This window comes from Salmo salar, chromosome 10 (genome assembly GCF_965601325.2).
Source record: "Salmo salar chromosome 10, fSalSal1, whole genome shotgun sequence".
Classification (NCBI taxonomy): domain Eukaryota; kingdom Metazoa; phylum Chordata; class Actinopteri; order Salmoniformes; family Salmonidae; genus Salmo; species Salmo salar.
Genome location: NC_138300.1, coordinates 30,682,833 through 30,754,921, shown reverse-complemented (window position 1 = coordinate 30,754,921; position 72,089 = coordinate 30,682,833). Strand labels below are relative to the sequence as shown.

The window sequence follows — 72,089 nt, the reverse complement described above, 5'->3', positions numbered from 1 at the left end:
AAGGCCTACAAGTGAAGACCGATACTTCAGGGATGCAACAGTGCATGTCCTCATCAAATTCCGAGGCGCATATTGAAGAAGTTAGAAGAATTGGTCACATTTACTTTTTCTCTGCCAACAAGATGAGTAGAGAATAGAAAGAGCATTAGCCCATGTCAAGCTACTATTCCCCATAGTTACCCAACATTATCTATTGGTCAGCTCGTCATTCTGTGTCAGAAATAAATAATCCAAAACAGACTCTGGGACAGTTGCGGGATGATAGATTCCAAATTCATACAACCACTGTACATCAACAATACTTTTAAAACCAATGAGGCTTCTGCAACAGAGCTGAAGGTTTAGCTTAAAAATGTTCATGAATTATTACTTCTTCACATAAGCAGTGAACGTATGCGCCGCAGTAGGCTATACATGCAAATGTTCCCAAATGCAATTGGCGAAAAAAATATCCTTTAGAATGAGGGAAGATACAGATGCAACAACTGACATGGATGCAACAACTGGCTAATATGACTAAGATTGTGTCCACGGCTGCTGGACAATGAAAAAGTTATTTGAAAACCAATAGGACATGAGAGAAATAACCTACTGGTTTCAATGGCATATGAGGAAGGGTTTATAAAATAATTCCCTCTGCATTCCTATGGTAGGAATATGGCTAAGAACAGCCAGGTTTTTTAACAATTACGTTTACGGTTAAATAGTTGCAAAATGTAGACTGCAGTGATGTTGTGGTGCGCAACAGGCACAGGCTTTTCTCACCCATCTGAACGAACAGTGCGACAGAATAAAGCCTTTAGACGTTAATATTAATTATCCTCCATTATATATTTGTCAAAACATGATTGGCATTAAGCCTATACTGTAATTGCAGCATTACCACAAAAACAGATGAGGCAAGTGGAAGAAAGTAAGGAACTTGTCTATCGGCCCCGAATTAAAAACTAAAATTGGGGACAGTTAAGCTAACGTAGGATAATGAGATTAGCATGAGGTTGTAAGTAAATAACGAATAGCAATGACAAGTAAAAAAAAATAACATGGCTATATACAGGGTTATGTAACAGAGTTACACATAGGCAAAACAAACGCACAGTCAATAATACAATAGAAAAATCTGTATACACTGTGTGCAAATGAAGTAAGGAGTGTAAGGCAATACATATAGGCCATAGTGGCGAAGTAATTACAATTTAGCAATTAACACTGGAGTGATAGATGTGCAAGTAGAAATACTGGTGAGCAAAAGAGCAGAAAAACAAAAACGGAATGAGGTAGGTAGTTGGATGGGCCATTTACAGATGGGCTGTGTAGAGCTGCAGCTATCGGTAAGCTGCTCTGACAGCTGATGCTTAAAGTTAGTGAGGGAGATATGAGTCTCCAGCTTCAGTGAATTTTGCAATTCGTTCCAGTCATTGGCAGCAGAGAACTGGAAGGAAAGGCGGCCAAAGGAGGTGTTGGCTTTGGGGATGACCAGTGAAATATACCTGCTGGAGCGTGTGCTACAGGTGGGTGTCACAATGGGGACCAGTGAGCTGAGATAAGTATTTGCTAGGTAAAGCTCCGCCTTATAGATGACCTGGAGTCAGTGGGTTTGGCGACGAATATGTAGCGAGGACCAGCCAACGAGAGCATACAGGTCGCAGTGGTGGGTAGTATATGGGGCTTTGATGACAAAACAGATGGCACTGATGGACTGCATCCAGTTTGCTGAGTAGTGTTGGAGGCTATTTTGTAAATGACATCGCCAAAGTCAAGGATCGGTAGGATAGTCAGTTTTACGAGGGTATGTTTGGCAGCATGAGTGAAGGATGCTTTGTTGCGAAATAGGAAGCAGATTCTAAACTTAATTTTGGATTGGAGGTGCTTAATATGAGTATGGAAGGAGAGTTTACAGTCTAACCAGACGCCTAGGTATGTCAGGGTACGAGGTAATAGAGGTAGCTACGGTGCCTTCAGAAAGTATTCATACCACTTTGCATTCCACATTTTGTTGTGTTACAGACTGAATTCTAAATGGATTAAATAGATTTTCTGACCCATCCACACACACAAAATAATGACAAAGTGAAAATATGTTAGTTTTTTTGTGTGCAAATGAAATAGACATCTCCAATTCACATAAATATTCAATACATGTTAGAATCACCTTTGCAGTGTTGAGTTTCTGGCTAAGTCTAAGAGTTTCGCACACCTGGATTGAACAATATTTGCACATTCTTTTTCAAATTCTTCAAGCGCTGTCAAGTTGGTTGTTGATCGACACACATTTTCAAGTCTTGCCATAGATATTCAAGCCGATTTAAGTCAAAACTGTAACTAGGCCACTCATGAACATTCAATGTTGTTGCTTACTAAGACTCCATGGTATATTTGGCTTTGTGTTTTAAGTTATTGTCCTGCTGAAAATGCTGACCTTTCTTTTGCCTGTGCTTGGCTCCATTCCATTTATTTATTTAATATATATAAAAATAACAAATAAATCCCTAGTCATTGCCGATGACAAGCATACCCATAACATGATGCATTTACCACCATGCTTGAAAATATTAAGAGTGGTACTCAGTGATGTGTTGTATTCGCCCCAAACATAATGCTTTGTATTCAGGACAAAGTTCAAATGATTGCGTGTTTTTTGTTTTTCCTTCTGCACAGGCTTCATTTTTACACTGTCATTTAGGTTAGTATTGTGGTGCATCTACAATGTTGAGCCATCCCTAAGTGTTCCTATAAGAGCCATGTGACTATTTTAAAGTCACCATTGGCCTCATGGTAAATCCCTGAGCGGTTTCCTCCTTCTCTGGCAGAGTTAGGAAGGATGCTTGCATCTTTGTTGTGATTGGGTGCATTGATACACCATCCAAAGTGTACTTAACAATTTCACCATGCTCAAAGGGATATTCAATGTGTGTTCTAATAGGTGCCCTTCTTTGCAAGGCATTGGAAAACCTCCCTGTTCGAATCTGTGTTTGAAATTCACTGTTCAACCTTACATACAATTGTTTGTGTGGGGTACAGACAGGGCATAAAATTAATACCCGCCAAATACAGGTCAATTTAGGTATCAAAATCAAATTGTCACATGCGTCAAATACAACCGGTGTAGACCTTACAGTGAAATGCTTACTTACAAGCCCTTAACCAACAATGCAGTTATGAAAAATATGCAAAGTATAAATTAGATAAGGAAAAAATAAGGGGGAAAAAAAGGAAAAATAATTAAAGAGCAGCAGTAAAATAACAATAGCAAGGCTATGTACTGGGGGTACAGGTACAGAGCGAATGTGCGGGGGCACCGGTTAGCCTCTTGCCGTGCCGTAGCAGAGAGAACAGTCTATGACTAGGGTGGCAGGAGTCTTTGACAATTTGTATGGCCTTCCTCTGACACCGCCTGGTATAGAGGTCCTGAATTGTAAGAAGCTCTGTCCCAGATGTACTAGCATGCACGCACTACCCTCTGTAGTGCCTTGCGGTCGGAGGCCCAGCAGTTGCCATACCAGGCAGTGATGCAACCAGTCAGGATACTTTCGATGGTGCAGCTGTAGAACCTTGAGGATCTGAGGACACATGCCAAATATTTTCAGTCTCCTGAGGGGGAATAGGTTTTGTCATGCCTTCTTCACGACTGTCTTGGTGTGCTTGGACTATGTTGGTTTGTTGGTGATGTGGACACCAACGAACTTGAAGCTCTCAACCTGCTCCACTGCAGCCCCATCAATGAAAATGGGGGCGTGCTCGGTCCTCCTTTTCCTGTAGTCCCCAATCATCTCCTTTGTCTTGATCACGTTGAGGGAGAGGTTGTTGTCCTTGCACCACACAGCCAGGTTTCTGACCTCCCTATATGCCGTCTCGTCGTTGATCAGGCCTACTACCACTGTTGTGTCATCAGCAAACTGAAATGGTGTTGGAGTCATGCCTGGCCATGCAGTCATGAGTGAATTGGGAGTACAGGAGGGGGCGGTTAAGAATGTCCATTTCAACAGCCAGTGGTCAATTTGCAAGGCTGCACAGAGCAAATATTACATTTGTAAATATAAAGTCAAAAGTATGAGCACAGCTGTTTTCAAAGTATTTCTGCTGTTTTGTTTCATAGATGCTAATTGCACGAAGAAATACAAATCCTATATCCCACCTCGCACAGGGGAGCTGTGTGCAATGAGTGAAGTGCTGATGGATACATTTTTGGAGGCGCTGCGCATGCACAGGCATAAAAGGTGGTATAATTTACTCAGTAGTCTACAAAGTGAGACTGTTAGGTTCACAAGCTCTATTGTTTTTCCAACATTAGTTTGAGTCTGCTCCTTCAACTGATAGCGAAGGAGACGACCTAGTCAGATCCCAAGTCACACACGGTAACCTCCCACACTTAGAGGAAGCTGAACATGTGGTCTCTGATATTTTTGATTAAGACTCAGGTCACAACAACAACAAAAAATGTCATTGATCAATACACCACATTGTTTTAGAAACATTACAAAACATGGTCATCTTATTTAAAAACGTGTTTTTTAATGTAATTATGGCTCCAACTATATTTAGTGTGAAAAATATATTATTTTTTATCTACATGCTACAGGGGCTGGAGGACCAAAACAATATATACATTTTAGGCCCTGGGTTCAGACATGAGATACTCATTAAAAAAAAACTTTGCAAAAAGTGAGTCATGCAACCCATTATGTGATTTAAGCAAATTTGTAATCCTGAAATTACTTAGGCTTGCCATAACAAAAGGGGTTAAATACATGACTTAAGACATTTAAGCTTTTCATTTGTAAACATTTAAAAAATAATAATAATAAAATCCACTTTGACATTATTGGGTATTGTGTGTAGGCCAGTGACAAAATCTCAATTGAATCAAATTTTTAATGCATGCTGTAACACAAACAAATGTGGAATAAGTCAAGAGATGTGAATACTTTCTGAAGGCACTGTACAGTATGTACATATGTAGGGTTAAAGTGACTAAGCAACAGGATAGATAAGGCAGCAGCAGGTAGACATTTGATTAGCTATTTAGCAGTCTTATGGCTTGGAAGTAGAAGCTGTTCAGGGTCCTGTTGGTTCCAGACTTGGTGCATCGGTATCGTTGCCGTGCGGTAGCAGAGAGAACAGTCTATGCCTTGGGTGGCTGGCGTCTGAGAATTTTTTGGGCCTTCCTCTGACAGCCTGATATAGAGGTCCGGGATGGCAGGGAGCTCTGCCCCAGTGATGTAGTGGGCTGTACTCACCACCCTCTATAGAGCCTTGCGGTCGGGTGCCTCGCAGTATCCGTACCAGGCTGTAATGCAGCCAGGCAAGATGATCTCAATGGTGCAGCTGTAGAACTTTGAGGATCTGAGGGGCCATGCCAAATCTTTTCAGCCTCCTGAGAAGGAAGAGGAGCTGTCGTGCTCACTTCACAACTGTGTGGACCATGTTAATTGCTTAGTGATGTGGACGCCGAGGAACTTCAAGCTCTTGACCCACAGCTCCATTGATGGGGGTGCGCTCACCCTTACGTTTCCTGTAGTCCACGATCAGCTCCTTTGTCTTGCTGACGTAGGAAGGACGCTAGTACCCTGGGCTCTTCACCAAAGCCGACAGACTATCCTACTTGCTCAAAGACTGGTCTGTCATTGCTCAATGTAAACCGGGATTAGTCCCCACCCTACTGTGATATCTGGAAGTGAAAGTCGATACAGACATACTCCTGAGTGACAGCCCAACGGCTAAGCTGGCAGACAGACTGGTACAGGACCCCATGGGCCCACGACCACGGGGCATGGGCACAGAACAGACCTTCTGCTATCACAGTGACACATTCCGGTCCACACATTTGCACGCACACACACCCCTTCATTCAGTCAGGCGTTATCAATACAGACACCCACTTCAGTAGGCAGCCAGCACCATCAGACACCCAGTCACACAACCTCCCAGTCTCCCACAGATATGAATAGTCCAAAACCCAAGACGGGGTTTAAAGTGACATGATGGAACATTGTAGGATCACAAGGAAACAAGAGAGGTGCTTTGTGAGTTCTCTGTCTTTACCTGACACCAGACGTTACTTGGGCGACGGGAGGGACAGGCAGCGTCAATCAGTGGAATAGACAGACGAAGGCGGAGAGATAGCGAGAGAAACCTTCTGCTGTTGGACCGATGGGTCTAGTTAGACTAAATGACACAGGCCAGAAGGAAAAGACTGAGTAGGATGAAGATACCCCTAATGTCTTCAGTCAGTCATCTGTATGCCTACTCTGCAATGTGTCTAGTCAGTCTCATAAGGCTGCCCCGTCCCCAGCCAATAGACAGATTGGTTGTTTAGCAACAAAACCAAACACTCGCAAAACTACGGGGCAAGATAGACAGGGTTGGCTTAGATTGTTGACAACATGTAAACTATATTAAGTCAAAATGTGCACTTGTCTCAAATACAGTCACAGTTGGTCTCAAATACAGTCACAGTTGGTATCAAGAACTAGGTGAAAGTACTGTTTGTTGCCATCTGGTCATCCAGAATCACAACAACTCATGGACTACTGCCCCGTTGAAAAGTGTGCATCGTTTGTGATGTTGTCCACTAACCCATCTACAGTCAGTCGCACTGCCGGGTAGAGAATACAGGATCAGGATGGACTCTACCTTCTCCCTGGCTGACTGATTCTTTATCATCACTATTACCATTTAGTCACAAGAGATGATTGGGCTAAAGCCATCATAGGCAAGCCAGCCTCCATCTTAATTTAAAATACCAATACAGAGACACAGACAGACACACATGGACCAGGAGGACACGTAAAGTACTTGAGAAAGTCCCTCCGACAAGGGACAAAACCCAGAAACCTGAGACAAACCAGGGCGCAGACATCTGAGTCTGATGCACGTCTTGTAGCACGCACACTGTAGTGTGCAAAAATGTGATCGGAAAAAGACCAATTCAAGCAAACAAGTCCGTTTAAATGATTAGACACTGACGCAAGATAAAGAGATTCCGGTGAAACTTTAATTTACTAAGCTTGATCAAATCTCTGAGTGCGACCAATGTGTCTGCTCTGACTATACTGTACACAGAGTACACTATATAGCAGCCACCTTCTGCATGAGACCAGCACTGGCCAGCAAAACAGAAAGCTTTAGCAGTAATAATCCTGTGTCAAACCAACACTTATAATTACAGATAGAAACAGAATGGCATCTGGCAAACAGTCCTGCGGGCAGCAGCACAGTAACTGTGGATTAGCCTTCTGCCAGATGCTCACTCTGTTGTGTTAACAAACTATCACGACATTCAGTTTGACGCTCTCGTTAATGGGAGCAGAAACAAACAGGAGAATATTAAAGCCCATTCTGATTGTCTCTCAAAGATACGGGAACTTTGGATCACTTCTTCTGTAAACAACCAACATCTCATTCACTTTGATCAAAAGTTGGATTTTTATTTTTCATATTTGAGACCAAACCTCAGCCTCACACCAAACAACTCTATCCTTACCCAGGGAGTGGAACACTGTTTAACTGCACGTCTTCATTTTTTATATACAGTGAACACTTTAGCAGGTGGGCTATTTAACATGGTGTGGCCTAAAGGACATTATCCATCTTTACACAAACCCTTTACTCATCTAACACAGTTTGTCTACTCTATTGTTACTGTAAACGGGGGTCAGCAGGTAGCCTAGCGGTTAGTGTTGGGCCAGTAACCGAAAGGTTGCTAGTTCGAATCCCAGAGCCGACAAGGTGAACAATCTGTTGATGTGCCGACGAGCAAGCCCACTTGCTCAAGGGTCGCCTTTGATAATGGCTGACCTTGGCCGTGACCCCACTCCCTAATGGTGTCTCAGGGGGACTTGGGATAAGCAAGAAATACATTTCCATTTCACACATGTATCATATACATTAGTAAAATGTGTCAAACCAGACAAATAAGAATATACCAAATTATTATCATCAGGGGTCACGTTTCACGTAGAAACATAAATTGCATAAGAAATATCTTGCTGCATTTTGTAAAAGCAGATCTAAAATCATTCTTATTGTAATTTCTGCTCAGATTAATACTGCGTTTCAGTTTCACTCCTCCACTGATGAGAATTCAGGAAAGGGCATTCTATCAGCAGATCAGTCAGAGCGCTGTGTTGCTACTTTCTCCACTACTTTTCTCAGTGCAGTCTACTTTTCTCTGGTAAATGGAAAGACTAAGTTAGGAAATGTATCTGGCTACATTCTTTCTATGATAAACAGAAATGATGACCATACATCGTTCTTGGAAAAAAGACCATGCTTTTTTATTGTAGGCCCATTTACTTGTGTGGCTGCTGGCCAAGTAACATTCACTTCTGTGGTCATCTGATTAATTAATTTTTTTAACCTTTATTTAAACTAGGCAAGTCAGTTGAGAACAAATTCTTATTTACAATGACGACCAACCGCAGCCAAACCCTAACCCGGACAACGCTGGGCCAATTGTGTGCTGCCCTATGGGACTCCCAATCTTGGCCTGTTGTGATACAGTCTACAACCAGGGTCTGTAGTGATGCCTCTTGCACTGAGATGCAGTGGCTTACACCGCTGCGCCACTTGGGAGCCCAATGAATGAAGATTTTTTTCTGCCAAATGTGTTGCACAAAATGTATTTTCTGTCAAGGAAAAGTATAGTTGCATGCCCCTGATTACTCTATTGAAGCAAAAGAAAACACTTGAATTTCAATATAAAATGCAGGTGAAAAGGTTTAAAATGCAGATTTCTGAACTCTAACATGACCACTCCTTTCCCCACACAAATAAATGTACAAAAACTAATTTAGTAGAAGAACTGTGCAGTTGAACATTTTGGTAATGAAATTACGGTAAAATCTCGCTCAGGTTTTTATGCGACCACGTTATCCAAACACTTTCTTAAAATATCTTTGAATTCAGATTCAAAGATGTCTGCAGAAAAAAAGAGGTGTCAGCAATGACATGGCAGCTTGAGTTTGAAAATAACCTTTTGGTTATTGAACTACAAATCAAATTGTATGTCACATGCTTCATAAACAACATAACGGTGAAATGCTTACTTAAGTGTAAGTGAAGTGGATTTACACCCGTTAATGGAATTACATCATGGGTTCCTGATCTGTGCTACACAGAAATGCATAATTATGGATAGAAATGTCATATTTCACAAGTTTGGACATCACAGCAGAGCACAATAACATACAGCGTAGTACAATATAGCACAGCAGTAGAGGCTCTGCTGTCCAAACTTGTGAAACATACGTCTATGACAGGTACAGATTTGGTCCAGTCTGGTCTGTCTGTGGACATTAACATCACAGCCAGAGTGGACTGACCAAATTTGAAGTACTTTTCGACGTCAGTTGGGTGATGCTGGTTAAAGCAAATGGAAAGGGGGCTCATGGATAAGTGTCAGTAAGAGCTGGGAGAGGTGACATTAACTGGAGCGTGAGAGAGAAGGGGTTGTCCAGACTGTTTTAAAACTACTCGTTTGACCACCAGACAACAGAAAGACAACCGTTATGAGGAACATAACAGTATGCCAGTGGAAGGGAGGACAGTTGCAAGTGACCCAACTATGGTTTGTGACTATTATGATTTCCCAATGTAACCAATTCAGTTGCAGTAAATCCATTAATATTTTTGTTACCAGTAATGGAATTATGAGTTTTAATCACTTAATTCATATAATTAAGTAAAATCACTAACTAAAATCACTAACCATTTCTTGTTACTTCTGAAATGTCATTATCCTCCTCCTCTTCCTCATGAGGGAGAGAAATGAGAAATGATCTTAAAGATGTGGGTTTTTGGTAACAGAATTAAAAGGTACAAGGGAATATTTCCTAAATTTACATCAGATAAACAACTTCTAAAAAAAAAAAAAAAAAATTAAAGTGCTGATAATGATAGGCAGGGGTCTTTACATTAACATAATGTTTTGATACCTTAAGGCGTTCTGGTCAATCTTTTCTGAAAACCCTTCTGTGTCTGTTTATCCAGAAATCAAGTCTTTAATAATGATAGATTTTTTGTAATAATCCATCTACATCTTCATTTCCCAGTAATATAGATTTAGCCTTCATTTGACACCCAATTTGATATGCTACTACGAAATCCATATGTTGGTGCACATGGGTCCTTTTCGATGAAAATGCGAGTAGATGATGGCATGGTTATTACTGGGTAAACGGAATTTGGCCTGCATAGGCTTGACTGAAATGTGTTGCTATGTAGTCTCCCTGGCTTTGCCCAGCCAGAGTGACTATTGGCTAGCAATATATAAATATAATTAAGGCAACATTGAAACATGGCTCATATAGCTAATGATGTGGGACATAAGATGTCCTTGACTGTGCATTACAAATAATATATTAATTAGCCAACGAACACTATCACCCTTTGGAATCAATTATATTGACCCACGGTCATGCTTTTTAACTGGTACATTGCTGTAGTGCTAGCTATCGAGAGAAACACTGATGCCGACATATTCTACCAATAGAGGCAGACACCACGATGTTGATGCCAACCCGCCATTAAATATTAATCAATTCGTATTGGAACGGCTGTCTGACTAGGTTGATGATTCTTACACGTGTATAAACTAAAGGCCTTTGCATCGCCCTAAACAAAGTGTTGTGGCTTTTCAGACTATCCTCCCACAGCAGTAACCTAACGTAGCAGGTGTGAACAACAAATAAAACGATAACTAGTTTTCATGCTTAAATCCAAGGGTGTGAATAAAACCCCAACGAACGCCCCACCCAATACCCTCCCCGGATCTGGGCGGGTTCTGAGTCCCGAGCAAAGCTACGAGGCCGTTTCAGTGGTCATTAGCTAACCGCTAACAGCACGCCGGGGACAACACGCGCAAATCACCGTTAACAAGCGAACTGGCTAACCTACAAAGCACAAATTGCAACGAGATTAGATGGCGGTTGCTAACTAGTTAGGTCACAGGCTAGCTAGCGAACTTGGCAACAAAAAAAACGTTGACTACTGTGTGACAAGACACACGCTAACATTGTATAAGACATTGAGGGCGAGAACTAGCTAGTTAGTTACTTACTGCGACAGATACTACTATTCAACTCAAAACTCTTTACTTTAACCTTCAAAATATAAATCTTACGTTAGTCCAGTTGCTAACGTTAGCTAATCTTCCGCGCAAATGATTTAGATTCAGGGAAGCTGCTACACCTAAAGTAGCTTACGAAAACAGACATAGAACACTCACCACACTGAGATGGGTGCCAGGTCCCTCTTTTCGGGTGAAACACTCGTTTCGTTGTGGCAGCAGATTTCAGAAGCTCCTAAAGGCGGTGTGCTTTGCAACAGCTGTGATCTGTTTTGAATGAGGGTTGAGCGGACACGGGAAAATGGGAGGGGTTTAGCTAGTTCACCCGCCCTCGCCTTTTCTGGTGCTACAAGCTTTTTCAAAGTCAGCTTTTCACACCTGGATTGTACAGCATTTGTCCATTATTCTTTTCAAAATTCTTCAAGCTCTGTCAAATTGGTTGTTGCTAATTGCTAGACAACCATTTCCAGGTCTTGCCATACATTTTCAAGTAGATTTAAGTAAAAACTGTAACTCGCCCACTCAGGAACATTCACAGTCTTCTTGGTAAGCAGCTAAAGTGTAAATTTGGCCTTATGTTTTAGGTTATTGTCCTGCTGAAAAGTAAATTAATCTCCCAGTGTCTGGTGGAAGGCAAACTGAACCAGGTTTTCCTCTGGGATTTAGCCTGTGCTGAGCTCCATTCTGTTTCTTTTTTTTATCCCTAAAAATTCCCCAGTCCTTAACGATTACAAGCATACCCATAACACGATACAGCCACCACTATGCTTGAAAATATGAAGAGTGGTACTCAGCTGTGTTATATTGAATTTGCCCCAAACATAACACTTTGTATTCAGGACATAAAGTTAATTTATTTACTACATTTGTACTTTTCACGCAGTCAATTAGGTTAGTATTGTGGAGTAACTACAATGTTGTTGATCTATCGTCGGTTTTCTCCTATCACAGCCACTAAACTCTGTAACTGTTTTAAAGTCACCATTGACCTCATGGTGAAATCCCTGACCGGTTTCCTTCCTCTACGGCAGTGGTTCCCAAACTTTTTATAGTCCCGTACCCCTTCAAGCATTCAACCTCCAGCTGCGTACCCCCTTTAGCACCAGGGTCAATGCACTCTCAAATGTTGTTTTTTTGCCATCATTGTAAGCCTGCCACACACACTATACAATGTGTTTATTAAACATAAGACTGAGTGTGAGTTTTTGTCACAACCCGGCTCATGGGAAGCGACAAAAAGCTCTTATTAGGACCAGGGCACAAATAATAATATTATTATAATAATAATCAATAATTTTACTCTTTATTTAACCATCTTACATATAAAACCTTATTTGTTCATCAAAAATTGTGAATAACTCACCACAAGTTAATGAGAAGGGTGTGCTTGAAAGGATGCTCATAACTGCAATGTTGGGTTGTATTGGAGAGAGTCTCAGTCTTAAATCATTTTCCACACAGTCTGCCTGTATTTAGTTTTCTTGCTAGTGAGGGCCAAGAATCCACTCTTACATAGGTATGTGGTTGCAAAGGGCATCAGTGTCTTAACAGTGCGATTTGCCAAGGCAGGATACTCTGAGTGCAGCCCAATCCAGAAATCTGGCAGTAGCTTCTGATTAAATAAAATTTTCACAGAACCGCTTGTTGCAATTTTGATGAGGCTCTCTTGTTCAGATATCGGTAAGTGGACTGGTGGCAGGGCATGAAAGGGATAATGAATCCGGTTGTTTGTGTCATCCATTTCTGGAAAGTTCCTGCATAATAGCGCACCCAACTCACTCAGGTGCTTCGCTATATCACATTTGACATTGTCCATAAGCTTGAGTTCATTTGCACACAAATAAAATCATACAATGATAGAAAGACCTGTGTGTTGTCCTTGTTAATGCAGACAGAAAAGAGCTCCAACTTCTTAATAATAGCCAGAATGTTGTCCCGCACATTATATATAGTTGAGGAGAGTCCCTGATATCCTAGATTCAGATCATTCAGATGAGAATGAAATGACAAGTGAACATTATGGTCAGTAAAGAAAACTTTAAGCTTGTCTCTCAATTAAAAAAGCGTGTCAATACTTTGCCCCTAGATAACCAGCGCACTTCTGTATGTTGTAAAAGTGTTACATGGTCGCTGCCCATATCATTGCATAGTGCAGAAAATACAAGAGAGTTCAGGGGCCTTGCTTTAACAAAGTTAACCATTGTCACTGTAGCGTCCAAAACATATTTCAAGCTGTCAGGCATTCCCTTGGCAGCAAGAGCCACTCGGTGGATGCTGCAGTGTACCCAAGTGGCGTCGGGAGAAACTGCACGACTGTTACCACTCCACTATGTCTCCCTGTCATGGCTTTTGCGCCATCAGTACAGATACCAACACATCTTGACCACCAAAGTCCATTTGATGTCACAAAGCTGCCCAGTACTTTAAAAATATCCTCTCCTGTTGTCCTGGTTTCCAGTGGTTTGCAGAAGAGGATGTCTTTGTTATTAGCCTTCCCTGTAGCTCAGTTGGTAGAGCATGGTGTTTGCAATGCCAGGGGTTGTGGGTTCGATTCCCACGGGGGGCCAGCACAGGAAAATAATTATATGAAATGTATGCATTCACTAATGTAAGTCGCTCTGGATAAGAGCGTCTGCTAAATGACTAAAATGTAAATGTAAAATGTTATTTGACCCCCCATAAACGTAATGGGCATATACCAGGACCGCCACGTCTGTTGACTCATCCAGGTGTAACGCATAGAATTCACTGGCTTGTATGCAAAGCAGTAATTGTTTCAAAACATCTCCTGCCATGTCACTGATGCGTCGTGAAAGAGTGTTAGCTTGATGAAGTAATCACTTGTCTGTATAGTTTTTTTGGCCTTTTCCCCCAGCATTGTCCCAGCCATATCCACGGCAGCAGGAAGAATTAAGTCCTCCACAATAGTGTGGGGCTTGCCTGTCCTAGCCACTCGGTAGCTCACCATATACGACGCTTTTAGACCCTTCTTATTAATGGTATCTGTTGCTTTTATACATGTCTTACTACTCGAAAGTCGTCTTAATTCTCACTCAAAAAACTCCTGTGGCTTATTTTTCAAATTGGCATGTTTTGTTTCTAAAATGTTTGCGCAAGAGTTAAGGTTTCATCGAGTTGTGAGATAGTACTTTTGCACATATAACACACTGTGGCTGAGGAAAGGTACTACTCCCAATATCAGTGAACCCCAAATCAATGCAGTTCTCATCATATTTGCGCCTCTTCGATGGTCCAACGTCCTTGTCCGTTGTTCAGTGCTTTCCCGGGTAAGGGGGCAGTAGCTCTTCGGCTGCATGAGATTCACAACTGTCAGCGTTCATGCTAGTTGGGCTAACAACAAATACAGAATTACTGATGCTAGCATTGGATGTGCTCGTGGAAGCAGAACAACGTGTCATCGACAGGTGAGGTGTAGTACTGCTGGTAGTAGCAGTACTACCAGTAGAGCTGGTATGTGTCTATTGACGCAGGCCTTACTAAATGGACTGCTTGAAAATGTGAATTAAAAAATAAAAATGATATATTTTAATCTTTTTGAAATGTTTATGTGAATCACATTTTTATTTGGCGTACCCCCGACGGCATTGCACGAACCCCAGTTTGGGAATACCTGCTCTACGGTAACTGAAGTAGGAAGGATGCTTGTATCTCTGTAGTAACTGGGTGCATTGATACACCACCCAAAGTTTAATTAATATAGGTGCCCTTTCCAAGGCATTGGAAAACCTCCCTGGGCTTTGTGGTTGAATCTGTGTTTGAAATTCACTGCTTGACTTAAGGACCTTACATATACAGTTGAAGTCGGAAGTTTACATACACTTAGGTTGGAGTCATTAAAACTCGTTTTTCAACCACTCCATACATTTCTTGTTAACAAACTATAGTTTTGGCAAGTCGGTTAGGACATCTACTTTGTGCATGACACAAGTAATTTTTCCAACAATTGTTTACAGACAGATTATTTCACTTAGAATTCACTGTATCACAATTCCAGTGGGTCAGAAGATAACATACACTAAGTTGACTGTGACTTTGAACAGCTTGGAAAATTCCAGAAAATGATGTCATGGCTTTAGAAGCTTCTGATAGGCTAATTGACATCATTTGAGTCAATTGGAGGTGTACCTGTGGATGTATTTCAAGTCCAACCTTCAAACTCAGTGCCTCCTCGCTTGACATCATGGGAAAATGAAAAGAAATCAGCCAAGACCTCAGAAAAAAAATGTGTAGACCTCCACAAGTCTGGTTCATCCTTGAGAGCAATTTCCAAACGCCTAAATGTACCACGTTCATCTGTACAAACAATAGTAATCAAGTATAAATACCATGGGACCACGCAGCCGTCATAACGCTTAGGAAGGAGATGAGTTCTGCCTCCTAGAGATGAGCATAGTTTGGTGCGAAAAGTGCAAATCAATCCCAGAAGAACAGCAAAGGACCTTGTGAAGATGCTGGAGAAAACAATCACAAAAGTATCTATATCCACGGTAAAACGGGTCCTATATCGACATAACCTGAAAGGCCACTCAGCAAGGAAGAAGCCACTGCTCCAAAACCACCATAAAAAAGCCAGACTACAGTTTGCAACTGCACATGGGGACAAAGATCGTACTTTTTGAAGAAATGTCCTCTGGTCTGATGAAACAAAAATAGAATTGTTTGGCCATAATGACCATTGTTATGTTTGGAGGAAAAAGGGGGAGGCTTGCAAGCCAAAGAACACCATCCCAACCGTGAAGCACCAGGGGTGGCAGCATCATGTTGTGGGGGTGCTTTGCTGCAGGAGGGACTGGTGCACTTCACAAAATAGATGGCTTCATGAAGCAGGAAAATTATGTGGATATATTGAAGCAACATCTTAAGACATCAGTCAGGAAGTTAAAGCTTGGTCGCAAATGGGTCTTCCAAATGGACAATGACCCCAAGCATACTTCCAAAGTTGTGGAAAAAATGGCTTAAGGACAACAAAGTCAAGGTATTGGAATGGCCATTACAAAGCCCTGGCCTCAATCCTATAGAAGATTTATGGGCAGAACTGAAAAAGCGTGTGTGAGCAAGGAGGCCTACAAACCTGACTCCGTTACAGCAGCTCTGTCAGGAGGAATGGGCCAAAATTCACCCAACTTATTGTGGGAAGATTGTGGAAGGCTACCTGAAACGTTTGACCCAAGTTAAACAATTTAAAGGCAATGCTATCAAATACTAATTGAGTGTATGTAAACTTCTGACCCACTGGGAATGTGATGAAAGAAATAAAAGCTGAAATAAATCATTCTCTCTACTACCATTCTGACATTTCACATTCCTAAAATAAAGTTGTGATCCTAACTGACCTAAGACAGGGAATGTTTACTGGAATTAAATGTCAGGAATTGTGAAAAACTGAGTTTAAATGTATTTGGCTAAGGTGTATGTAAACTTCCGACTTCAACTGTAAGTATTCAGACCCTTTGCTATGAGACTCAAAATTGAGCTCAGGTGCATCCTGTTTCCATTGAGATGTTTCTACAACTTGATTGGAGTCCACCTGTGGTAAATTCAATTGATTGGACATGGAAAGGCAAACACCTGTCTACATAACGTCCCACAGTTGACAGTGGATGTCAGAGCAAAAACCAAGCAATGAGGTCGAAGGAATTGTCCGTAGAGCTCCGAGACAGGATTGTGTTGAAGCACAATTCTCAAATAGAAGAAGTTTGGAACCACCAAGACTCTTCCTAGAGGTTTCCACCTGACGAAACTGAGCAATCGGGGGAGAAAGGCCTTGGTCAGGTAGGTGACCAAGAAACCAATGTTCACTCTGGCAGAGCTCCAGAGTTCCTCTGTGGAGATGGGAAAACCTTCCAGAAGGACAACCATCTCTGCAGCAATCCACCAATCAGGCCTTTATGGTAGAGTGGCCAGACGGAAGCCACTCCTCAGTAAAAGGCACATGACTGCCTGCTTGGAGTTTGCCAAAAGGCGCCTAAAGGACCATAAGACCCCAGATTCTCTGGTCTGATGAAACAAAGATGGAACTCTTTGACCTGAATGCCGAGCGCCATGTCTGTTAGAAACCTGGCACCATCCCTACGGTGAATCATGGTGGTGGCAGCATCATGCTTTTGGGAAGTTTTTCAGGGCAGGAACTGGGAGACTAGTCAGGATTGAGGGGAAAATGAATGGAGCAAAGTACAGAGATCCTTGATGAAAACCTACCCCAGAGTGCTCAGGACTTCAGACTGGGGCAAAGGTTCACCTTCCAACAGGACAACAACCCTAAGCACACAGCCAAGACAATGCAGGAGAGGCTTCAGGTCGTCTCTGAATGTCCTTGAGTGGCCCAGCCAGAGCCCGGAGTTGAACCCAATCGAACAACTCTCGAGAGACCTAAAAATAGCTGTGCAGTAACGCTCCCCATCCCACCTGAAAGAGCTTGAGGGGATCTGCAGAGAAGAATGGGAGAAACTCCCCAAATACAGGTGTGCCAAGCTTGTAGCGTCATACCCAAGAAGACTCAAGGAGTAATCGCTGCCAAAGGTGCTTCAACAAAGTACTGAGTAAAGGGTCTGAATACTTATGTAAATGTGATATTTCCGTTTTTTATTTTTAATAAAATTGCAAAAATGTCTAAACCTGTTTTTGCATTGTCATTATGGGGGGGGGGACAATAAAAACAATTTTAGAATAAGGCCGTAACGTAATGAAATGCGGACAAAGTCAAGGGGTCTGAATACTTTCCGAATGCACTGTATATATGGAGACTGTTTAGTGCCAAAAATAAGGGTTTAAATACATGTAAAAAATAAAATACATTTTCCTGATCTTATATCTCTCAGATATAGGACAGACACTTTTTATGGAGGGACTATCTGCTGTTCCATGTAGTGAATATGTTATTTAAGCCCCTCCCCTGGCTTAGACAGGACTTAGACTCTTATGGGTTAAACACTATTACTGCACACAGAGTCTCTACAACTTATGACTCGTTAAACATATTTTTACTCCAGAACTTGTTTAGGCTTGCCATAAAAAGGGTTGAATTCTTATTGACTTATGACATTTAAGCTTATAATTTTTTATTAATTTATAACCCAAATCTAAAAACATAATTCCACTTTGACATTATGGGGTATTGTGGGTGTAAGCCAGTGACACAACTATTTAATACATTTTTTAATTCAGGCTGTAACACAACATGTGGAAAACATTAAGGGGTGTAAATACTTTCTGAAGGCACTGTACTTTGTACCACTGCATCAACTCTATACTGGTACCCCGAGTATATAGCAAAGTTATCGTTACTCATTGTGTATTTATTCCGTGTGTTATTTTTCTATTTATTCCTCATATTATTATTTTAGATTTTTTTGACTTTCTATCTTTTTCTCTCTGCATTGTTGGGAAGGGTACGAAAGTAAGCACTTCACTGTTAGTCTACACCTGTTGTTTACAAAGCATGTGACAAATACAATTTGATTTGCCATAAAATAAATATTTAGAATTACAGGAAATTAGCTTTAAAACTGCAAAATTTCTCTCAGCCTCATGGCAAAATGAGTACAATAGCAGTAAATTAGCTCAGAGATTCTTGAAAGTCGGAACAATCCTTATCCGGCAGGAAAACTTTATTTGTATAGTTATTTTTGTTGTTGCATTATTTGACTGTAAAATTTACATTTATGGTAATTTTATAAGGGAAAAGATTAGTTTACTTAATTTTCTAAATACTTTCAATATTATTCATTTCCATGTCAGCTCTATACCTGGAAATGCCCTTGTCCGGGGCAACGGATCCCAAAAAGTGTTTAAAAAAAAATGTCGTTCCAATAATGGATATTAACTGAAAAATGATCTCATGTAGTTTCTTGCAATAGCTCCCTGTGACTTTATAGAATATTTCTCTCAAAACTCTGACTCCTAAAAGACGTGTCCAGAGATTGTCAACTCTGTCAAATTTGTCTAAAATCATAAATTAATCAGGAATGAGCAGGGTCAGCTATACCATAAGGACCCCTTATTCATGTCAATACATGTCATGCAACAAGACCACTCATGGTCTGTAAAGTGTTCTACTTTTGAAAGATTTAAAAACAAACAATACTGGAATCACCATGGGCACAACCATAAACTGTCAACTCCATATGGCTAATAAAGATACAATATGAATTTTGGTTAAAATATGTTACATTTATTTAGGTTTTCCTAAAGCAACCAAGGAAAACCACATTTCTACTGTGTATACCACTTCAATTGTTAATTGTTTTTAATAACCTGCCCAGTGACTGCGGTTGAAAATTAGCCGGCTGGCTAAAACCGGCACTTTTACTGAAACATTGATTAATGTGCACTGTCCCTGTAAAAATAAAATAAACTCAAATAAACTGAAATTAAGAAAAATGAAATAGTTGTCAACTCTGTCAGAGTGCTGAAAGATCTGATAGAACGGTTGTTTTTATTGGGGATTTTCAAATTAATAATTCTCCATATTTTACAAATGTTTGTATTGAGCTTTTAGTTTGAGGCAAAAATATGTCTGTTTTGAGTATTGGTTGTCAACTCCGTCAGTTGCTTGTCAACTCCGTCACTGATAGAGTCCATATTTTTTGGTCAATATTCTGAAAAAATATAAATCACTGTTCGTTAACATATGCTTTAATAATTGAAGTATTTGGTGTGCTAGACATAAGGGATAAATGTTTGCTTTATGTTGTTTTATGTTCCAAAACTAGCCCTAGAGCAATTAGTGCTATAAAACCAAACAAAACAAAAATAAGTTTAGAAAACTGTATTACATATCAGAGTAATCACATTAGAATTAAACAATCAAGGCCTTTAAACACTTGGACAATAATTGTACAAATGAAATGCCTTTTATGGTGTCTGAATAAGTTAACATAAATCCAGTTAGACGCATTTTATAAAATAGAAAATATGTTCCTTTACATGGTGTGATTGTTGGTACCATGGTCTATCAAAAATATTTCAAATGTTGTTAATAAAGACATATTTATGGGGAAAAAAAGTTAAGATTGTCCTGTCTTTTAAGAATATCAGACCTCTAAAACAGCAACATGTTCTCTCAGCCTCATGGCAAAATAGCAAGAAATTTGCTATAATACCACACATTTTACCTCTCTACTCAGTCATGTGAATATGTCCCATCTCATTATTGTATTTTGAACACAGCAGAGGGGGATGAGCAAATGAAAGATAAGAAAATAAAACTCCTAGACCTGCCCCGATTTACCAATAGACAGTAGATTTGCCATACCCCATAGCAGACTAATTTTCCTTGACTTTGACTCCATCTAGTTGCAGAACCAAATTACTTCCCAGATTGCTGCATTGTGACACGCTCAGCTATGAACAGCACCTTTTTCTCCACTGTCCATATCGGATGAGATATTCTCCACCATGGATTCCTAACTATAATGACGCCACATGAACTGAGCCGTTTGTGGGAACTCATTTTAATCAAGTCAAGTTGTTGTCAATGTTCAGGCAGATGTTGGACTGAGAATGTGTACATGTCGAGATGGACAATCTCATATGGACAGAGTTGGTCCCCATAGAGAAAAAAATACATGTATTACAAAGCCCCATATAAACCATCCACACACAGGTTAAAACACACACTTGTGAATTCTTCAACCTTTGGCCAGCACTAAGCAGTCATGTCTATGTAGCATGTCAGGTTACACACACACAGCCCAAGAGGAAGCACCACATGACCCTGGGCATTCATTCAAAACAAATTGCCCATTTGGAACAAAGATTTATTGAAGCGACTTCCCTCTGGCCAACCCCTTCATTCCCCAAACTTGAGCTGCCTCTCTTTCTCCTGGAAGTGAAGCTCTTTCGCCCTGTTCTTAAGTTCCTCTGCTTTCTTCTCGTCCTTCTCCGCCCCGTCCCCCAGTTTATACATACGGCTGGCGTTGGCACAACCCCAGACGTGTCCTAGCTCACAGGCTCTTGTGGCATACCTGAGAGCCAGGCCCATGTCCTTACTCTGCTTCGGGGAGCCCTCGATATACATGGCACTAAGGTTGAAGCAGGAGGGTGCGAACCCCCCTGTACAAGCCTTCTCATAGTACTGCCTAGCCGCCCCTGGGTCAGGGCCGGCTTCCATGGCTCGACCGTCATGGGCGAGGAGACCCACGTTGTGACACGCGTCCACAGACTTCTTACCGCCACTGCTGCAGGCCATCATGAAGCAGGAGTAGGCCATTTTCAGATTCTCTGCAAATCCCCCTGATAGAGACATTTAGAACATGTTGAGCTTGACCACTTGGGGAATGGATTCAGGGTCTCTCTGTCTATCAGTACTTTCTTATCATCCTAATATTTCTAATTAATAAGATGACTTGTCTTAAAACATTTGTCAAGCCAAACTCTCTCTAATCAAATCTTTAAATGTTTCACTTGTCTAGTTGAGAAACGCAAATTGTCTCAGGCGTTGCTGTTGTAATCCACTAGTGAATGGGATTAAGTTTAGAGTGGTGTAGTTGTGTACCTTTGCCTTGGATATAGTAAGCCCCGAGCTTGTAGCAGCTTTCACCATGTTTATTAGTCTCACAGTTGTGTTTGAGCACCTGGGCTGTAGACTCAAAGTTTTTCTTCACTCCCTCCATGTAGTCAGCAAGCCTTTGACACCCTGGCAGCAGAATACACGAGGTTAGCCACAATAATGAGTTAGACGATGTGAAGGTTATAGTACTACATGAGGCATAAAGACACCTTAACACCAAGCACAATCAATGGTTCAGAACCCCAGTTAGGGGACAGCAAATGATGAACCATTAGCTTAACATCACTCCCTTCAGCACTGCATAAGACAGTGCAGGTCGTTCCTTACCTTCAGGGTCCTTCTCTCTGTAACACTGGTAGCTGAATTCCACACCTATGTTATCCAAATACTGCTTCACCTCCTTTTCGTCCTCAAAGTTTATGAGTCCAGACATGATTCAAACGGTGCAGTGTCCTAAAAAAAACACTGTCTAAAAACAACACGTGTTGAAAAGTCCAGAACTTCCTTGTGACCTTGGTGTGAAACTGATGAGGTAACAATTTAAGAAAGAGCTCGTCTGGTCCCGTTGAAAAACAACTTAGCGTATTTCGAGATCACCTTGATAAAGGACAATGTGACGGACATGCAGTGAATTATAATCTATTTTCGTTTAAATAAAAAAGGTAGAGAAGCTCATTCCTGCTGCTTTCTTCCTGTTTTTGTAATATGCACGAAAGGGCTTCCGTAGTCCCGCCCCATCGACTGGTGATGTACTTCCTCTGTCAATTTTGTTTTTTTTACGGTCTGTCAACAGAAATAGAGCTACAATCTATCTGCAATATTAAAGCTGATTTAGCCCCTAAATAAAATAATAAAGCTATCGTTTCCTTTGGCGAGTTTTTTTTAATCGTTAAAAACAAGTATGTCTGCAGATTTAGATTAGTGTCAGCCTTCAGCCTTGGTTAACTAACGGACATGGTTTGAAAATGAAGTCTCAACATTTTCACAACTATATTAATATTTTTCCAGGAACATCGATGTTCTATCTTAGTTCGGTACCAACAAGTTAGCTAGCTTGTAGCTAACGTTAGAACGCTAGATAGATAGTTATCACCTTGCAAAAAAAAAAAAAAAATCCAGCAAGATTAGGCTAGCTAAGTAGCAAGTTAACAAGGCAAACCGAGACGACTCGGCGTAGGTAGAGACCAATAGCAATATTGATCTTTGGTTGGGAGTCAAGCCTGCAGTTTCTTGAAAATGGTGAGTTTTGTTTTCGATATCAATGTCTAGCATTCAATCGTCGTGCATTGTCGACAAGGACCAGCAAGGTATCGAAAAATGCATACCAGTAGCAAGCTAACTAGTCTTAGTTAGATATCTGCTGAAATTTGATTCATCTCGTTAGCTAGTTAAATCTTTTTTTTTAGCTCAGGAGGATGGATAATTAGCTAGCGATCATTGCTCGTTATTTGGGGGTTTGACAACATCCCACCACTCCAGACATACTCTACCTCCTGGGAGTTATGGATATCAGGTCTCATTGGCGAACATTTTAACTTTGGCCATATGCTTGGTATGCCATTTGGGAGTGCTGGCATACACTATATATACAAACGTATGTGGACACCCCTTCAAATTAGTGGATTCGGCTATTTCAGCCACACCCGTTGCTGACGGGTGTATAACATCGAGCACACAGCCATGCAATCTCCACAGACAAATATTGGCCTTACTGAAGAGCTCATTGACTTTCAACGTGGCACCATCATTGGATGCCACCTTTTCATCAAGTCAGTTCATCAAATGTATACCCAGCCAGAGCTGCCCCGGTCAACTGTAAACAATGGCTCAGTGTACACAAGCTCACAGAACAGGACCACCAGGTGCTGAAGCACGTAGCAAGTAAAAACCGTCTGTCCAATGTCAGCACAATAAAGGTTAGTCGGGAGCTTCATGACGAACAGTTATTGTGCAGACGTTGCTTCGAGGTTTCCATGGCCGAGCAGCCGCACACAAGCCTATGATCACCATGCGCAATGCCAAGCATTGGCTGGAGTGGTGTTAAGGTCGCCGCCATTGGACTCTGGAGTAGTGGTAACGTGTTCTCTGAATTGATTAATCACACTTCACCATCTGGCAGTCAGACGAACAAATCTGGGTTTGGTGGATACCAAGAGAACACTACCTGCCCCAATGCATAGTGCCAACTGTTTAGTTTGGTGGAGGAGGAATAATGGTCTGGGGCTATTTTTCATGGTTCGGGCTAGGCCCCTTGGTTCCGGTGAAGGGAAATCTTAATGCTAGAGGATACATTGTCATTCTAGATGATTCTGTGCTTCCTACTTTGTGGCAACAGAGGCCCTTTCCTGTTTCAGCATGACAATGCCCCCGTGCACAAAGCAAGGTCCATACAGAAGTGATTTGTCGAGATCAGTGTGGAAGAGCTTGACTGGCCTGCACAGAGCCCTGACGTCAACCCCATCGATCACCTTTGTGATGAATTGGAAAGCCGACTGCGAGCCAGGCCTAATTGCCCAACGTCAGTGCCTGACCTCACTAATGCTGAATGGAAGCAAGTCCCGGCAGCAGTGCTCCAACATCTAGTGGAAAGCCTTCCCAGAAGAGTGGAGGCTGTTACAGCAGCAAAGGGGATACCAACTCCATATTAATGCCCATGTTTGACAAGCAGTAGTCCATATAGTTTTGTTCATTTAGTGTAAGTGTCTAATGGTGTGTGTGTGTGTTCCAGGACGAGGCGTCCCCAGCATCTCTGACAGACCTGTGTCTGTCCTACGTGAGTGGGAACCTGGAGAGGTTCTGTGCGAAGCACGCCGATGGATCTCTCTGTCTCAGAGACTCTTTACTGTTCCCCCAGGAACTAGCTGACCAGCTGTTAGCTAAGATGGCCACTGAAGGTAAGTGAGCAAGGAACATGAAGTAGTCAGCGGTCACAGATCCAAGCTCAGATCCTTACCTTGATTATTAGTACAAAAACACGAAACAGGCCTTTAATTCAGTGTCTAGAGCAGTAATGGGCTATTTCCAGTCATTGGGTGATTTTTGTCCCAGCCCAGCTCTAACAAAAAAAGTGTGGGTGTTGTTTTCAGGTCTGTTGAATGACAGTACAGTGGGAGTGTTTCGTAGCTGTGAGTACCTACGGCTGCGTCGTGCATGTATCCGGACAGCTCGTATCTCTGCCGAGGCGTTCCAGAGAGCTCTCTGTCCTCACCGCCTCCTGGAGCTGGACGCTGCCAGGGTCAACGCTGACCTCACCATCTCTGACATACTACAGGGACTGGCCTCCAACAAACACTGCCAGGTAAACATACAGTGCATTCAGAAAGTATTCAGACCCCTTGACTTTTTCCACATTTGGTTACATTACAGCCTTATTCTAAAAGGGATTCAATAGTTTTTTTTCCCTCAGCAATCTACACACAATACCCCATAATGACAAAGCATAATGACAAAACACGTTTTTGCACATTTATAAAGTGTTTATAAAAGGAAATATCACATTTACATAAGTATTCAGACCCTTTACTCAATACATTGTTGAAGCACCTTTGACAGTGATTATAGCCTTGAGTCTTCTTGGGTATGACGCTACAAGCTTGGCACACCTGTAATTGGGGAGTTCTCCCATTCTTCTCTGCAGATCCTCTCAAGCTCTGTCAGATTGGATGGGGAGCGTCGCTGCACAGCTATTTTCAGGTCTCTCCAGAGATGTTCGTTCGGGTTCAAGTCTGGGCTTTGGCTGGGCCAATCAAGGACATTCAGAGACTTGTCCTGAAGCCACTCCTGCATTCTCTTGGCTGTGTGCTTAGGGTCGTTGTCCTGTTGGAAGGTGTACCTTAGCCCCAGTCTGAGATCCAGAGCACTCTGGAGCAGGTTTTCATCGAGGATCTCTCTGTACTTTGCTCCGTTCATCTTTGAATCGATCCTGACTAATCTCCCAGTACCTGCCACTGAAAAACATCCCCACAGTATGCTGCTGCCACCACCAGGCTTCACCGTAGGGATGGTGCCAGATTTCCTCCAGGCGTGACGCTCAGCTTTTAGGACAAAGAGTTCAATCTTTGTTTCATCAGACCAGATAATCTTGTTTCTCATAATCAGACCTTTAGAGGCCTCTTGGCAAACTCCAAGCGGGCTGTCGTCTTTTACTGAGGAGTGTCTTCCGTTTGACCACTCTACCATAAAGGCCTGATTGGTGGAGTGCTGCAGAGATGGGAGAACCTTCCAGAAGGACAACCATCTCCACAGAGGAATTCTGGAGCTCTGTCTGAGTGACCATCAGGTTCTTGGTCAGACAGGTGTGTGCCTTTCCAAATCATGTCCAATCAATTGAAAATACCACAGGTGGACTCCAATCAAGTTGTAGAAACATCTCAAGGATGATCAATGGAAACAGGATGCTCCTGGGCTCTCGAGTCTCATAGCAAAGGGTCTCAACTTACTTAAATAAGTTTATAATTTATATATATTTTTTAAATATAAAATAGGAAAACATTTGCTTTGTCATTCTGGGGTATTGTGTGGAGATTGAGGAAAACATTTTATTTTATACATTTTAGAATAAGGCTGTAACGTAACAAAAATTGGAAAATGTCAAGGGGTCTGAATACTTTCCGAATGCAGTGTACACAGATAAGAGAGCTTCCAGCAGGGACAGACAACAGCAAACACTCTCCCTCTCCACCCTCTTCCTCCCCACAGGAGAGCTTACAGCGGTTGGTCCTGACAGGTCTAACCATGTCCTCTCTGGAGGAACCATCCCGTCACCGCTTTAGCTCTCTCCAGGGGCTCCGCTCCCTCTCCCTGGCCAATGTGGACTTCTACGACGCTGGGCTGGCTGACGTGTGTTCCCTGCCCCGCCTGGAGAGCCTGGACCTGTCCAACACCTCAGTAACCAACCTCAGCCCTCTACTGGGCCTTAGGGAGAGGCTGAGGTCACTAACACTACACCAGCTGAAGAGGCTGGAGATGAGCACTGCACAGCTATTGGCCGTCATTGGACAACTGGAGGCACTGCAGGTGGGTGGGGACAGCTCTAATGCTCAAGTTCTGTATTCATTTGCTCCACTATAAAAAGCATATATATTGCTGAGTGAAGTTTCTTAAACCTTTTTCTAGTTCCGGCACTGTGATTGTTTTCTATCCCTGAAGTTTACTTGTGGTGCTCGAATAGTTTTATTTCTGATACTCATGCTTTTGTGGATGTGTGAAAACCTACCTATGCAGCACCTGGACATCAGTGATGATAAACAGTTCACATCAGACGTGGCTCGTCAGTTGCTGGGCGAACCTGGGATCCTGCCTGCTCTGGTCTCTCTGGACGTGTCTGGACGCAAACAGGTACTGGAGACAGAGTATGAGTGGAGTTGGCTCGAGTTGTGAGTGTGTGTGTATTGCAGCTGTGTGTGTAGAGTGTTTACCTAGTGTGTGTGTTATGCCAGGTGACAGATGCAGCGGTCAAGGCGTTTGTAGAGGAACGTCCAGGGATGACCTTTGTTGGTCTGCTGGCTACAGACGCTGGCTTCTCTGACTTCCTCAATGGAGAGGGCATCCTCAAGGTGGGTCTCGCTGTTTTTCTTCTCTCTGTCTCTGTCTTTGTAGAGGAAGCAGCAATACTGACAGAGAACTACGCTATGTATGTGTCCTCTGTTTGTGGCAGGTGACAGGAGAGGCCAATGAGACTCAGATCTGTGAGTCGCTGCATCGCTACAGTGAGAGAGACGGCTTTGTCAGAGAGGCTCTGTTTCATCTGTTCAGTCTCACTCACGTCATGGAGAAACCACGGCCTGACATACTCAAGGTACACACACATTATGTAATGTCTACTCTACCCTTCACCTCAATATACATCTTACTACAGCATGGCTCTGTGTACACATTTTTATAAAGTAATGTGTCTCTCCCTCTTCTCCCTCGATCTTTCTGTCTCTAGTTGGTAATACTGGGGATGAAGAACCACCCTGCCACCCTGAACGTCCAGTTGGCAGCCAGTGCGTGTGTGTTTAACCTGACCAAGCAGGACCTGGCAGCGGGCATGCCTGTTAGACTGCTGGGCACAGTCACTCAACTACTGCTGGAGGCCATGAGGACCTTTCCTAACCACCAACAGGTACACACACATACACTCACCTTCTCCTCCATATTGTTTACACATATCCAGGTTCTTCCCATCTGCAAACACAGACTGGCTAGGGGCTGTTTCTGGACCAGGCTTGAGTTTGGGGTTTTGTTTTGGCTCTAACCACCATCTTGGATCCTTTTTCTCCAGTTGCAAAAGAATTGCCTTCTCTCGCTGTGCAGTGACCGCATACTGCAGGAGGTCCCCTTCAACAGGTAGATATACACATTGAATTACTTTGACTGTAGATGTATTCATCCTTTAAGATTGTCTCTCATGAGAGACGTAGTATGTACAGTGCATGTATCCTTTGTACTGTGTATGTGTGTGGTCTATAATCGAGGTTTGAGGCAGCTAAGCTGGTGATGCAGTGGCTATGTAACCATGAGGACCAGAACATGCAGAGGATGGCTGTGGCTATCATTTCTATACTGGCTGCCAAGGTAGGTGTGTGTGTGTGCCTACATGTCTGAGTGTGTGTCAAATATGGTATTAGAAATGTGTTTGAGGTTTGGTCTTTGCTGATGTGTGTGTTTTACTATACAGTTATCTACAGAGCAGACAGCCCAGCTGGGAGCAGAGCTGTTCATAGTGAAGGTGAGACTGTTCAAACATCCTCCATTCACACAGCTGGCCATTGGCACATGCCTTCCCAATGAAAGAATCGCTGTCTACAGTGTTTAAAAAGAAATACAGTAATTGTCACCATCTCTCTGTCTATCCCCCTTTCTCTATACCTCTTTCTCTCTCTTTGCAGCAACTCCTCCACATCGTGCGTCAGAAGGCGACTCAGGGCGGGGTGGATGCCACCCTCAAGTTCACACTGAGTGCGCTCTGGAACCTCACCGACGAATCACCAACCACCTGCCGCCATTTTATAGAGAACCAGGGACTGGAGCTGTTCATTAAAGTTCTGGAGGTAGTACACACACACTCACAGACCCTAGAGCTGTTCATAAAAGTTCTGGAGGTAGTACACACACACACTCACAGACCCTAGAGCTGTTCATTAAAGTTCTGGAGGTAGTACACACACACACTCACAGACCCTAGAGCTGTTCATTAAAGTTCTGGAGGTAGTACACACACACACTCACAGACCCTAGAGCTGTTCATTAAAGTTCTGGAGGTAGTACACACACACACTCACAGACCCTAGAGCTGTTCATAAAAGTTCTGGAGGTAGTACACACACACTCACAGACCCTAGAGCTGTTCATTAAAGTTCTGGAGGTAGTACACACACACTCACAGACCCTAGAGCTGTTCATAAAAGTTCTGGAGGTAGTACACACACACACTCACAGACCCTAGAACTGTTCATTAAAGTTCTGGAGGTAGTACACACACACTCACAGACCCTAGAGCTGTTCATCAAAGTTCTGGAGGTAGTACACACACACACTCACAGACCCTAGAGCTGTTCATTAAAGTTCTGGAGGTAGTACACACACACTCACAGACCCTAGAACTGTTCATAAAAGTTCTGGAGGTAGTACACACACACTCACAGACCCTAGAGCTGTTCATTAAAGTTCTGGAGGTAGTACACACACACTCACAGACCCTAGAGCTGTTCATTAAAGTTCTGGAGGTAGTACACACACACTCACAGACCCTAGAGCTGTTCATCAAAGTTCTGGAGGTAGTACACACACACTCACAGACCCTAGAGCTGTTCATTAAAGTTCTGGAGGTAGTACACACACACACTCACAGACCCTACAACTGTTCATTAAAGTTCTGGAGGTAGTACACACACACACTCACAGACCCTAGAGCTGTTCATAAAAGTTCTGGAGGTAGTACACTCACAGACCCTAGAGCTGTTCATTAAAGTGCTAGTTACAACACTCTCTCTCTGACCCTGAAGTTCTTACTGCCTGAAGTGCAAGCTGACTCACTCATACCTCTTTATTGGCCCTTTTCTTTCTCTCTGCAGTCGTTCCCCTCGGAGTCTTCCATCCAGCAGAAGGTGTTGGGGCTGCTGGTGAGTCATAGTGAACCTTTGACTGACAGTGTATTTATTCTACTGGTCAGTAACCCTGGTTTGTGGTCCTAGGGGCTTGACGTAGTGAATTCAGCGGAGACAAACTGTACTGATGAAACCGATTTGTTTTATGTTTGAATCATCCCATTTGAAGTGGTGGAAGAGCTGACTGTGTGGCTCTGTCTCTCTCCAGAACAACATAGCAGAGGTTGGGGAGCTGCATGAGGAGCTGATGGTTCAGAGCTTCCTGGATCACATCTGCTCCCTGCTCCACAGCCCTGAGGTGGAGGTGTCCTACTTCGCTGCTGGGATACTGGCCCACCTCACCTCCAGAGGAGAGGCTGCATGGACACTCAGTATCACACTGAGGTCTGACCTGCTAGAACAACTGGTACGTGGGGGAGGTCTGTGTGAGTTGTTATACCACCACCTGTGTGTGTAATAATTGTCTCATGTTCTGTGTGTGTCTCCTCCAGCACTCTGCCATCCTGAAGTGGCAGACCCCAGAGTGTGAGATGGTGGCTTACAGGTAAGACCTCCATGCACACACACAAGGAGAGGAGGAGAGGAAGCCACTGTAAACTATTAAGATGCAGCCTGAGTATTAATTATCTCCTCCCCCCTCTGTAGGTCCTTTAACCCTTTCTTCCCCCTGTTGGAGTGTTTCCACACCCCAGGAGTTCAGCTGTGGGCAGCCTGGGCCATGCAGCATGTCTGCAGCAAGAACGGTGAGACACACACACTCCATATAGAGCTTAATAGTTTTCTACATATTCTGCTCTGTGCGTCATCAATGTGAGTGTAATCTCTCTGGACTCCTGCAGCCCCTCGATACTGCAGTATGCTGCTGGAGGAGGGAGGTCTGCAGCAGCTGGAAAAGGTCCAGACACACCCAGACACACACGCAGATGTCATGCGATTGACTGATGGCATCCTGGAGAGCCTGCAGCGCCACCAAGCTCGCACCGGCCAGACCACACAAACACCCCCACTGCCCACTGCAACCACACACACACACAAAGGTGAGACACACACACAATGATTTCTAGTGTGTGTGATTTCAGAATATGTTAAAAGTCAATAAAAATGCTCTGTCTTTCTCCTTCAGAGAGTGATACGCCCTGATCAGACCCCATTCCACCTGTAATGTCAAGACAAGAGTCCAGGAAGAGGTGTGTGTGTTCACACATGTTCATTAAGCCTGTCGCATGCTTCCCAGTTGAAACAGTTTGCTCCAAATGTTTACGTTTCTGTTTATATTGGAGTTCGGCAGGGTTTTTTCCAGTTGTTCGCGCACCAAATGTGTTCTTGAGGCAAGCCAAAGTCAACAGTACTACGGGATTCTTCATTGAAGTGTTTGTCATTCAGTGAACCTAGTTTTAATGCACATTTTTTTCACTTGAGAAATACTGCAGCAAACAAAATGTATCAAAATGAATGACAGATTCCTTGATTCTTCGTAGATTAATTCTGACTATTGAGCAAGTGGCTATGTTGCTACGGCATTTCAAGAGGGACAAATGGTAATATTGAATTTTTCCCCCCTCATTTTTCAAGCAAAGGTCTTTTGAGGGAGTATGAGAGGCACAGACGTTTGCTTCGCCTAGCCGAGTTCTGCTTGGCGCAAACTAAACCTAGTATGTGGGCGCCTTTAAACTTGGGTGAGGAAAGACACCCTGTCACCTCCCACCTTGTCTTAAGGTGGTGCTATAAAGTGAATGAGAGAACAGAAACTACGCATTTCTTTGCACACATACCTTGCTATGTTATTTATTTTCTTGTTTGGTTCAAAAACAACAGTATAATTAAGTGTACTACTGTTGGGATAAGGAAATTATGATTGATTTAACTAAAGAAAAATAAACCCTAAGAAAAGCGTGAGTTGTTGGTTAACAGCGTCCATAGCCTGAATAGAAAACCAGTTGAACTATATGGTTTAAGTGTTTCTTTCCTGTTGGACTCTGAAAGGGCCGAATCCTTATTTAAGAATCCTGCACGCATCTTGGAAGAGTCACACTAATCAACATCAATTTACACCGTTGACATCGATTCATGGTTGGAGTTCTGCAGGCGCACCAAGTTTGGATTCAGCCCCTAAAGGGCACCACATACCCTACTCAAACAGAGCGATGGGGTGTCGTATATGGGCCATTCCAAAATTGGATCCACACAAAAGTACGTAGAAGTACCTAGAAAACGACACTGTCGCTGCGTTTGCGTAAAGTGTGTAGCAGCCTTAAAGCTCAGTTCTGGGGTTGAGAGTCCAGCCCCTCTGGCTGATTAGCTAATATATGCACATGACGGTGTGATTTCCCGGCATGCTCAAGTTTGTCTGAATGATCTTTTGATTCGCACAGTTTGTAGCAGAACTATTCATATCCAGACATGGAGGTCCACAATACTGTCCATAGTTATTTTCTCTGTGGTAGTTAATTGATTATTATAAATGTATGAATTAATTGATGGATACATTTGTCACAGTGTATACTCACCTGGGGTCGCAGGTCTGAATCAGTCCCTGATTAGAAGGTTAGGATGAAAAACAGCAGTATTGTGGACCTCCAGGACAATATTTGAGTTCTCCTGGTTTATAAAAATTGTTAATAGTAATGTTTCCCTTGTGGACAAAAATGGCAATAAATATATTGGTCAACATTAAGACAGAATACATATACGACTTTGCACAGTATGAAGAAAACATTTTTTTTCTTGAGAGTTCTATGTGCTTCCATGGTTGCTGGTCTGTGTGCATGCTTGCGTATATGGATCAGTGTATAGGTGAGTGAGTGTTTGATGCTAGGGGAAGTGTTTGTACTAGCTGTGACTTCCCTGGTCTGGAAAGGAGGCCGTTTGTTAATGCAATATTCACTCAGAAATTGTGTGACGGGTTTTATGGGTTCTCAATTTTTTTTTTTTCCCCCCTCTGGGTTTGAGACCTCGTTGTTTGGATTTGAAAATCCAACTGTTGTAGTTGAAGGGGGTGACGCTCGGGGGCTGTGCATCTGAGTGTTTGAGTGAGAAAGAGGAGAACCAACCAGTAAAAGCACAGCCCCCTTCATTATCGACGCATTGTGCCGACAACCTCAAAGAGCCATTCCAGACTCTGAAGTCAGGACTTAGAGTTAAGTGCTAGCCACTGTAGCCAGACATGTGTTTGTACTTGAGTATGGGAGATGAGAAACTAGTCTTTAACGATTAGTTTAAAGTGTTGGAAACAATATAATACGTTTTGTTGTTTATTTCAAAAGGAGGTACTTAAGAAAACGAAGGAGGCAAAACTGAGTTGGGAATTCTGTGATTAAGGGGAGAGGCAACGAGAGTAGCGCAATCCCAAAAAGACGCCTATCCCAGGGGTGGTGAACTCATTTTTCCCCGGGGGCTGCATTCGGTTTTTGAGGTCCAGAGGGCTGCACTATAAATGTTATATTTCCTTGCCGTCAAAATGACAATTGTCTATCTGCAACGTTCTGTACACTGCACCCTCATGAGCATGACCCTGGTTGTGACTAATAATGATATAGGCTACTGATGTTGTCTTCATTCTCTACGCAATGGCGGCTGAAACTACATTTCATGGCTGCTGGCAAATCTCCACATGCTTGATTTCATATCAGCCTACACATTGTATGTGCTTGCTACCACTGCATGGGTCAAAGTATCTCTTCTCTATGGCATCAAGAGAAATGCACAGAACAAACTGAACTGTAAACTAAAGTCAATATTTTCTACATTATACTGACATAATAAGAAATTTGAGTTGTCCTCTCACATTGATTGAAGCTGTGGGAAAGTTTAGTCTTGTTTGTACATTCCCCAAATGTGACAGTTTCCTCTTTCAGTATGGGTATTTCATGAAACTGGGAGTGGGGTAGCTCTAAAGGGAAGGCCATTTGCTAAGATGCCATTTTGCTGCTGAGGGTCATTTTTTCATGTTTCTGAAATAAAGAATGTACACCCCCATCGGCTGTAAACTGGTAGTTTTACTGTATTCCTTTATCTCAAAAGCCATCCTTGATCCATATGCTAAAATATATTACAACTGCAGTTTAAAAACAAACACACAACTCTCCATGTGTGTGTTCCTCTCCAGTGTAGAGTGGGGGTCTCTTCTCTATAAAGGCAGCCATGCCCTCGTGTCGGGATCAGCTGGAGAAAAAGACATGATATACCACTACAGTTTGACCTCAGACAATGCATAAGGGAATTTTACCAGTTGATCTCTTACCCTGGCTTAGCACATCCTCTCTGGCCATCCCTGATGTGACGTCCACCTGAGAGATACAGACCCACACAGACAGGTTACAGACATGCTTGCCACTAGCACACAGACAAGTTTTATCATTCAAATACACAGAGATCATGAACGGGGTGTGAGAGCTGGGATGTGTGTGACTGATAATTAATTGATCGATCGATTATTAGACCATTTAGAACACAAGGTTGTGTTGAGAAGCTGATGTACCTCCATGCCTCTGTTCAGAGCCTCCTTGGCCATCCTCACAGTGATGGGGGCCTGGAGAGAGGCCACATTGGGGGTGAGAACGAAGGACCACAGAAATGCTTGTGATGACACTTAACCATCTGTGAGAAATAGGTTCTAAGAGGGTTTGCCGGCTGTCCTTGTGGGAGAACCCTTTTCCTGAGTCTACAGTGCCTTCAGAAAGTATTCACACCATTTATTCCAAAAATGTTTGTGTTACAGCCTGAATTCAAAATGGATAAAATATGTTTCTCACTCATCTACACATAATACCCCATAATGACAAAGTGAAAACACCTTTAGCAAATGTATTAAAAGAAATACAGAAATATCTAATTTACATAAGTATTCACACCCGAGGCAATACTTTGGTGGTGATTACAGCTTTCAGTCATCTTGGGTATGTCTGTATCAGCTTGGGACATCTGGATTTAGGGATTTTCTCCCATTCTTCCTTAATGATTTTCTCAAACTCTGTTAAATTAGATGGGGAGCGGCAGTGAACAGCAATCTTCAAGTCTTTCCACAGATTTTTAAATGGAATTCAAGTCTGGGCTTTGGCTCGGACACTCAATGACTTTCACATTCTTGTTCTGAAGCCTTTCCAGCGTTGCTTTGGCTGTCTACTTGGGGTCATTGTCCTGTTGGAAAGTAAATCTATGCCCCCAGTCTAAGGTCTTTTGCACTCTGAAGCAGGTTCTCATCAAGGATTTTCCCATATTTGGCTCCATTCATTGTTCCCTCCATCCTTACCAGTCTCCCAGTCCTTGCCCCAGTCTGAAGTCCTGAGCACTCTGGAGTAGGTTTTCATCAAGGATCTCTGTACTTTGCTCCATTCATTTTTCCCTCTATCCTTACCAGTCTCCCAGTCCCTGCCGATGAAAAGCATCCCCATTGTATGATGCTGCCACCACCATGCTTCACGGTAGGGGTGATGAGCCATGCCTGGTTTTCTCCAGACATAGCACTTTGCATTCAGGCCAAAGAGTTACATTTTTGTCAAATCAGACCACAGAATTTTTTGCCTTATGCTCTGAGTCTTTCATGTACCTATTTGCCAACTCCATGTGTGCGTTCATGTGCCTCTTTCTCAGAAGTGGCTTCTGTCAGGCCACTCTTCCATAAAGCCCAGATTGGTGAAGTGCTGTAGAGCATGTTGTCCTTCTGGCAGGGTCTCCCATCTCAGCCAAGGAACTATGTTGTTCTGTCAGAGTAGTCATTGGGTTCTTGGTCACCTACCTGACCAAGGTCCTTCTTGCCCGGTTTCTCAGTTTGGTCGAACGGCCAGCTCTTGGCAGAGTCTAGGTAGTTCGATATTTTTCCCAATGATGGAGACCACTGTGCTCTTGGAAATATTCAACACTCTAGAAATGGTTTTATACCCTTCCCCAGATATATGCCTCATCACAATTCTATCTCTGAGATTTATGGACAGTTCCTTGGACTTCATGGTATAGTTTCTGCTCTGACATGCACAGGTGTGTTTCTTTCTAAATCATGTCCAAACAATTGAATTGGCCACATGACTCCAAGTTGTAGTGACATCTCAAGGATGACAAAAGGAAATTGGATGCACCAGAGCTCAATTTGGAGTGTCATAGCAAAGGGGTGTGAATACTTATGTAAATGAGCTCTGTATTTAAATGTTAAATACATTTGCAAACATTTCTAAAAACATGTTTTCCCTTTGTCATTATTGGGTATTGTGTGTAGATTGGTGAAATAAAATATTGAATCCATTTTTAATTCAGGCTGTAACAACAAAATGTGGAGTAAGTCACGGGGTAGGAATACTTTCTGAAGGCACTGTATGCATACAAACGGCAAGACTTTAGCTAGCAGGTTACCCAGGTTCAAACCTGGGAATCTTTCTGTCTGTAATTATTTTTGTGGGTAAAAACTCATTCTGTTCGGCTGGGCCTGGCTCCCCAGTGGGTGGGCCTGGCTCCCCAGTGGGTGGGCCTGGCTCCCCAGTGGGTGGGCCTATGCCCTCCCAGGCCCACCCATGGCTGCACCCCTGCCCAGTCATGTGAAATCCATAGATTAGGGCCAAATTTATTTCAGTTGACTGATTTCCTTATATGAACTGTAACTCAGTCAAATCTTTGAAATTGCTGCATGTTGCGTTTATATTTTTTCTCAGTATAGCTGTCAGTCACTCAAACAATGAATATGGTTTTCCATCCTAAAACATCCTCAGATACATAAATATGTCCTCCAAGCCATGCGACTGCAAATAACTGGTTTGTGTGTGTGTGCATATGTTATTTGTAGACTGTTTCTCCACTTGACTGCCGAGGTGCCCCTGTCAACTGCTGGCATCTGAGATGGAGTGAGCGAAATTTGGAGCGACAGATGCCTGGAGAGGAGGAGAAGGGCACTGGCGAATCACACACCCCTGCAATTTTGCCATAGCAGGAAATTAACTCTAAAACATTTTCTCAGCCGCTTGGCAAAACGTGTCAAAAAGCATGAGATTAGCTATAGAAGGGTTGTTTTTTTGTTGCCATATTAGCATTGATATTAAATCAGTCAAAACACATCAACACAAGACCTGGTATCAAGAACAAGTTACAACTAGCTGGATCCAGCCTAATATGATTCCCCTCATGGCAGCTTCTTGTCATTGTTGCTAGCCATCTGACTATCCAGAGTCATTATTATGAGCCGTCCTCCTCTCAGCAGCCTCCACTGCACCTCCCGTCTATTAGTGTGTGTGCATGCGTGCGTCTAACCTGTTGTAGTATCTCTCTAGCCCGACTCCATGCCTATCAATAGGCAGCATCTCCATCTGGGTTCTACTCTGTAGCTCTGTTGACCAGTCCGATGTCCACAGCCCTCTGTCCATCCACTCTCCGACCAGTGAAGATCAGCTCTTTAGCCAGGGCAAAGCCCACCGCTCTGGGGGGATGCTGACTGCCCCCTACAGGAGAGAGGAGGTAGGGAGAGAATGAGGCTGAACTCATGCAAAAAAAAACATGACATTTCATGATGGTAAATTATGGGTGTGGATCAGTGGAGGCTGCTGAGGGGAGGACAGCTCATAATCATGGCTGGAACGCCGTAAATGGAATGGCATCAAGCACATGGAAGCTATGTGTTTAATGTATTTGATACCGTTCCACTCATTCCGCTCCAGCCATTACCATGAGCTCGTCCTCCCCAATTAAGGTGCCACCAACCTCCTGTGGTGTGGATGTGATGGGAGTACGTGGATGTGATGTGTGTGTGTGTGTGTGTGTGTGTGTGTGTGTGTGTGTGTGTGTGTGTGTGTGTGTGTGTGAGAGAGAGAGAGACAGTGATGGGTGTGTGGGCATGTTATGGGAAAGTGTGTGTGTGACAGTGATGGGTGTGTGGAGATGTGATGGGAGAGTGTGTGCGTGCATGCATTTGACCTTTGGTCATCTTACCAGCCCCTGGGAGTAACCCCTGTGTCTTCTCAATCAAACCCATCTGTGCAGAGTAGGCTGAAGCACACAAACACACACGACAGTTGCAGGTCCGCTTGGCTGTGTCATTAAGCAACGGTGGGAGTACAGACTAACTGATGTGTCTGTCAGAGCGAAAAACACACAAAAGGAGTGTGAAACTGAAATCATGTTAAATGTTTGAATACATTTAGCATTCAAACATTAAACATTATTTCCATTTAAATACGCTGGTATACAAAATGTTCAACAAATGGCAACTAAATATGCTTGTTTTACAAATTATATAAAATAATAGACTCAGAGTTTTCAAAAACGTAGATTTCTCTCAGGATTTACATACAACATATGGTTTGCACATTGCTGGTAACTAAATTAATTGATGTACGAATAAATCAAGATTTTTTGTGTTTATCATTAGCATGTACAGCTGCACTCCATATGATAGAATCATGTAAAAGCGCTTTAAAATAAGAAATAAGAAAAATCTAAATTAAGAAAAAAAATTGGACTGACAAAAAAATGCCCAAGATAATACCAAATCATAAATGAGCATTTCACCTAAATAACAAACCAAATGGGGTCAAAATAAAAATGCTTCGACATTTCAGTTAAGTGGACTTATACAGTACCAGTCAAAAGTTTGGACACATCTATTTATTCAAGGGTTTTTCCTTATTTTTACTATTTTCTACATTGTAGAATAATAGTGAAGACATCAAAACTATGAAATAACACATATGGAATCATGTAGTAACCAAAAAAAGTGTTAAACAAATCAAAATATATTTTAGATTCTTCAAAGTAACCACCCTTGATGACAGCTTTGCACAATCTTGGCATTCTCTCAAACAGCTTCACCTGGAATGCTTTTCCAACAGTTTTGAAGGAGTTCCCACACATGCTGAGCACTTGTTGGATGCTTTTCCTTCACTCTGTGGTTCAACTCATCTCAAACCATCTCAATTGGGTTGAGGTTGAGTGATTGTGGAGGCCAGGTCATCTGATGCAGCACTCCATCACTCTCCTTCTTGGTCAAATAGCCCTTACACAGCCTGGAGGTGTGGTGGGTCATTATCCTGTTGAAAAACAAATTATAGTCCCACTAAGCACAAACCAGATGGGATGGCATATCGCTGCGGTAGCCATGCTGGTTAAGTGTGCCTTGAATTCTAAATAAATCCGACAGTGTTACCAGCAAAGCACCCCCACACCATCACACCTCCTCCTCCATGCTTCACGGTGGGAACCACACGTGGAGATCACCCGTTCACCTACTCTGCGTCTCACAAAGACATGGCGGTTGGAACCAAAAATCTCAAATTTGTACTCATCAGACCAAAGGACAGATTTCCACCGGTCTAATGTTCATTGCTCGCGTTTCTTGTCCCAAGCAAGTCTCTTCTTATTATTTGTGTCCTCTAGTAGTGGATTCTTTGCAGCAATTCGACCATGAAGGCCTGATTCACGCAATCTCCTCTGAACAGTTGATGTTGATGTGTCTGTTACTTGAACTCTGTGAAGCGTTTATTTGGGCTGCAATTTCAGATGCTGGTAACTCTAATGAACTTATCCTCTGCAGCAGAGGTAACTCTGGGTCTTCCTTTCCTGTGGCGGTCCTCATGAGGGCCAGTTTCATCATAGCGCATGATGGTTTTGCAACTGCACTTGAAGAAACTTTCAAAGTTATTGAAATTTTCGGCATTGACTGACGTTCATGTCTTAAAGGAATGATGGACTGTCGATTCCCTTTGCTTATTTGAGCTGTTCTTGCCATAATATTGACTTGGTCTTTTACCAAATAGTGTAATCTTCTGTATACCACCCCAACTTTGTCACAACACAACTGATTGGCCGTAAGGAAAAACATTCCACAAATTAACTTTTAACAAGGCACACCTGTTAATCAAAATGCATTCCAGGTGACTACCTCATGAAACTGGTTGAGAGAATGCCAAGAGTGTGCAAAGCTGTCAAGGCAAAGGGTGGCTACTTTGAAGAATCTCACATATAAAATATAATTTCCTGCAATTCTACACATTTTGCCATGGGGCGTAGAAAAAATGTTGCTGTTTTAAAGCAAGTCTGATGCAATTATACACATTTAGCCATAGGGTGGATTATTATTTTTTGCAGTTTTGAAGCCAATTTCCTGCAATTCTACACATTTTGCCATGACTTCAGCCATGTTAATATATCGGAGTGAGAGTGACTAATAAAATCAGGTGCTGCTCTAGAATCTCCCATAAGTGCTCAATTGGGTTGAGATCTGGTGACAGACCACCATGGCTTACATTGTTTTCATGCTCATCAAACCATTCAGTGACCACACATGCCCTGTCGATCGGGGCGTTGTCATCCCATGCCATGACAGCATTTTATACATAACCTTCAGCATGACGGGATGTTAATTTCTAAATTAACTCACGGGCCACACCTGTGTGGAAGCACCTGCTTTCAATATAATTTGTATCCCTCATTTACTCAAGCGTTCCCATTATTTTGGCAGTTACCTGTATTTAGACTGATATGCATGCGTGTAACTCAGATGCTACAGAATATAAATGTAATATACAGTACATAAGAATCAGTGGAGGCTGCATAATAATGGCTGAAATGGAGTCAATGGAGTGGCATCAACCACATGGAAACCACACCTTTGATGTGTTTGATACCATTCTGACTCCATTGCAGCCGTTATGAGCCATCCTCCCCTAAGCAGCCTCCACTAATAAAAATAATATCCATGAAGTTGTTTCTCACAGATCTTGTGTAGTTACCACAACCACTCATTACCCTGCATGGCTGGCCCCTCTCAGCTTGACTTGCTTGTTATGGGGTAAATTATGTACGTGAATAGCCTCTTTTTAAGTCAGTGACAATGCAGGGAGCCAGTATAGGCCTATTACTTTATAATACAGTGCACTGGGTGGATGTGGACAGAGACTCATTATTCTCCTCTTGACACATCTTGTTGTGGCTCCCTGGGAACCTACCTTGTTCTACGGAGGAAGAAGGCTTATAAGGAGGTAAATATGTCCTGAGACCAGCAACTGTATCATCACAAGCTCCGATCAAGATAAGCAATAGGTCTCCGACAAAGTCGTGAAAGTTTTAAAAACAATTTAAGAAACTGACCACCAATGCCCTGGAGGATCCCATCCTTTACATTTGGTTTACTCAACACATCATGAGGGGGTATTTCCTTGCCTTAAGTGTCCGGGTCTGTCAATTCCTGCTACTACCTTTGCGTATTTGTAAGTGATTTACATTTACTTGAATCCTAACCTTATATAATCTTGCACTACTCCACAATAGCCTAGAGTGGATTGATTCTACCCAAAATTCACTTGACACAAACATTTAATATTTTATTACGATCGCCATAAGCCGTTGCTAAAGCAGCAGCTAAGGGAAAGGGGGATACCTAGTCAGTTGTACAATTGAATGCATTCAACTGAAATGCGTCTTCCACATTTAACCCAACCCCTCTAGGCTACTCTTGGCAAAATACAGAACCAATAGGCAAGAACAGCTCAAGGATATAACTACATACATTTTAAATAAAAAAAAAGGTCCTGTACTAACAAAACACTTGTGCAAAAGAGAGAAATTATACTCCAAGCCTACATTCATATACAGAACAAAAATACAAAACGCAACAATTTAAGACTTTATTTCGTTACATGAACTGTAACTCAGTAAAGTCATAAGGTCCTAATATATGGTTGTCACATGACTGGGAATACAGATATTGATCGGTTGGTCAGACAACATAATAAAAAAATTTAAAAGTAGGAGCGTGGATCTAAAGGTGGTTGGTCTCAGACGATCCAGTCGGTGAAGAAGTCGGATGTGGAGGTCCTGGGCTGGCATGGTTGCACATGGTCTGCATTTGTGAGGCCGGTTGGATGTAATTCCCAAATTCAAAATTCCCTGAAACAATGTTGGTAGAGAAATTAAAATTAAATTCTCTGTCAACAGCTCTGGTGGACATTCCTGCAGTCAGCATGAAACTTGAGACATCTGTGGCATTGTGTTGTGACCAAATTGCACATTTTAAAGTGGCCTTTTGTCCTCAGCACAAGGTGCACCTATGTAATGATCATGCTGTTTAATCAGCTTCATGATATGTCACACCTGTCAGGTGGATGATTTATCTTAGCAAACCTGAAATATGTTTTTCCATATGCACAAAAAGCTTATTTCAATAAAACTGTGCACACATTCGTTTACATCCCTGTTAGTTTATATTTCTCGCTCACTAACGGGGATGTAAACAAAAGGTGTACACAAAGTTATCGAAATAAGCTTTTTGTGCGAATGGAACATTTTATTTCAGCTCATGAAACATGGGACCAACACTTTACATGTTGCGTTTATATAACATAAAACATAAGTGACAGTACAAAACCACAATTCCATAAAACTCAGTCTATATGGTCTGAACTAGTGCAAGCTTGTCAACAAATAAAATAAAACCAAACTTAAATATGGTGTTCATTCATTAATACTAGAGTGTAAAGTTCACATTTGAGACCTGATGTTTTAGAAGTTAGAAAATTCTGTACCACACATGGTATGTAGGGTATGATGCCATTCTGTATTTAGAATAGGGATAGGCAGATTCAAATTGTACTCAGTGATATGATGTCTAACTGATGTGACATGTTTCACATCCCTCAAAAGATCAGCGATGAATTTATCACTGGAGTGATAGAAAAAAAAAAAGATCAATAGCCAACTAATCAATAAAACAGAGTTAACCCCTATCGATTGAAATGCACCAAGAGACACTTATCAATGTATGACTTGACTATCAAATACCCTATCGATGCCAATGAGTGTGACATCTGCTGGTCTATAAGATTGATAATAACAAAGTAAAAATGTACAAAGAATAGCATATTCAGTCTTCTAGATCTTTTCCTCAAATACATTCTGCAAATTGAAAGAAATGTTGGTTTTGTTTAAAACACTTCACTTAAGACTGAAGGAAGTTTTGATTAAAAACAAGACCATTGAAATGGGATTAAAATCGCCTCTGGCATTTTACGCTGAACATCATGCATAGATAGAGGTGTAGTAGAGCCTCTCACCTTTGCGTCCTTAGGGAGATCATATTGTTGGCTAATAATGGGTACCAGACAGGCTAAGGTCAGGAACACATTTCAGTCTTGTGTTAAATGGGCTGATCCACCAACACACACCGGAAGATAAAAACAAGAAAATGATAGCTTGGAAATCAAATGCACATCACTCATGCTTAAATGTTTTAATAGCGTCGCAATTATTTAACAGTGGTTGGATAGTAAGGGAATATTCCTGGTATATTTACAACTATCCATTTCAGATGACAGAATTCCTAACTTTTCAGAGATTGGGATGTGCCTGAGTAAATCAAAAAGAAAGCAACTGAAATGGGACTGATTATCACGTTTTAGGGAAGACCCAGATGCAGACAGTGTCGAAGTAACAAACGTGTATTACTGGAACACTGGGCAGGCAAAACAACAGGTCAAGGGCAGGCAGAGGTAAGTAATCCAGATCAGAGTCCAAAAGGTACAGAACGACAGGCTGTCTCAGGGTCAGGGCAGGCAGAATGGTCAAAATTAGAAAACAGGAACTAGAAACCGACTGGAGCAAGGGGGAAAAACGCTGGTAGGCTTGACGAACAAAAACTGGCAACTGACAGAACACAGGTATAAATACACAGGGGATAATGAGGGGAGATGATGGGAGGCAACTGGTGGGGGGTGGAGACAAGCACAAAGACAGGTGAAAGATCAGGGTGTGACACTGATAAGGACCTCATACTTTACTCTGACTGAGCACATACAGTACTCCGTCATTCATAGCTGATGAAAGGCTTGGTGAATACAAGTTGACCAATTCAATCAGGAATGATTGTACTAGAATACATTAGATAAGTGGAACTAAACTCAGCAAAAAAGAAACATCCTCTCACTGTCAACTGCGTTTATTTTCAGCAAACTTAACATATGTTCATACAAACATTTACATAAGATTCAACAGACAAACTGAACAACTTCCACAGACGTGACTAACAGAAATTGAATAATGTGTCCCTGAACAAAGGGGGGGATCAAAATCAAAAGTAACAGTCAGTATCTGGTGTGGCCACCAGCTGCATTAAGTACTGCAGTGCATCTACTCCTCATGGACTGCACCAGATTTTCCAGTTCTTGCTGTGAGATGTTACCCCACTCTTCGACCAAGGCACCTGCAAGTTCCCAGACATTTCTGGGGGGAATGGCCCGAGCCCTCAGATCCAACAGGTTCCAGACGTGCTCAATGGGATTGAGATCCGGGCTCTTCGCGGGCCATGGCAGAATACTGACATTCCTATCTTGCATGAAATCACGAACAGAACGAGCAGTATGGCTGGTGGCATTGTCATGCTGGAGGGTCAGGTCAGGATGAGCCTGCAGGAAGGGTACCACATGAGGGAGGGGGATGTCTTCCCTGTAACGCACAGCGTTGAGATTGCCTGCAATGACAACAAGCTCAGTCCGATGATACTGTGACACACCGCCCCAGACCATGACGGACCCTCCACCTCCAAATCGATCCCTACAGGCCTCGGTGTAACGCTCATTCCTTCGACGATAAACGTGAATCCGACCATCACCTCTGGTGAGACAAAAACGCAACTCGTCAGTGAAGATCACATTTTGCCAGTCCTGTCTGGTCCATCGATGGTGGGTTTGTGCCCATAGGTGACATTGTTGCCGGTGATGTCTGGTGAGAACCTGCCTTACAACAGGCCTACAAGCCCTCAGTCCAGCCTCTCTCAGCCTATTTCGGACAGTCTGAGCACTGATGCAGGGATTGTGCATTCCTGGTGTAACTTGGGCAGTTGTTGTTGCCATCCTGTACCTGTCCCGCAGGTGTCCTGTTCAGATGTACCGATCCTGTGCAGGTGTTGTTACACGTGGTCTGCCACTGCGAGGACAATCAGCTGTCCGTCCTGTCTCCCTGTGGCGCTGTCTTTGGCGTCTCACAGTACGGACATGACAATAAATTCCACTGGCCACATCTGCAGTCCTCATGCCTCCTTGCAGCATGCCTAAGGCACATTCACGCAGATGAGCATGGAGCCTGTGCATCTTTCTTTTGGTATTTTTCAGTGTCCGTAGAAAGGCCTCTTTAGTGTCCTAAGTTTTCATAACTGTGACCTTAATTGCCTACCGTCTGTGAGCTGTTAGTGTCTTAATGACCTTCCACAGGTGCATGTTCATTAATTGTTTATGGTTCATTGAACAAGCATGGGAAACCGTGTTTAAACCCTTTACAATGAAGATCTGTGAAGTTATTTGGATTTTTACGAATGATCTCTTGAAAGACAGGGTCCTGAAAAAGGACGTTTCTTTTTTTTCCTGAGTTTAGCTGGGTGGAACACTGGTCAATAAAGACACTTATCAATGTAAGAATTGACTATCAAATATTCAATAGATGTTATACCTAATGTCTGTGAAAGGAATATTATTGTGTTGTAATTTTAGATTCACTCTGCTGTTAGACAACTTCCTTGAATACTTACAAACATAAAATAGAGATGGGGAATTAACTAATTGTCTGAGTGAGTCAAAAACAAGAACACTGAAATAGGATTTGGCCCGTACTCAGAGTCTCAGCGGTAGGAGTGCTGATCCTAGCGTCTCAGAAGGGGGGCTAATCCTCCTCCAGCACTCCTACTCTTTACATAAACGTGCCCTGGAACTTTACTGTCAACATATAATATGTCATGCATTGTGATACAGTTCACCGAGTCTCACAATTCACTGGGGTTCTCAGCCGATTCCATAATGAACATTGGTGTGGACACTTCACTCGTCAGCTCAGCCCTACTGGGGACACATGGATACAAGTTCAGAGTCACAGTTCAGTCTGACATTAAGTGAGCTGCTTGATACAGACAAGAAAATGATTGTTATTGGTTGGCTCTCCGCTGCGTCTTTCTCATTCAAACACCCACACGCACAGCCCCAGAGTAACACCCCCCCTCACTTCCATTACAACGATTGGATTTTCAAATCCTTTCAAATTCTCAACCTCAGAAAATAAAAAAACATTTTCAAGAACCAATCAAACCCGTTGCACAGTTTCTGAGCGAATATTGCATGAACGGCCTCCTTTCCAGACTAGTGTGATTAAAGCTCTCCGTGCGCTGTGAGTTATGTGGGTCGCGTCAGCCAGGCTAGTTCAGAGATGGGGGGGGGGTTCTGAATGTCAAACACAAGACAATTAAAATTGCATTTGAAATGGGATAAATGCATAGCAATGCATAGTAATACAGGTGTAATGGTGTCACTCACCTTTGACTAGTGTCCCCCATTGGCATATAATCAAGAGTTACTAGTCAGAATCTGACATTCGATTGTGGTGCACTTTGTTCTGACACGTCACTGAGCTCTGGTTCAGGATGCTGCGCTGCCCAAGACATTCTGGGGAAACTCCTGGGTTCAGGGTCAGTTCAGTCTGTTGTTTAGCGGGCTGCTTCACCAACACACAATTAACGCTTAAATGCTTAATTTAATTGATTTGAATGTGATTAACTCTGTGATTGTACTAGAAAGAACACCACAAAGATAAACCTAAAAGACCTGAACTTGAAACATAACTAATCAGTGATTTTACATAGACCAGCATACTTAATAACCACATAAATGTAAACATTTGTAAATAAAGAAAAAAAGTTGCTTCCCAAGCTTAAGTTTCGTTTTTGCATCTTTTACCTATTTACACCAGCTTTAAAACAACTAAAAATACATTTTCCATAACCATTGTATCTCAGTGGTTTAGATGGTACAATGATTCTCTACACTTTGTCACAAACTGAAATTAGGTGAACTATTAGAATTTTAGCAACCAGGAAATGGCAGAGCTTGACAAAGTGCATCATTAATTCACAAGATCATGATTTACAGTAGCCTACAAATACTTATGCCAACTACGTATCACCAACTAATTTCTTCCTCGAGATTAATCAAGATCAGCGGTTAATACTAAATTAAAAAAATATCAAAATAACCATTTCATGTATCGCTAGCCGAGTCAGATAAAAAAAAACGTGTCGATAAGGTACCTCAATTCTTTGGTTTAAGAATAGTCTTGTCGTCAAAGCAGCAGATAAGTAGACTGGAGACTTCGATTTATACCCATCTAATGGTTGTTTTTTTCTATTTTCAGTTTTGTTTGATACTTTGTTTCAGGTTATCAGGTTTATCATCGGGTTATTCATTTCCCCTAATCTAAATAACATGCATCCCTTTTCCCCATAATATCAAATGTTTGTTGGAAATCACGTAACACCATGTTCTTCTAATAAAGAACATGGCCAGAAGTGAGCAAAGTATCTCGGTATATACGGGTGAAAGTAGATAAGAATGTATTACTGGTATGGGCCTCTCCCTATAAACATTTTGTTCATAGCCTAGGTGTAGTCATAGAATTACATATATAATTCATTTCATATAATCTCTGTGGGACTAATAAAGATGAACAAATAACTTAACATTAATGTGGCATAAACAACCATTAATGATGTTTTCATCTGATTGTCAATCACTTTAAAAAAAAGTGCTCTCTAGGCTACCTGCGAATCTTCGTTCACTCACAAAATAATTCAAGCATCCAAATAGTGCACTGTGCACCCACAATTTGATGACGGGAAATTAGCATTTTAAAAAACACTTAAACGTGTAATGTAATGGCATTCTGCGATTGTCATTAGACGTACACTTGTAGTCTGAATTGATGCGTCCAGTCCTGTACGTGAGCGTCTCGGTATGAGCCACTCATCTGTGCCCAGTGTTGGCAACTAATTTTCAGGGGAAGTCGCGAGAGGCAGGTCGACTTGCTGCTAAAAGTTGCTAAATGACGTTGTGATGTCATTGCGTGAAGACGTCATTACGTAAAATTGCGTCTTTGCGTAGAATACACAATAAAGTACCTACATTTTAGTCATTTAGCAGACGCTCTTCCTCAAATTGACTGGCCATCTCGGCTAAATCTATGATTTGACATTTGTTAATTTAGATTTGTTTATTATCATATTTTTATTTGTAAAAGTAATAAACACATTTTATTTGATCACATTTTTATTTTTAAACACAACACAGAATTATTGAACAATTTTATTACATTTTATTTTTCTTTATAACTACTAAACCTACACATTCTGAACAATTATAGTTTTAAGCAGTGTATTGTTAGTTAACATGCTACCTAACTGCTCAACAATTACAGGTACAGGCTAATAACAAGGTATATATGCTATCTTATTGAACAAGCAACTTAACTCTAATGATGTGTGCACTAGGCATCCCTCTCCAGCCCTCTCCAGGTTGTGCTGCTTGGCTGGCTAGCTGCTCAATGGTTTCCTCCAGATATTGCCAGTTTTCGCACACACTGCCACCATCAGCTGTGTGGAAATCCTCTTCATCTTCACTGTCCAACTGCATTGTCACAGAGCTGGAACCAGCAGTAGAGGATGGAGTGGCCTTAAAGCTGTATGCTGCTGTGGTACCAAACTGCTGCAGAACTTCACTTGGTAGTTTATGCTGGTAACAGGTATCACAGAATCTGAAAAGGTAGCTTTGCAAGCCATACCTAAATGGTCACATGCTAGCAGCGAACAATGCTCTGCAGTGGCCATTGCCATAGTAGCTTCTGCGCTTTTGCAGTTATCCACTTTTTTAACCAACTGTGGTAATGTAGACTGCGTTGTGGGGTTGTACTGTTTTACATTTACATTTTTACATTTAAGTCATTTAGCAGACGCTCTTATCCAGAGCGACTTACAAATTGGTGCATTCACCTTATGATATCCAGTGGAACAACCACTTTACAATAGTGCATTTAAATCTTTTAAGGGGGGGGGGGGGGGGGGTTAGAAGGATTACTTTATCCTATCCTAGGTATTCCTTAAAGAGGTGGGGTTTCAGGTGTCTCCGGAAGGTGGTGATTGACTCCGCTGTCCTGGCGTCGTGAGGGAGCTTGTTCCACCATTGGGGTGCCAGAGCAGCGAACAGTTTTGACTGGGCTGAGCGGGAACTGTGCTTCCTCAGAGGTAGGGGGGCCAGCAGGCCAGAGGTGGATGAACGCAGTGCCCTTGTTTGGGTGTAGGGCCTGATCAGAGCCTGAAGGTATGGAGGTGCCGTTCCCTTCACAGCTCCGTAGGCAATCACCATGGTCTTGTAGCGGATGCGAGCTTCAACTGGAAGCCAGTGGAGAGAGCGGAGGAGCGGGGTGACGTGAGAGAACTTGGGAAGGTTGAACACCAGACGGGCTGCGGCGTTCTGGATGAGTTGTAGGGGTTTAATGGCACAGGCAGGGAGCCCAGCCAACAGCGAGTTGCAGAAATCCAGACGGGAGATGACAAGTGCCTGGATTAGGACCTGCGCCGCTTCCTGTGTGAGGCAGGGTCGTACTCTGCGAATGTTGTAGAGCATGAACCTACAGGATCGGGTCACCGCCTTGATGTTAGTGGAGAACGACAGGGTGTTGTCCAGGATCACGCCAAGGTTCTTAGCACTCTGGGAGGAGGACACAAGGGAGTTGTCAACCGTGATGGCGAGATCATGTTTTGATTTATTTATATGCACAATGTTTTTTGATGTCATACATTTTTGCAAGCATATCTGATTTGCAGTACACACAATATGCCAGACAATCATCCCCAATTACTGGCTTCAGCCACCCTTTAAATTCAGGTACAGACTCCCACTCTTTTCTGTACTTCTGGCTGTACAATTTTGATTGAGACATGTTGATTGATGTTGTAAGTTCTGTTCAAGATCAAACATTTGTGACCAACTATATTCATTGGGTTTGTCTCGTCGAACCCGTACTACTGCTGCTGCAGTCAGCCAACAATGATTTGCAATTTGCGGAAATTGCTACATGGCCTACTGCTGCCTGTGCACGAGCTGAGCGCCTGCTGCTTACATCACTCACAATACACTTTTGCAGCCAGGTACGTGTTTTGACTGAGTGTGTGACAGAGAACATTGTTTTTGTGCATTTTAGCATTTGAGTTACTTTTCAAAAGTTTCTAAAAGTTCCAAATACATTTTTAAAAGTAGCTAAATTTGTTGCTAGGTGCTGTTTGAAAAAAAAGTTGCCAGGGTACTCTGAAAAGTTGCTAAATCTAGCAACAAAATTGCTAAATTGGCGTCACTGTCTCCGCCTTGGCAAAGTGTTCTTGTCAAACCACAACAATTTGAAGCGTATACCACTCGGTTTCAAGTCAATTCGCACATTTTCGTGCCTTTGACATGAGGTAATGTTAATGGTGTTAAAGTCTATAGTTCTTGGTATTTTGTGTAATTATTGTGATAGGCTCATGTTTTACCGTTAAGTTGCCGGGACGCTGTACCGGACCAGCTTACTATCACCCCTGCCGGTATGGAACTGCGTTTCAGCCTGGCTTATGGTGATAAGTTAGAGGTCACTGACCGACAATGCGAAGGTCGCAGGCGAGCGCCAGACCCCCTCCAAGGGCGAAGCTATCCACCATGGCAACAGTCGGCATGGGCAAAGTGGCTGCCATAGTAATGCAATGTCCATAGCAACGCAACACCCAGAGAGTAGAACACCATGTGGAGAGATCAGACAGATCTAATTATTGTTACAAAACCAATAAATAGCCTGCTAATATATTTGATGTACAGGCAATCTCAACGCTGTGCGTAACAGGGAAGACATCCTCCACCCTCATGTGGTACCCTTCCTGCAGGCTCATCCTGTGCATAAATATAACTTATTTGATGTGCATAAATGTGAGAAATAAGTGTAAGCGACCAGGTGTTGAATGTACTAAGGAGACTGCCACCTTACCTTAGGTCCATTGCCAGCTCCTTTTTGACCTCTTAATCGACCTCTTAATCGGCCAGTCCAAGCGGATTATTTTTTCAGATGGTGACGACACTTAAATATGTACAAAAACGAAAAATACCAAAGACATGCCCAAACACAAAACTCAAAAACAAACAAAAGGCCTCATGGCCACCAAAGAAAAACCTGCAGCCTCGTGGCTTTTCCAGCTGGGACACAGACTGACAATCACCTTAATTGGCAGCACCTGATGTGCTTATCAAAGCTTCCTGGCAGAGCACTGCCCTCGACCCGTTTGGTGCTGCCACCTGGGTGATGGAGTGTGGAAGTGTATCCTGGCAGTGTGTTGCCTAACTGTGTGCTAACACTTAACTACCCCCATATCATAACATTACATACTATGAGGATGGGGGTGAGATGTACTAGCATGAGAACAGGCTGAAGGCTGAACTAGACTGGGGGAAGCCCCTGGCCCACACACACACCACCCACCGATCTCAATCAGGAGTGAGAGCAGTCCGTGAACAAATAGATCGGAGTCAGAGTGGTTCATCTCAGCTCTCTCCTTCAGATCAGCTCCTATGGAAGACACACAGAAACAGAAGACATCACACACACGGGCGCGCGCACACACACACCCACCATGTTCTGCTGCTACCAGTCTTATTATTATTGGTAAATAATGCGCAATTTAAACACTTGTCCCCTAATACCCCCTTGCCCAAAACACATGGAAATATTGGACTATAAATTGGACTATAAATTGATGCTAAAATCTTTATTCTATTCTACTGAGCCGTTTGCATTTTTATGTTTTATTATTTCTTATTGTTGTTGCATTGTGAAGAAGGAATCTGCAAGTAAGCATTTCGTTGGACTGTGTATACCATGTGTACCCTGTACATACGACTAATAAACGTTGAAACTTTGAGCCTCCTAAATTGTCCTCCAACCTGTTTGGTCACCCTCTTCTTCTTTTTCTCACTTTTCATTGTTGGACGCACTCGTCGCCTTGGTAACTGACACAACACTGACTAAGCATAAAGCCTGAGTTGTCCATGGCTTAAAACAATAGATTTCATAGTTGATTAATAATACCACAGAACATTTTTTATATATATAGGTCTATCATGATACTAAATAGGCCTACATTTTCTTAAAAGTATTTATGGTCATTGATTGGCAATAAATGTAAACCAATATCTATAGCTGTCGCCAGGGGGCGTTCTCCTCACACACACACTACAGAGGCACTGATGCAACCACCTCATGGCCTCTATTTTATTACGATAAATCATGATTCATAAGCCAACAGTTTTAAACATTATACTTTACATACATTGAGAATTTCAATCAGGTACATGATTTAACACAAAAGATATTCACATTGAGCAGATCTCAAATGCTACATTCACAGGGTGACAGGTAGCCTAGTGGTTAGAGCATTGGGCCAGTAACAGAAAGGTTGCTGGATTGAATCCCCAAGGTAAAAATCAGTCATTCTGCCCCTGTACAAGGCAGTTACCCCACTGTTCCCTGGTAGGCTGTCATTGTAAATAAGAATTTGTTCTTAACTGACTTGCCTAATAAAATAGAAACACTGAATAAGATGCATTGTCAGTTTGGCACAGAACAGGTGTATCAGAGACCAAAGCCCTGTTCAGTATGACACAATGTAGTCCAAACAAAGTAGGTTAGAATGGATCTAATGGTTATGGAGGTGTCCATGATATAACGGAAGTGGTTTGGTGAACCACGCTTGCATGATGAGTAACCTTGCCTGAAACCTGAAGACTTGCTATAGCTCCCCAAGAAAATACTAATGCTTTTGCTTAATGGACTAACACATGCGCAGAGGGCCCAGGTTAAAAGAAAAGTCACACACTACTAGCCACACTCACAGGATGTGTTCTGTCTTACAGGGTTACTCTCTTTTCAGAATCTGTGGATGGAACCTGTGTTGCCCCTGGCAAATATCTCAGTGATTGATAGCTCCCTCTCGCAGGGGGGTCGACCTCGGTAACGGATGTAGCGAGCTTTACGAGCCTCGGCCAGCGATTGGTTGAAATCAGGCAGGAGGTGGAGCGTTCTGGGCCGACCATCAGCAGCGAGGAAGTCGGAGGGGGGAGGAGGGAGAGGATAAGACTCCTCTTTCTCTCTGTCTCTCTCTGTCCTCCCATTCTCTTCCTCCTTCTTTCGCGTTGCCCTCCACTCTCTCCCCCTCACATCTTCTCTCTCCCTCTCAGCTCTCCCCTCCCTCCCTTCCGCTTCCCCTTTCTCCCTCAGCCCAGTGCTGGTCAATTCTGCTGCAGGCTGCAGTTTGAGGTCTGGCAGGCAGAGTGGCGCCACTGAGCTCTCTGCCCCGTGTCTCTGTGGGTCTGCAGAGCTGCAGAGGAAGTCATGGACCCGAGCCTGGAGTGCAGCCAGACCAGACACTCCCCCACACACAGCTTTCACTGACCTGAGACAATGAGGGGGGGAGACAGAGTGCGAGAGAGGGAGAGAGAGAGAAATAGAGATAATCAGTCAGACAACACACGACTGCATACACATGTACGCACGCACACACACAACAAACTATCAGTATCCACCTTGTGTCACCATGTTGTGACTCAGTGTCTGTTTATTGGCTATAACAAATGTTTTTGGACAACAAAACAATCATACCCAGACACACACATAAACAAACAAGGGGCCAGCTTTGTGGATTCAGTAAAATGCTGCATTGAACAACAGAGAAAGAGATAGCGGGAGGGAGAAATAAATAAATGGAACCAGGAAGGGGACTATAAATCCACTAGAAGTTGGCAGAGGGATGCACATCATAAAAGAAAATGAGTTTAGAATCAGTCTGTTAAAAGAGCCAGCATGGATCTCTGCCAAGCCACAGCACAGAGAAAAACAGAGACACACACACACATCAGTGGAGAAGCAGAATCTGTATGTAGAGTAGTATAGAACAGTGTTTGTAAACCACCCACATACACTAGTTAACAGTAAGAGAGGGGAAAGCCCAGCAGCCTACCAGTTAGAGAGAGGAGAAGGGGGTATGAAGCAGTAGAATATGCATAGATATGGGATATGAGCTATAATTGTGAATGTCTCTCAAACGCACACATACTAATTTCTCTCTCTCTCAAGAGGATGACAGTCAAACCCACAGTGACAGAAAGCTCTGTTTGTGTGTATCTCAGAGTGAGGTTTTAAGCGTCTCGTTATCTGTCCCCTTGATTAGCATAATTAGCCAGTCGCGCAGATCCCCATCCTCCAATTTATCTCTGATGTGAAGAGCTCACCTGTGTTTCTTTGGGTCTCTGGTGGCCCGTGGGATTGTGGGTAGGGTAGTCCTGCAGGGCATGAAGAGATGGGAGGGGTCAGGGTTGACAGGTCGCGACACCATAGGGTGAAGGCTCCTCCTCCAAGGGTTACCTGGGGTCACACAGATACTGGTCAGCTCACGCACGCACACACGCGCACACACGCACGCACACACACACAAGCATCTCTCTCACCGGTCCTGATGTTGAGCAGGTCTCTGTGTAATCTTCGTTGTTCTGTGGTGAGTGTGTTGAGGTGGTAGCTCGTGGCCTGCTCCAGTCTCTGTAATCCCCCCTGCAGGCGAGCCTGAGCTCTGTGCTCCTCTCTCCTTTGGGCCTCACTGCCCTGGCACAGCCCCCTGCCACCACCACCACCACGACGCATGGCTCTCTCACACCTCCTGACATACATAAATACATAGAGTTAGATACTGTCTGTTACTGTACAACTGAAAGATCGGATCACCTGGGTGACAACCTGCATCCCCACATCTGTCAGTCCAACAAATGAGCCATTACACTGAGAGGTTGAAGGTGTTAATTTAGGATTTTTTTGGTACGATGTTTACATTTTTTGTAAGACTTTTTCTTTGCGTTATATCTTGCCCAGACCCACCTGGCCAGACCCACATGCTCACACCCCCATCTCCAGCATCACTCTCCGCCACATGGCCTCAAACTGCACTATTTTGTTTCTCTCCGTCACCAATGCACCTTCAACATTTAAATAATAAAGCATTTGACCTTTCCATTGTGTTAATGACGGAGGAAAGTACACATTTTTTCAAGATGATTGACAAGACAAGTATCATCCAACCCATAGGGTATCTAACTGCACCCTCATATGCCATGTCTTGAAATATGCAGACAGACGGATTAAAAGTACATTTAGATTGTAATACTTATGACAGCCAACATACTAACTCCGCCCATAACTTCTAGACTTTATAACATTCCCAGAAGGCATGGATTATTGAGTCATTGTTAGTTTTACACTTGAGACATGACTTTACCGTTGTGCTGTAGAATTTGTGAAATTTGTCTCTTGTATAATAAATTCTATACATTAGTTTATAATGGATTAAATGTCAATTTTCGTTAACTGTAATTTCGTTAGTTTTGTTCCAACATTCCCTCCATCTTGTGCTAATATCAGTTATTTTTAAGTTGTGGTTCCAATAGTTAATATTTTTTTCTAAGAGATTGTCAGTTGGATATGCTCTCTGCAAGGTTTTCTATATCTTACCTATCATATGAACATCCTTTTCGGACTCAAATAGGACTTCCTCAAGGTTGCTCTGATGTCCAATGGGTCTAAGGTGTTGTATTGAATGTTTTTTTCTGCCTTGATGGTGTTTCCTGTATGTTTACCATTAGCTGCATCAATAACATCCCTTTTCAGGCTCTGGGGGACTGAGGGCCTGGCTCCTATAGATCGCTGTAGTAAGTTATGGACGGGCAAAACGTCAGGCCTGCCAATTAACACTATACTGTATGTGCCACTTCCATCAACCCTTACACGTCAGTTATACAGTTAGTCTATAATACAGTCTATACACTGAACGGAAGCATTAGATCTTATACAGTACCGTACAGAACGTCATTCATTTCATCTGTCTCTTTCATTCATGCCATTCGTCTCTTTTTATTCCTTTTCTCACTGCAGAGTTTTCCTTCTCTTATTTATGAATTACAGTCAGATCATGTTAAAGCATGCTTTACACTTGTCCTATATTATGTATGGTTGCATGTAACACCCAAGTAAACACACAGACATATCAACATCACTGACATAGTTCCAAACACAGATCGTGTGTATTTGTTCTCTCACTTTCTCTCCCCCTTCTCTCTCTCTCTCCCTCTCCCTCCCTCTATATATATATATATATATATATATATATATATATATATATATATATATATATATATATATATATATATATATAAATAACTTTCTTGTGTTGTGGTGTTGCTATGCTGGGCTGTTAGATCATGTTGACTGTTGACTAAATGTAATCATTGCCCATCATTACTCTCCATGGGGTCTGACTCACCCCAACAGGATGTGTGTATGTGTGTGTGTGGCCCTTTCTCGAAAGAGAGAGAGAGCACACGCGCCAGACAGCGTTTTTGGCACTGTAGTTTCAAAGCAGAGATGTGTGAGTGTGGAACAGAGATAAAGAAGGAGCGAGAGATTTATGCGTGTGTGTGTCTGTGTGTCTACAGCCCAGCTTTTTCTGCCCACGTAGCCCAGCCTGCTTTGGTCAGTGTCTGATGGTGAGACTGATGTTCCCATCAAATCACTCAACTTCATCAGGGTTTTTGTGGGGTGTGTGTGTGTGTACAGTACTGTCCACCCACTGTATTTTGCATTACCACTCCCCAAGTGCACCATGGGTATCTCACACACTGCCACAGCTAGCCAGACCCATGGGCTATAAGCATCTACACATCACCTTTCTCTCTCTCTCTCTCTCTCTCTCTCTCTCTCTCTCTCTATTTATTCAATTCAAAGGGCTTTATTGGCATGGGAAACAAAATTTTACATTGCCAAAGTAAGCAAAATAGATAACAAACAAAAGTTAAATAAACAATCAAAAATATCTCTGAAAACCCACCTCTGGCACTCAGAGCTTGAACCAGCAACACTATGGTTGCGAGGTAAGTGCACTATCACCTGTGCCATAAAAGTCTGAACCTCTTGGCAGACGGAGTAGTACCCTCACACACAGGGAGGCTACATTAGCAAAAAGGCTCTAGTAGGACACAATAATCTCCATCTCTCTGCTTCTATTAGCTCCAGTGGGCTGGAATGAACCCTGCACACGGCAGAGGAGGAGAATCTGCTTAGAAACAGTTGAGTTCCTGGCATAAATTCCCTTTTGTATCAACAGCGGCCATAATTCACCATCAACAGGCGTAATGAGAGAGCAGAGGCAGTCATTAGCTTTGAGTGACCGGCTATGACAAGCAATTTAGTCTCATACACTGTCTGGGCACCTGGAGGAGAGAGGAAATTAGCATTTTAAATGGTGATAATTATGGCAGAGAGGCAGTGGAGATGTTCATATTCTTTCAATTCGCTTACCGATGGCTGTCTCTTTCTCACACACACACACACACATATATACACACACACACACACAAAGCGGTTCTACAGGCTGCTGTAGTATTGTAGAACATTATGCTGGACTCCCACGCCTCAATCTGGGTTCTACCAGAGAGCTGGAGCAGGATACAGCTGGAGAGCACTTACAGGAATAGGCTACACTTCAAACTTTCACATCACACAGAATCGCTGCACGAACTCTTACATTACACCATCAAGCACAAGCATAAAAAAACGATGTTGCTATTTAGAAATTATTTCAATTATACATGGTGTAGGCTTTGATAAATCAAATGTACACTACGTGAGGGATTTGCCCAAATAAAAAGTACGCGCCACTGCGCGGATGCTTCAAAATGTACAGTATATAATCGGTCAGGCGATCCAAAAAGTAAGATATAACACACAGAAAAAATTGTCAATAACTCTCCACCATACAACAATGTTGCTGTTGGAAATAAAACGTTTGTTACAAAACCACAAGGAAAGAAAATAACAAAGGAGGATTTCACTCTGTGAAACTTACATGATAACTTCCTTGAGGGCAGATTGTAATTTTCTACTGGCACAATGTTTCTGTATCCACAACAGATGATACGCACGATAGTAGTGTATATTCCGGAATTACTGTAAAATAACTGCGTTTTGTTTTATGACATATAGACCTAGTTTATGAAAGAACCATGTCCGATAGAATGTCAGTATTTCTGCGGGGAGAACGAGGATTTCTCCCGCACCCTGTACCAACCATGATGTAACTATCCGTAACGAGGTCTCGGGACAAAGCTATTTAACCAGTGTCAGTCTCTAGATCACCATGGAAACCAGAGGGAGAGGAACAGAGTTAGGAGATTTATGCAGAATACTTGATACTGGTTTGAAAGCACTATTAGACTGGCGCAACGCTAGGCATTGGCCTAGGCCTATATCAAGTGTGCTGGCATGGGAAAATAAAGGGTATTTTAACCTTTGTTTAACTAGGCAAATCAGTTATGAACAAATTCTTATTTACAACGATGGCCTAGGAACAATGGGTTAATTGCCTTGTTCAGGGGCAGAACGACACCTTGTCAGCTCAGGGATTCGATCAAGCAACCTTTTGGTTCCTGGCCCAACACTCTGACCACTAGGCTACCTGCTGCCCCAATTAGGGCTGCAACCAACTGTCATCACGGTCAGATGCATCTATTATAAGAAATGTAGGGGAATCAATCAGCATGGATAGGGTTTGAACCAGCAACCTTGTATTAACAGTAGTGTGCTATAAGGGTCAGGACCTCTTGACAGATGCTGTGATTGCAGAGGGGTTTCCTTGTAATCTGGGTGATAGGCTGAGGCTGTGGTTCTATTCTAACCCAGGCAGGGCAGGCCATGGGGTTTATGGATGGATTAGGGTGATTTGGGTCAGTCAGTGATGGGATGTCAAACTGTCCTGGAAAGGAAACCCGTTTTGTTGGTAGCTGAGTCAGTAAGCTGTTATTTCAAGAAAATGATTGGAATGATACAAGTTCCATAGTATTTCATTTGTTTTACACACACACACACACACACTTGTTTTACTATCCTTGTGTGGACCAAACAATTGATTCCCATTCTAAATCCTATTTTCCCTAACCCCTAACCATAACTAACCTTAACCCTAACCCTAACCTTAAAGTTTACCCTAATTCTAACCCTAACCTTAATTGTAACCCTAAACCTAACCTAAAATAGCCCTTTTCCTTGTGGGGGCCGGCAAAATGTCCAGATTTGTCAGAATTGTCCTTGTTTTACTTGTGACTTGGGACTTCTGGTCCCCACAAAGATAGTAAAACCAAATACACACAAACACACAACTCCCTCACCCTGCTCTCATGTCGAATCGATAGCGAAGCATCTCGGGAGGAGAGGAGGAACGAGGGAGGCCCATATGGAAGAAAAGATGAAACACAGACTTGTATCTCTCCTCCTCTTCTTTATCTCGTATGGATCGGTAAAACTGCTGTTTTTAGCTGCTGCCTCTAGCAGCATACCTGACCCTGCTCTGTTCAGCTCTGAACCACACACCATCACTCTGCTGCCTGTTATCTGTGCTGTGTGTGTGTCAAGGGTGGGATCGGAACCCTAGTCTCCCACGGGAGAAACCAACGTCTTAGGCCGAGGGTGACACTGGTTTTGGAGTCACAGGCAGGGCCATCTGTTATGTGTGTGTCAGTGAAAGCTCCTCAGGGGAGGAGGGGGAGGATCATCCTCAGTGAATTTCAGAAAAATGTAAATAGTGAAACTATACTAAATATACTGCTAAAAAAAATAAAGGGAACACTTAAACAACACATCCTAGATCTGAATGAAAGAAATAATCTTATTAAATACTTTTTTCTTTACATAGTTGAATGTGCTGACAACAAAATCACACAAAAATAATCAATGGAAATCCAATTTATCAACCCATGGAGGTCTGGATTTGGAGTCACACTCAAAATTAAAGTGGAAAACCACACTACAGGCTGATCCAACTTTGATGTAATGTCCTTAAAACAAGTCAAAATGAGGCTCAGTAGTGTGTGTGGCCTCCACGTGCCTGTATGACCTCCCTACAACGCCTGGGCATGCTCCTGATGAGGTGGCGGATGGTCTCCTGAGGGATCTCCTCCCAGACCTGGACTAAAGCATCCGCCAAGTCCTGGACAGTCTGTGGTGCAACGTGGCGTTGGTGGATGGAGCGAGACATGATGTCCCAGATGTGCTCAATTGGATTCAGGTCTGGGGAACGGGCGGGCCAGTCCATAGCATCAATGCCTTCCTCTTGCAGGAAATGCTGACACACTCCAGCCACATGAGGTCTAGCATTGTCTTGCATTAGGAGGAACCCAGGGCCAACTGCACCAGCATATGGTCTCACAAGGGGTCTGAGGATCTCATCTCGGTACCTAATGGCAGTCAGGCTACCTCTGGCGAGCACATGGAGGGCTGTGCGGCCCCCCAAAGAAATGCCACCCCACACCATGACTGACCCACCGCCAAACCGGTCATGCTGGAGGATGTTGCAGGCAGCAGAACGTTCTCCACGGCGTCTCCAGACTCTGTCACGTCTGTCACATGTGCTCAGTGTGAACCTGCTTTCATCTGTGAAGAGCACAGGGCGCCAGTGGCGAATTTGCCAATCTTGGTGTTCTCTGGCAAATGCCAAACGTCCTGCACGGTGTTGGACTGTAAGCACAACCCCCACCTGTGGACGTCGGGCCCTCATACCACCCTCATGGAGTCTGTTTTTGACCGTTTGAGCAGACACATGCACATTTGTGGCCTGCTGGAGGTCATTTTGCAGGGCTCTGGCAGTGCTTCTCCTGCTCCTCCTTGCACAAAGGTGGAGGTAGCGGTCCTGCTGCTGGGTTGTTGCCCTCCTACGGCCTCCTCCACGTCTCCTGATGTACTGGCCTGTCTCCTGGTAGCGCATCCATGCTCTGGACACTACGCTGACAGACACAGCAAACCTTCTTGCCACAGCTCGCATTGATGTGCCATCCTGGATGAGCTGCACTACCTGAGCCACTTGTGTGGGTTGTAGACTCCGTCTCATGCTACTACTAGAGTGAAAGCACCGCCAGCATTCAAAAGTGACCAAAACATCAGCCAGGAAGCATAGGAACTGAGAAGTGGTCTGTGGTCCCCACCTGCAGAACCACTCCTTTATTGGGGGTGTCTTGCTAATTGCCTATAATTTCCACCTGTTGTCTATTCCATTTGCACAACAGCATGTGAAATGTATTGTCAATCAGTGTTGCTTCCTTTTTTCAAATTTTTTTTGCTTCCTAAGTGGACAGTTTGATTTCACAGAAGTGTGATTGACTTGGAGTTACATTGTGTTGTTTAAGTGTTCCCTTTATTTTTTTGAGCAGTGTATATTCACATCACCAATTAATTGATTAAAACACACTGTTTCACAATGAAGGTCTACAGTAGCCTCAACAGAACTCTGTAGGGTAGCACTATGGTGTAACCGGAGGATAGCTAGTTTACGTCCATACTCCTTTGGGTACATTACATTAACTTAAATACAAAACCTAGGAGACTTGTGGTTCTCACCCCCTTCAATAGACTTATACAGTAATTATGACAACTTTCAGAGGACATCCTCCAACCTCAGAGCTCTTGCATCAGGAACTGACATGCTGTCCACCCAATCAAAGGATCAGAGAATGAATCGAGCACTGCAGTGCATAAAATGTGGTGAGTAGTTGGCTCGAAGAGAGAGAAAGTGTCACGCCCTGGCCATAGAGAGGTTTTTGTTTCCTATTTTGGTTAGGCCAGGGTGTGACTAGGGTGGGCATTCTATGTTCTGTTTTCTATGTTTTGTGTATTTCTTTGTTTTGGCCGGGTATGGCTCTCAATCAGGGACAGCTGTCTATCGTTGTCTCTGATTGGGAGCCATACTTAGGTAGCCTTTTCCCACAGGGTTTTTGTGGGTAGTTGTTTTCTGTCTTGTGTTTTTCACCTGACAGAGCTGTTGCGCTTTGTTCCACTTTGTTTTTGATTCAGTGTTCAGAACTAATAAACATGATGAACACGTACCACGCTGCACCTTGTGTCACGTCCTGACCAGTAAAAGGGGTTGTTTGTTATTGTAGTTTGGTCAGGGCATGGCAGGGGGTGTTTGTTTAGTGTGTTTCGGGGTTTTTGGTTTATGTTCTATGTTTTCTATTTCTATGTGGTTTTTCTAGTTTTTCTATATCTATGTTAGTTTTGTCATTGACCTCTAATCAGAAGCAGCTGTTTCTTGTATTCTCTGATTAGAGGCCATATTTAGTTGTCTGTGTTTTCACTTGTGTTTGTGGGTGGTTGTTTCCGTGTATAGTCTGAGCACCTTACAGGACTGTTTTTCATCATTTGTTTTGTGTAAGTGTATTTTTGTTTTTTCCTTCTAATAAAAAGAAGATGTTCACTATACCTGCTGCAGTTTGGTCCGCTCCCTACAACGACGCTTACGACACCTTGGTCCTCTCCTTGCAACAAGCGTTACAGAAAGACAATAGTTGAACAGTTTTGAACAAATTCATTTCTTAAGAAATGAAGGAGAAGCGAGTGGGAGAGAGAGAGCTAACTATATTCCGTATTTTTTTTTTCATTTTCACTTTCCCTTACTTAGCTAGCGAATGCAGCGAGGAAGTTAAGCCTACTCAAACACCTTGATGAAACAGAGAGGTATATGTTAGCTAGCTGGCTATCCAACACTGGAAGTCTTCCAAGTCAAGGTAAGCTTTTGGTTTTACTCATTTATTGCCAACCGGGCCCGCCAGTGTAACTGCTAAAATCCTTGCTGACTGTACACTGTACTGCATGATTGTAGCACGTTTACCAATGCGTTAGTTCTAGTAGCTATGTTGACTATGACGTTATAATATGGTGATAATGATGTAGGCTGTGTGTAGCGGTTATGGTATGAAGGTTTGGCTTGGAAAGGTTTTTTCGCCTGGTCACAGACAGTTGATGTGTTGTGCACTGAAGGGAAAAGCTGAGAGAGGGAGAGCGAGGAGGAGAGCGTGTAGATGCAAGAAGAAATTATACAACAATCAAAGGGATCATGCTGTATGTATTGTGGCTGCTATGAAAGTGAGCTGTGTTTGCGTGTGATCAGAGATGTATTCATTCCACCGATTCTGTTGAAAAACTTTTATTAAATTGATGCGAACGGAATGATATGGGGATAAACATACCTGAATTTGTCCAATAGAAACTCATGTTTGCAACTGTTTGACTAAAGATTGCACCCTAGATCAGCTAGATGCAGGCAAGAGTGCGTAAGGCGGTATTGAATGTGTCAATGTCTATCACCTTGACTATTCAAATTTCTCTCGACCTGTTTACCTAGCATACCTTGTAAACTTTCATTCATAGGCTAGGTTGTAGCAACCTTATAATTGGTATAGGTTAAATGTGTGTAACGGTTGTCGTCGGGAATAGAGGACCAAAACGCAGCAGGAATGTGGATGCTCATCTTGTTATTTATTTCAAAATACAGAGAACACCAAAATAACAAAATGAAGAACGCACGAACAACAAAACAGTCTTGTCAGGCTCACACAGGCAAAACAAGAAACAATCTCCCACAACACCAAACCAAACAATTACCCATATATAGGACTCTCAATCAGAGGCAACGAGAAAGCACCTGCCTCCAATTGAGAGTCCAACCCCCCCATCAACCTAAACATAGAAATACAACAAACCAGAAAGAACATAGAAATACAAAACATAGAACATAGACCAAAACCCGGAAATAATAAATCAAACACCCCACTACATAAATCACCACCCCGAACCACATAAACAAAATACCCTCTGCCACGTCCTGACCAAACTCCAATAACAAATAACCCTTATACTGGTCAGGACGTGACAATGTGAGTATCATGTAGTAGCCTAAACCTATCGCTGTTACATTGAACTGGGGGAATGGAATATGAATGACAGTCATCCAATATGCTCGAAAAGAAATAAGACCATGCTCATAAAAATAAAAATCGTCCTCCCCCATCTTAAACGAAACCGACTGCCACTGATCGGTGTGTGTATGTATGTGATTCAGACAGAGAGAGAGAGCAAGAGAGAGAAAGAGAATGAGAAAGAGATATATAAAGGGATAAGGAGGACAGAGATTATTAAAGTTGCACTATACATAAATCGCTCTGTAATTTCCTGGTTGCTAAAACTCTAATAGTTTGCCTAATTTCAGTTTTTATGACAAAATAAGATAGTACAATGATTCTCTACACTATACTATCTAAACCTATTTTCCATAACCAAAAATATTGTATTTTCAGCTGTTTGAAGCTGCTGTAAAAAAACTAAAGTAAAAGACACAAAAACAAAACTGAAGAACGTGAGCAACAATAACGGTGGTAGACTGGGTTGGTGCATTATATGCAGTCATTGGTATGAATTACAATAATGAGGTGAGTAATAAGCATTGGCATGTAAATCTTGAAGGGGCAAAAAATAAAGTGGAATGCATGCCAGCAAAGCCACTAAACAATACATTAATTGCACTACACAACACAACACTAAACAATACATTAATTGCACTATAACGGTGACAAACGGTGCACACAAACTGTTTGGGCCTACAGTACATATTGTAAAGCTGGCCCAACAGCAGTCCCAACATCTTACCACTGCTACACCTGGTTATCAGTAGAGCCTTGTTTGGCAGCGAAACAGTTCATTCAGCCTCATTTACTGCCTTTTAAAAAACTATAGCTGATATGGCTGACTTGCTTAAACAAATGTGGTTTCTAATGACAATTGAGATGTACAAACTATGGCATAAGGGGACGACAAACAGATAAGAGACAACACGTAATTTCGATGAAGACATTAATGAGCGAGCTAGGACGGACATAGTCAATATAACAATTTGTTTAGCACTTTTGATATGTACAGCGACAGAATTTGGAACATGGGTCATTCTTACAGTGTTCTCCCTGTACACTATGTCAGAACCGTAGGATAAATAAAGGGGGCATATAAGCAGACAATGAAAGCTCTTACAATATTCTATGATTACAATTTCTCTAAAACAGGTTATAGGCTACATGTGTACCACCAAGTCAGAACAGTAAGCGAAATTAAGAGGAGTAAATAGACCAAATGACTAGGGTGAGGCACATGGGCTATTAACAGCTTATTACACAACATACACTTAGTATTACTTTCTTAGCTACAGCATACATATCTCCCTGGAATATTACATCATTTATGCAGCGGAATACAGTATCTTTTTGGACTCACCTCGTTGTGCTGTGCTCACTTGAACAGGAAGGTGGCGCGGCGGTCCTTCGTGGGCAAAGTTTGTCATCAAAGTCTGGCATTCTCTGGATTTATAGTGTTTTCAAAACAACTGGTATTTCTGAAAAAACAAGATTGAATCATGATGACATCATTGATCTTCAGGTCGTAGCTCTAGGAAGAGGCTGGATGACCGTTCAAAACACATTTTCCCAGTCGGAGCTCGTTTATTCCCGACTTTTCAGTTGACTTGAACTCACTGAAGTCAAGTTTTTGCAGTTCCGAGTTAACAGTTGTTTTGAGCGCGGCACAAATCATGATTCATTGACAGCATGGCCAATGTTGAATGTTTATCATTTTAAACTTAGAAAAGAGCCCCTTATTCCCAGATTTGGGATCACACAGCCTCTATAACTGATTCCTTCCAAACCACTCATTGTAGAATTTGCGATTTCCAACTTGTTGTGTAATGTTTATGTCCAATGGCCGATGAGCACTGATACATTTTGTCTATAATTTCTCTTCATTACTTATCTTCATATGACAAGGATTAATAATGATTTGCCAGTACATTGTCGACTTGATTCATGATGATGGCTGCTAGCTAAGATTTTGAAAGTTCGATGTTGACATGATCAGTCCAATCAAAGCTACTGTACATATAACGTGATTTGATGTCATTTTATCTGTGGCAAATGACCTTGAGCCTTCATGGATGGGCACTTCCAATGTAACTCTATGGCAGCACCCAAGGGGATAGAATTTTTGAAGTCAACCCTTAGACTTGGCGGTGACGTAGTGTCCCCATGAGTGACGGAACACTGAGCCAATCATGGTGCAACACTCTGTATTTTCTGTTGGTTTCTCCCAATCCACCACATAAAGCCCTGAGCTAGGCTGAAACACCTGCATTTTGGAGCTGCCTTACTCAAGAAAACAAAAAAGAGACCATGTTTGTATGCGGCTTTATTAACTCAATAATGTATATATATTTTTTTACATTGTTTGCCACTGATATGTGACACGTGTTAATGCCAAAATAACATGCAAAACAGACAAACCCCCCCCAGAAAATGTTGTTTGTTTTTTTTGTTGCTAAAAATGTGGGTCTCAAGCCCCACCTGCCCTGAATGACAGGTCGCCACTTGTAATTAGAATGTTTGCAGCTGCAGTAGTCTTATCAGAGAGAGATAGAGAGAAAGAAAGGGAGATATAGATAGAGAGAGCCCGAGAGCAAAAGAGTGGGGGGAAAATGGGCCAGAGGTGTGTTTGGTCAGTGAGACTGGTAGAGAGAAGGGGGAAGGACGGAGGTGGATGGGGAGAAACAGAGAGGAAACTTTACAGTGAGTGTCCTGCAGGACACTCGGTGCAGTCTAGGCAAACACACACATACACACACATATACACACACATACACACACACACTCAAACACCATAATGTGAGTCCAGATGTGAAACCCTTAGAGGTGCCAGCTTAGCTGCAATTTAGTGTGTGTGTAATATGCTCACGATTGTAAATGGCCACTTTATCCAGCCTCCTCTGGGAGGAGTAAAACTACACCTGTATGATAAAGAGCCCATCCATCACACTACAGCACTATTCCTGGCTCTCTCTGTGTGTGTTTGTGTTCATGCATGCATACGTGCATGTGCATCAATATTTCATCCATCACACAGCAGTATATTCCTAAGCTCACTGACTTTCTGGCTCAGCAGCACATTTACAATATTTACTTTTCATCTTTGTATTTTGACCCAGACTCTCAGGCCCTTCTCGCAGCGCTCAACCCTCCTCACTCAGGACCTCTTCTATACCTCTGTCTGTCTCTCTCTTTCTTTTTCTCTCTCTTCATCTGACATGGCTGGAATTACTTTTTGTGTGTCTGGTGTGTATCTGGGGCGACATTTTCATGGGGCAAAATAGTTCAAATCTGTGGAAAAATGCCATAAAACTCATTATAATCTGGCAGTGTGATTTCATTTGACAATTTTCTTCAACAAAAAGGTGATTATTTAACTAGGGTAAAAACTGAATTTCCTTCAGTTCTTTGTCACTTTATTTTTAAAATGCTCACTTTGGATGCATTCTGTTGTGGAATGAATTTGTAATGAGCAATATTGTTGTTGTCCTAGTGTATTTAACCAGTACATTAAGAACACATTCGATCTAAATGTCAATAGTAGAAGCTCATGAGACAGACATGAATTAATTAAACATAAATGGATGAGACATGAATTAATCAAACATAAATGGATGAGAATTAAGACACACATAGATACAGTAGGCTACTGAGGAAAATGTTGAATGAGAGAGATATCTCTTGATAGAGAGAGATAGCAACAGAGAGAGGAAGACACAGAAAGAGAGAGAGACAGACAAACAAAAAACTATACATACCTCGGCTTAAACATCAGCACCACAGGTAACTTCCACAAAGCTGTGAACGAGCTGAGAGACAAGGCAAGAAAGGCCTTCTATGCCATCAAAAGGAACATAAAATTCAACATACCAATTAGGATCTGGCTAAAAATACTTGAGTCAGTTATAGAACCCATTGCCCTTTATGGTTGTGAGGTCTGGGGTCCACTCACCAACCAAGAATTCACAAAATGGGCCAACACCAAATTGAGAATCTGCATGTAGAATTCTGCAAAAATATCCTGTGTACAACGTAAAACACCCAATAATGCATGCACAGCAGAATTAGGCCGATACCTGCTGTCATGACGTGGCCCACTTTGGGTATAGCTAGTGACTTCCCCCTCTCTCCTCTTCTACACCCAGGTTCTGTTATCTCAGGTCCTGGAGGAGACTCTCCGCCTGGCCATGCAGAAAGAGACACATAGAGAGAACAAAGGAACTTCTTCTACATCGCAGAACTTGAGAACTGAACAATATCCATGTTTGGAGAATGTGTAAACGGTCGGTGGAGTAGCCAGCTATGACCCGGTCCGTTTTGTTTCATGTTTGTGACCTCATGAAAGACAATACAGCTACATTACCATAACTCTGTTTATACAGGAACCTCCAATATGAGGTTTGCGTCTAATTATTGTATAAAATGAATGAGTAAAGATAGAACTATTTGTGAAATGATGTAATGTGATTTTAAATGGTTAATGTGAGAGAATTTTATTCCCTTTAAAGTTTAACTAAGTCATTGGCCCGCCCCCGTGACCACAGACATGATCTGGCTCATGGGACAGCCCTTTTCTACTGTTACGAATAAAACCCCCACCTGAAGAAACCCACTTCAGACCATGCATACCTCGGTCAGCTGAGGGGGCAAAGGTTTGAGTAGAGACCACAAAAACCTCAGTTTACGCTAAGGTTGTAATGGTTGTTGAATTCTTAACCATACCACGTGGAGCATTGGCTACACGGGTGGAAATGGTTCAACTCTGAGACTATCGATCCTGACAGAATAAGAGCAAATTTTAAATACTAATTACTAGTCTGCAGCTAGAAATAATGTCAACCTGGAATGCGAAGACCGACAACCGCCGAAATATCTATTCTATAAGAACATTTCTGAATGGTACTCTGAGGTATCCATTCTAACCACGAAAGACCTTAGGGAAGCAGAGAGACGCTCGGATAAACTTTCCGACAGAAAGACGGACAATTCCAACAGAGATCACGACGACACACTGGGCGAAAATATATATTGATTGCAATTATTCCTGAATGAGTGAGCATTCATGTACAAAGGATTAGCATTTCAATTAATATAATTATCAACTGTGAGGTGACTCCTTTTTGTCTTTCCCGCCCTTCTCAGTCCACACCCACTTCCCTTTATCCACCAAGCCGTCATATCGGCTTAGCCCACTAGGGAACCTCCCCTATCATTTCCTTGTAACCATATCTACTGATTGTTTGTTTATGCATTTCTGTGATTATTTAGTTAGTTAATAAATAAATGTTTAAGACAATTGGTGTATGGATGATTCATAGTAAAGGCTGGGTACGTGCAGATAACCAACAATTTACGACATTTGGAATGAGACTAACGTGAGGTAAAGAATAATTCATTAATTAGAAGACTAATTGATCAGATATTAAAATATCTGAAGAGTTATATTAGGAAAATTATAACTTTGTAATCTGAAGATTTTCCTTGGTGCCCCAACGTCCTAGTTAATTACATTTACATGGTTCGTTTAATCACGTAATAATAATTACAGAGAATCGATTTGATAAAATAAGTCTTCAATTTAATGATACCAAAGACACGACACCGCTAATTATCAAAATCCAGAAAAGAGCCGTAAAATTCTACAACCACCTAAAAGGAAGCGATTCCCAAACCTTCCATAACAAAGCCATCACCTACAGATAGATGAACCTGGAGAAGAGTCCCCTAAGCAAGCTGGTCCTGGGGCTCTCTTCACAAACACAAAAAGACCCCACAGAGCCCCAGGACAGCAACACAATTAGACCTAACCAAATCATGAGAAAACAAAAAGATAATTACTTGACACACTGGAAAGAATTAACAAACAAACTGAGCAAACTAGAATGCTATTTGGCCCAAATGTATGAACATATTAGAGACACATATCTCCCTCAGATTACACAGATCCACAAAGAATTCAAAAAAACAAATCCAATTTTGATAAACTCCCATATCTACTGTGTAAAATACCACAGTGTGACATCACAGCAGTACGATTTGTGACCTGTTGCCACAAGGGCAACCAGTGAAGAACAAACACCATTGTAAATACAACACATTTATGCTTATTTATTTTCCCTTTTGTACTTTAACTATTTGCACATCGTTACAACATTGTATATAGACATAATATGACATTTGAAATGTCTTTATTCTATTGGAACTTCTATGAGTGTAATGTTTACTGTTAATTTCTATTGTTTATTTCACTTTTGTTTATTATCTACTTCACTTGCTTTGGCAATGTTAACATGTGTTAACGTGCCAATAAAGCCCTGAGAGAGAGAGAGAGAGAGAGAGAGAGAGAGAGAGAGAGAGAGAGAGAGAGAGAGAGAGAGAGAGAGAATTAGACCTCATTAAGGTCACAGTGAAGCAGAAAGGTGTGTGTGCATGAGTGCTTATGTGTGTGTGAGACAGAGTAGCTCCAGACAGCCCTCGGGAGGGCTAAGTATGGGAACTGAGGAGATTGAGGTGGGGAATTCTCAATCAAAGGCATCCAAATCTGGAAAGGTGTCGACACGAGCCAACCTGCAATAGAATTGAGAGAGGGAGGCAGGAGGAGGTGAGTGTGTGCGCTTGTGTTCGTGCATGATGGGGGACACAGAGGGATAAGGGTAAGGCAGGGAGGAGGCAGAAGGAGGCGATGCGTGTTTGTGCATGCGTATGGAGAAGGTGAGGGGTGAGGCGGGTGAGATAGACGGGACCCAGGGGGAGTCCTGTGATGATAATGAGTCGGAGGTCACAGTAGGACACAGGCTCTATAATAGGACAGAGCTGCTATAATAAGGATCAGAGAAACACCATGATGATAATGAGTCAGGGGTCACAGTAGGACACAGGCTCTATAATAGGACAGAGCTGCTATAATAAGGATCAGAGAAACACCATGATGATAATGAGTCGGGGGTCACAGTAGGACACAGGCTCTATAATAGGACAGAGCTGCTATAATAAGGATCAGAGAAACACCATGATGATAATGAGTCAGGGGTCACAGTAGGACACAGGCTCTATAATAGGACAGAGCTGCTATAATAAGGATCAGAGGGACACCATGATGATGATGGTAATGATTATGATGATGCCCTCTGTGGCATGCTCACCTTCCTCAGCTCAACAGCCCCTTTTGCATAGAGGTATTTTCCTGCAATCAGAAAAATGCATTCTACAGGTGCTGGTTTCTGTCTGTCAGTAGCCTCCCACAATTATCCTGCTTGACACCTAGCTAGTGTATGTTACCTGTGAAATGCAGGTCTGTGAGTGCAGTAACTCCCCGGAATGGGCGCTCTGCTGAAGGAAGGATATGTACATTTAAATCAGGAGACAGGAGAGAAAGAATCCTGCTGGGACAACAGGATGGGGTTAGAGTAGAACAAACTCAAACGTTCTCCCCCCCACACTCTGCATGACAAAGCCTACTGCAGTTAGAATGACAACACTGTATATTTTAATATTGTATGGGGCTTCTAGATAACCCTGTGGTGCTGTATGCCAGCCCTCACTGCAGTATGACTGACTCGCCACTGTCCCCTCTCCCCTCGGGTTTAATGGAGGGTCAATGGCTACCAGGTTACTGATGGGCTGTTCCAAATTTACAGCAGGGATGGTGTCCATTATCCAGAGTGGTCTGTTCTCCTCATCTCCTCTTCTTATCTCCTCTCCTACACCTGCACTGATCTGAAAACCCAGGCAAGGAGAAAACAATTTGATGGGTGTACTTACCAGGATTTTGCTTTTCAGTTCTTTCAGATCCAGTGTAAAGGAATTAGAGGAGAGGAATGTTAGACTATAGAGATGCAGCCCTGCATTGTTTTGGGTCTCTGCCCTGGTGACACATCCAGCTGTCAGGGAGCATAAAGAGCATGATGATTATCTGACAGCACATCCCAGGCCTGGCGTTCTGGCATTGGCTTGTCATGTCTGGTCTTCTCTCCTCCTTTACAGCCTACAGCCTCAGTGATACATCACACACTGACATAGGGCCACGACACACACACACACACACACACACACACACACACACACACACACACACACACCACACACACACACACACACACACACACACACACACACATACCCAACCGCACACACACACACACACCCAACCGCACACACGCGTGGACACACACACAACCAATCGCGTGGACACATACACACACACACACACACACGTAATAGGGAAAAAGGATGGCTGTGTATACACAGCGGAGAGAGTGTGTGTAAGAGGATTGCAGATACTTCACATTGTGTGGTGTGTGTGTCCACGCGATTGGGTGTGTGTGTTCACGCGTGTGTGCGGTTGGGTGGGTGTGTGTGTGTGTGTGAGGATGGAGGAGGCTCCACTGCAGTGTCTGACCCATCCTGGAGCAGGTGACGCTAGATAATAAAAATACAGATGCTGCCAGACAGGTGGAGAGAGAGAGAGAGAAGGCTGAAAAGTGTAGGGAGGGAGGGGGACCCAGAAGTCTAAATAAGATCCAAATGACTGGGGTGAAAGAGAGAGAGAGATAAAGAGAGCGAGGGAGAGGGAGAAGAGATAAGGGGTGACTGGGTTTATAATGTGAGGGAGAATCCCTTTGGTGCAGTAAAGGTATCAATACAGACACATATAGAGTACGAGAGAGCAGGAGAAGGAGAAGAAAGACAGGGAGTGTGAGAAGTACAGAGAGAGGGGAAGATAGAGATAAGGATGGGGAGAGGGATGAGTGTATGTGTAGAGACAGAGGACAACAGCTCCTCTCACC

General features: G+C 42.6%; 4 protein-coding genes across 6 annotated transcripts in view; 1 reads left to right on the top strand and 3 right to left on the bottom strand.

Annotated features, from left to right (window-relative positions):
- The window catches only part of ralgps2 (Ral GEF with PH domain and SH3 binding motif 2), a 146,063-nt gene extending 134,679 nt beyond the window's left edge, over positions 1–11,384 (bottom strand). For all 3 annotated transcript variants that reach the window (XM_014216814.3, XM_014216816.3, XM_014216817.3), the window contains exon 1: positions 11,228–11,384. The gene's annotated coding sequence lies outside the window, so the exon portion shown is untranslated. The remainder of the gene's footprint in view (positions 1–11,227) is intronic.
- Positions 11,385–20,528: 9,144 nt separating this feature from the next.
- On the bottom strand, positions 20,529–22,276 carry coa7 (cytochrome c oxidase assembly factor 7). Its single transcript, NM_001146365.1, is given in 3 exon segments — positions 20,529–21,322; positions 21,585–21,725; positions 21,927–22,276. Coding segments are annotated over 3 exon segments (690 nt in total). The 5' UTR covers positions 22,033–22,276; the 3' UTR covers positions 20,529–20,879.
- A 296-nt stretch (positions 22,277–22,572) lies between these two features.
- Positions 22,573–33,664, top strand: zyg11 (zyg-11 family member, cell cycle regulator). The gene is made up of 18 exons (XM_014216811.3): positions 22,573–22,838; positions 24,328–24,493; positions 24,686–24,897; positions 26,298–26,615; positions 26,823–26,936; positions 27,038–27,154; positions 27,256–27,396; positions 27,529–27,705; positions 27,865–27,929; positions 28,058–28,157; positions 28,261–28,311; positions 28,472–28,633; positions 29,657–29,704; positions 29,898–30,095; positions 30,181–30,233; positions 30,335–30,432; positions 30,529–30,726; positions 30,813–33,664. Exons 1-18 carry the CDS (start codon positions 22,836–22,838, stop codon positions 30,827–30,829), a joined length of 2,238 nt encoding a protein of 745 aa, XP_014072286.1. The 5' UTR covers positions 22,573–22,835; the 3' UTR covers positions 30,830–33,664.
- An 18,076-nt stretch (positions 33,665–51,740) lies between these two features.
- ccdc190 (coiled-coil domain containing 190) lies at positions 51,741–57,652 on the bottom strand. The gene is made up of 4 exons (XM_014216915.3): positions 57,426–57,652; positions 53,986–54,191; positions 53,770–53,902; positions 51,741–52,934 (listed from the first exon to the last, which is right to left on the bottom strand). Coding segments are annotated over exons 1-4 (867 nt in total). The 5' UTR covers positions 57,428–57,652; the 3' UTR covers positions 51,741–52,408.
- Positions 57,653–72,089: the final 14,437 nt, after the last annotated feature.

Coding starts and splice junctions, on each gene's coding strand:
- zyg11 (XM_014216811.3), top strand. Junction 27,706..27,864: donor CCTTTCCTAACCACCAACAG/GTACACACACAT, acceptor CTTTTTCTCCAG/TTGCAAAAGAATTGCCTTCT. Junction 27,930..28,057: donor CAGGAGGTCCCCTTCAACAG/GTAGATATACAC, acceptor TCTATAATCGAG/GTTTGAGGCAGCTAAGCTGG.
- ccdc190 (XM_014216915.3), bottom strand. Junction 53,903..53,985: donor CCTGCTCAACATCAGGACCG/GTGAGAGAGATG, acceptor GTGTGACCCCAG/GTAACCCTTGGAGGAGGAGC. Junction 52,935..53,769: donor AGAGACCCAAAGAAACACAG/GTGAGCTCTTCA, acceptor TCATTGTCTCAG/GTCAGTGAAAGCTGTGTGTG.